Source organism: Homalodisca vitripennis, chromosome 4 (genome assembly GCF_021130785.1).
Source record: "Homalodisca vitripennis isolate AUS2020 chromosome 4, UT_GWSS_2.1, whole genome shotgun sequence".
NCBI classification, from domain to species: Eukaryota; Metazoa; Arthropoda; class Insecta; order Hemiptera; family Cicadellidae; genus Homalodisca; species Homalodisca vitripennis.
This window is the reverse complement of record NC_060210.1, coordinates 59,728,760-59,800,848: the sequence shown is the minus strand read 5'-3', so window position 1 is coordinate 59,800,848 and position 72,089 is coordinate 59,728,760. Positions and strand designations below refer to the sequence as shown.

At 33.1% G+C, this 72,089-nt stretch overlaps 1 protein-coding gene across 1 annotated transcript; it reads right to left on the bottom strand.

Annotated features, from left to right (window-relative positions):
- Window positions 1-11,801: 11,801 nt before the first annotated feature.
- Window positions 11,802-54,493, bottom strand: LOC124359352 (vesicular acetylcholine transporter). The gene is made up of 2 exons (XM_046812028.1): window positions 54,360-54,493; window positions 11,802-20,047 (listed from the first exon to the last, which is right to left on the bottom strand). The coding sequence occupies exon 2, from the start codon at window positions 19,703-19,705 to the stop codon at window positions 17,939-17,941; it is 1,767 nt and encodes a 588-aa protein (XP_046667984.1). The 5' UTR covers window positions 19,706-20,047; window positions 54,360-54,493; the 3' UTR covers window positions 11,802-17,938.
- Between the last annotated feature and the right edge of the window lie 17,596 nt (window positions 54,494-72,089).

Here is a 72,089-nt window from a genome sequence, read left to right as displayed (position 1 = left end):
ACTTTTAATTTTAATTACTATGAACAAATGCTATAATAATGTTTAACTATTCTCGCAGTTTATGGGGGGTTTTACTGTTCGTTTATCGTGAGTAATTGTGCCTTGTGACTATATGTTCATTCATATTATTCAACCGATCAGTGAGAGAAATTTTAATGATTCCAGAATATCATTACTCCTTAAGAAGAATAATTTCTCGCTTTATTTTTAATACGTAGCACGAAATAAGTTTCCATAGCAAATCTTTACAACAATGCAAGGAGAAATTTCAAAGAAATTTGAAAATAACTTTTATTGTGTTCAAAAGTTTCAAATACTCATAATGCAAACACAAAGCTGCAAGTTTGGGCTGGAAACCTTTCCTATAAAAATACTTAAAGGGCATGATTCTTCACACTATTTAATTTTCCGTGTTTAAACGGCAATAACTTCAAAAATCCAGCTAATTATTTTGCAAATTTCGTCCGTAATTCAAAGTAAAAAAGAGTAGTTATTATAGAAAGGTTTTTTCATTTTAATTACCTACAATATTTTTAAAAAATTCAGTTGCTGTACTGTGCTTAGCGATTGTGTCTATTACATTGTTTTGCACTCAAATTAATTGTGCACCTGATGAGACAATGAGAATATTTCTTCATCTAGATTACAATATACTTTTTAGTCTGGGTGTCTCTGATGTCTAAATAATATAAGTGGGTTTTTTTAGCTTTTTTCCTTTTTTGGATCTCTGCACGAACATGACACCTGATTCCAGAAGTCAAGTTTTGACAGTTTCAAATTCCTGATGCTGCACTAAGAGGAAGGTAAACCGGAGCTAAAATCAACATTCAAACTGAAATACAGTGCTTTTACTTTGTATTGAATTTTTATAGAATGTTTCTTAAAATATACATTATTGTTTATTATGAAATGTTTAATAAAAAGAACTTTTAGAAATATCAAAGTAATGCCATTTACGGCTCAAACATCTTAATTGATTGAATGTGTTTCGTATTGTAAATTTTGTTATAACCTCGTACAATATATATTATACCGCTTACAATGCATTAGGTAACTGTATTAGCCATTCAGTCTTCTGCATTGACAAGCACAAGCACTTTACTCTCTCCTAATACTACTCTTCCCCCACCATCCTACTGTCTACAAAGTTTTCCACGTATATAAAGTTCTCTATTCTGGCCTCACTCTCTGAAAACTTCAAGGTTCAGTACACTTAAATTTCTTACCGACCTGTCTTGAACACTATAATTTTGTATTAAAACTCGTTCCTTGTCATGGAAAACTTCAGACCAAGTTTTAAACGTTTACACAACTTTTACACTCAATTTTCTTAAGATGAGTTTGAAGCTAAAATAGTCTTCTGTTGATTTACGTACTCGTTTAAGGAGGTCTGGTTGAAATGTAACAATTAGAATTTCCAAATAATGGAGCAGAATATTTTTAATATAAGGTGAGAAATTGTAAGGAATACACCTGGAATATTCTCCGGTTATATAAAGTCACATAAACATATATTTACTTTTTTGATAATTTTGTAGCCTAATACCCTGTGTTTCTTGATCAAGATAAGAATATCTTCAAATTGAATAAAAACGTCCGACTATTTTAACTTTTGTTTTAATATGAAAATTGTCCTCCGCTACTCTCGACTCGAGAGTATCTCAGTAATAAGTTATTATTACGGCATACCCTAGCTATTAATCAGATTTATTTCCTGCAAATTGGCTACCGGCTCTTGCATAGTTAAAGCTATAGACCACAAAGTGTGGTAGAAACCAACTTAATCCTATGTACGTATTCCTTCCAAATATATAATTGTCACGTCCTATGTTTGTCTTGACAGTTATCACGAGTGCTTTTAGCTAATTTGAATCCAAGATCATCAATAAGTTCAGTACGCACAACATCAAAGGACTCAGGGTGTGTGATTGTTGATTACTTACCGGGAGTGGTTAGCTAGTGCGGGATGTAGTGGTAGAGGGGGAACATCCACAACCCACCCTTCCCTTGTCTCATTACAGTCACTAGTTACCCTCTAAATCGTATGGTTCGCTTTCCATTTCACCCCTTATCATACCTTTGGTACCAAAGTTTTGCATAGAGAAGAATAATTTATTTTATTGTTTTTTAGTTGTAAACCCATGTACCAAAATAATAATAATTTGTAATACTACTGTATTCAAAAAAGTTACATTATTTACGAAGAACATATATATCGGAATACTGGTAAATACAACTTGTTGGTTATAAAATCTGTAGGATATTTTTATCGTTTCACCTTTTTACATTTATTTTATATTTGGTTATTTATATAGTCATAAATAACGAACCTCGTAGAACCGCTACGGTGTTTGCTGGATTGACCGAGTAACGTTTCCGACGCAACATACACAAACCCTCTTTCATGAATTTGGTCGTCTTACAGCGATAAGTTTTAGGTCCGCCTTCAGTGTTCAAAGCTATACGAGTGGTTTTTTCCGAAGTAACCGCGTGAACTTTGGTACGCTCTATAAGATGTTGGAACATCATGGTTAATTAAGGTCACCCATAAGCGGGTTACAAGAATTGCTTTAGTTTTGGTAACGTGGTATATAATTTTAAAATATAAGTAAATCTGCTATATTTACCATTTTTCTATACTCCACTTTAAGTAATTTACCTCAAATTCACACTAAAGCTCATACTTTTGTAATTATTGTTCTAACAATTTCCTTTTAACAGTTTGTAATATTTCATCTTCTTGGGATTAAAATTGCATTTTTCTAAATGTGATATGTCCAATACAACAATATTTGTGTTGTGAACCAAAGGAGCTTAAGTGAGATCAGTCTGAAGCTCCCTCCCTGCACACACACGTGCACGCTCGTCGCTCCTGATGGTAAACATGTCCTTGTTGACATTAGGAGTGTTATAACATGTCAACAAACCCTTTCTTACCCGTAAGGCGTTTTGGCACTTTATATTTTATACTCTTGTTGCTATATATTTACTTTAAGTCAGTTTTACTTTTTTTTTTTACTTTCCAACTAATTTTCTATTTTTACGTGTGAACGTCTTAAACATTGATACTGTGTAAAACTGTAGTTTATTTATACTTACAACATAAATAACGTGAGAAGATAATGCAATATTTTAATTAAAAATTTGATTTTTCTATCTAAAATTTTGTTTTAAATTCCAAAGGGTTATGATATATTAAACGATTTATTATTATAGTCACCACGGCAGTTTAATTAAACATTATTTTATTTGTATTTACAAATTAAGAAATATTAATTAAACATAAATAATATTTAGTCAATAGAAATTTAAGTTTTACACTTTAAACCGACTTGGAATATTTAAATTATGAGTTTTGTTTTTTAAGTTAAGATAAAAATAAACCAAATTTAAGAAATAGACTGGTCTTCTAACTAATTTAAAATTTGTGAAATATTTCTTGTCTTAGTAATTAATTTAACTGTAGAGCATATTAATTGTTTGTATGACTCCTAAAATCCCATAGACTCCTACATATAAAGTTACCATAAGTCTAATTTATAAATACAGTCTTCCTTTAACGTTTAAAATATAATAACAATTTGGACAGTGACAGCATAAAGATTTCAAGTGTTGTATGAGCCTATAAAATAAAATGTTCTTTTAATTTTAGCAATATTGGATCCCTTGCCTTTAATTTAGGTTTAGTATTTCAAACACCAAAAGTGGTATGTGAAATATAATATTTAATTGTTTTAGTTAATAGTACATATTCTTGTTATACATTCACACTTTTTAAATTCTCGACTACCTCAATAAAACATAGAAACTCCAATACTTTTATTGTTTGACTCTTTCTTGTGAACATATTTAAAATACAGTCCACAGTATCTCAGTTGTGGACTGTAAAGTAATATTACACAAATTATATAGCATCAATTTCGTGACGTATATATTCAGGAAAATGTGCCAGGACAGTTTTTTATGTGAGTTGGCAGCACTGGTGAGTACTGAGGCAGTCTCCTTTGGCTGTCGGGTCACGTTTAAACGTTAAAGCCAACAAAAGAAGGAAGCAGACACATAAAGAGACAAAAGCGGAATTGTCGCTGTCGGCTCATATTTATGTTCCTTCCTACTCCCCACTTTGAGGGCTAAATCATAATAACTTTTTGATTTAGGAGTATTGTACACGAATGTAAAAGCAATATATAATGAAATGAAAGATCATTTCCAGTGCACATTCTTCCTGATTATTCATAAAATTCTGTATAAAAGTAATCAATTCGTAGGAGAAGAATGAATTTTCATTAGCTGTGCGTCAGCGAAGCCTATCAATCGAGGGGATGGAAAAATTTCATTTCTGTCTGTCCTTCTGTATGTATATTTGTCGCCCGATATCTTGAAAACAAGGTGATATATGTGGACTTGAATTTTGCATGAAGCTTCATTTCTGTATAGGCAACACTGGGTTCGTTGTTAGCGAATATATTTACAATAGCTATATGGGTAAACGTGAAAGCAACGAGAAAATCGCAGAATTTATAAACAAACTAAGTAAAATTATATGTGATTTTAACGTGTCACATTTTATTCATAGAGTAAAACCGAAATAATACAGTAAGATATCCGTTTAAAAAAAAATTGCAATATACAATACAAAATACAATATTTAATTTGAGTGCATTGTTTCGTTGAAGTACCCTCCCAAGCTCACTGTAAGTTGTATTGCTAGAACAGTGATATGAAAAGTAATTAAAAAATGTGGACTTATCTTGTGGCAAGAAATTTATAAATATATTTTACCTGCATCACCCTTCATTTCGACATAGACAATAATAAGCTTTATGATAGTGCACGCTATACCAAGAATGAAGTGAACTATAGTTTTCTATAGCTATAAAATTCGACACCTCAGTAAAACCTTGTATTTTAAAGGATATGACAACCATATTTCCTACCAGCATCATAGAACATTCTATTTTAACAAATTCCTGTGAGGAATATGCATTTCCTTGAACATTATTGCTGTTGAATATTATTTCATATTTATAACGAGTTATTGACTGAGCGTCAGTGAAGCCTATATTACTAGTGGGGATGGAAAACTTAATTTTTGTCTGTCTAGGAGCACGATATCTTGAAAATTAACTGACTTATGAAAGTTTGCAAGAAACTTAGCAATACTGAGTTTGAAGAAGGTGCGTACCATTCGATGGTATTTGGATAAGCGTTATCAAATATTTTTACCATGATGACGAAAAAATTAGAAAAATAAATTTTTAATTTACAACTATATACAATTTTAACATGCGACATATAAACACATGTACGTTATTTATACAATAAAAAGATAAATTATAGAGTGAAAGTCATTGTTAGAAGTTTTGATTCTTATTTTGTAGTATTTCCCCTCCCACCGTATATTTATTAGTTAAACACGATGTGAAACATAACTCAATGAATAAACTGTGAATGTATGATGTGACAAGATATCTCGAGAAAGAGTTATATTTACTGGCATAAAACTTAATTTATAAACAAACAAATTACGTGAGTTCTACGATGGTGCATGTCCACCCATGTAATTCTGCTTAGCGTTATTGCAGCCTATAATTTACTAGGCTAATACAAATTGTTTAAGTTTTCTGCATGGCGCATATAAAAATTATTTCCATTAGATTGACTGAAGGTATATCTCGAAAGTGAAATAAGCTATCGATTTGACACTTTGCATGCAAACTTGGGAAATCCTATTTGTTACATGACATATGGTGTGACGCACTCAAACCTTTTATTATTAAGATCTATGTTTGTAAAAAAAAAGGAACAAGAAATACAGGACCACTAAAAGAGGAGGTGAACGAACGCAAGAGTTGATGGTCTGCACTTAAATTTAGAGGTAATTATTATCTCCCCTTCCTTCCTTCCTTCCTTCATCAAATATCTGGACATGTTTATGTTTGTGATACACTTAGGGGATTGGATGTACTGGGCACTCCGCAGGTCTCCTCTCCGAGCTGAAACAGTTCGTGACATTACCCTCTGCGTTAGAGGACAAGCAAATGAGAAAGCTTCTAATAATCTAAAGATTTTCATGTTTGCTTCCGGAAGAAAGTCACGACTGGTAGGAGAGAAAAACTGAAATTTACGCTAGTGTAATAGATTTTTGGTTACGATAATATTCTAAAATCTCAAAGTCACAGCTTAAGATAACTCCCACGAAACAAATAAAAGAATATTCATGGATTAATTGCTTGAATTTGATCTCTACACAACTGGTTTTATGTATTCGCATGAAGGCACAGGTTTATAATAACAATGTTATGTTCTACATTTCTGCAAGTGTTTCAGTTATTTATGATAAGTAGTTAACATATATAATACAGTAAAATACAGTATAATGTATGAAATTATCATTCTATTAATGAAATATTATTTAAGTAATTGAATGCATTCGGTATGGATAAACATTCACGTAATTTCCTCCAGATAAATTTTCAAAGACCTTTTTTCAGTGGGCCTAAGTGTAAGAGGACCTTAAATTAGATTTTAAATACGTGGAGTTCCTCCTAGAATAGTCGAAAAAATGACCAATTATTGTGCTTTCAGAAAATGTGTATAACATTTTAAGTTTATAGTCGAAAATGTTCTTTATATTGAAAATATTTACTATCCGTAGCATTATTGCAATTTACTATACGTTGTCAAGTCTGTAACAAAGTTAACCCATAAAATAATGCCAGAACGCTCTTATGTATTGTTCGCATATTCCTCGAGATATAATTGGGTAAAACATTATAATTCTTAATGAAAATATATAATTTCCAGGCAAAGACTTGTAAAACTTTCCAGCGTTTTCTTATCTCAAAAAGCTATTTCATGTAGATTCAGTAAAACATTGTTAGTTAAATATTTTTTTATAAAAAGGCCGACGATCACCTTTTCAGTCTTATTTGGTCCATCCTTATAGTGTGCAAATATATTATCAAATTGAACGAGGGGAGAGCCGGTACAGTACAAGGTCCACTGGTAAAAATAGTGCAACGGTCACAGACAGGATATGGACCTGCCCCCTATTTGGACTGACGCCCCAGACTGCTGGACAACGGTCATTTAAATATGCCGCTTCGACAATTTTTGGACCAAACTTGCGAAATTGCACCTACTTATATTTACTTTAGAGTTCATTAAAGTTAAATAATTATGTATATTGTATTCAAGATTATATTTGTAACAGCTCGTATAACACTTTCTGTGATAAAAAACTTGATTTGAGTCACAAGATTGTATTGATCGCTTGCTCAATGTTTATGAAGTATTCTAAACAGTAATAGTGTGTACATTTATACGTCAATATTGAAATATGTTTCATTGTATTAGTGAGGCCAAAAAATATTGATATGAGACCAATCGGATCTAAGCGATATAATAATTACTCAATTATTGAAAAATTTGAAGACCAAAAATACAAGCTCAAATGAAGCTTTACGTTATTGGTAAATCGTGCATGAGAAAAGAGTTATCATAAAATCAATTGTCGTTTAGACTACTTATATTTAATGACCCTATCTTAAACTACAAAGACTACCTTAGAGGGTTTTCTGGAGGTCAAATACAATGATCATATACTATTTTTCTCTAGATAAATTCAAAATTCAACAAAGCAATTCACATTGATCAACATGTATATCCCGCTAATTTTGTGCTTGTTACTTAAATAAAAACATATCGGTAATCCTTAGCTGAATAAGCTTCAAAATTTATCAAATGGGGAAGAATATTAACTAATTTCTGTAGTTTCCTCTGTTTCTGAATAGTTTTTGTGATTAATAATTAATTACTGTTTATTAGGACACAACCTTGCAACGTCTGTTCTGTGATTTAAACCCAGATGCTCTGAAGCGATGTTACTTTGTCACCTTAGCGTAACGACACTCGCCTAACGAGACCGCATTGTCAGTTCATAATGGTATAAACTCAGAGTCCAGAGGGTTAAAGTTAAGATAATGATCTTTTTGCAAGTTTAAAATATTATCACATGGTACTAAGTTATGTAAGCATGTAATTAACATTCGACAAACCCACCGAGACTCAAATGTATCTTGTACAATAACAGACCATAGATAATTAATTTCAGCCAACTGTTTCGGACATGCTTTATTTTTATGTTTCAAGCTGGACGTGTAGCATCTTATACCAAAAACATAAATGTAACAGAATTCGATATAACATATCATGTGCCATCGATGTAAATTTTACAATAATAAATCATTACCTCTAGAGGATTGTAACCTGTCGTCTACTTCAGGTGTCAACAATACAAAAGATTAATCTAAGGTTAAGGTTAAGGTTGTAATATGGTGATGAACACAACTCTTTGCGATGATGTCAAATATTTGCATATACATAAAAATAGCCCGCGATACTTTAGATTCATAGCAATGGGGAAAAGCACGAATTATTACACTGCTCAAAACAGTCGTACTGCATTTTTTTCTTGACACCTGAAGGAGAGGATAGATTCCACTACTCTAAACGGTGTTATATTATTGTAACATATTATAATTATGGCAAATGTTCGAAATCCTGTTATTTTATAATACATTTTACAAAATAAAATGAATACAATCACAATGCATAGGAATTGTTTATGTAAGTATTAATACTAATTTAAATCTCAAACTATAATTGGGCAAAACTATCTATTTTGGATACATATAGATGTCACATAAGACTATTGTGAAGGTACCATTCCTGAACTACAGCAGGTTTTATTTTCAAGTTTCACCATTTTTTTTTTTTTTAAGAATAAAGAACAACAAAACTGTATGGAAATGTTATGAAAAAGGGCCTGTGTAAAAGAAATTAGTATGGACTTTTGATTCCTTCTCATTTACTCTAGTAAATCCTTCAGTGTGTGATTTATGTGCAAAATACACAAATTGTAAAAAAAATAAAAAATAAAACAGATATTTAATTATTTGCCATTGAAAAGTTCTCTAATATGTTATTGAAACGTTCAAAAAGAGGTAATCCAATGGGGTAGACACTGGGGTTGTCAGGATGAAGCTGTAGGGACCCCTCAATCAGCCGTGGGCAGGAGGGGTGTCGGCTTTTCTTTACCAGGATTGCTCATTTAAAATGGAAATTGTCAACCAAACCCTGCCAGAAGGCATGAGTCATCCTGCGTGGGCGTCACTCGCATCAGAACACATGTAAAACGCTGTTGTAATTCTTCTGTGGCTTCTTTATCCTACTTTTTTACTTATATCATATATATAATAATTATTATTCTCTTCTTTAAATACATTTTTATGAATTTTAAAACGTTTATTTGATAAATTACATCTCACATTACTTAAAGGAACAAAATAAAAGTATTTTTCCCAGGAAATAAAAAAACTTTTAATGCGTTTTAACATAATTATGTTTCGTAGGAATTATTGTTATTTACTATGTATATTACAAAAATACTACGTATCCTTTTAATTAAAATAAATAACAACATTTATGAACGATGATATATCCTATTGCAACATAAACAATATAAACAAATACCCAAAACTAGCAGCAAAGCGTACCAAATACTGAAAACAATTATCATTTATTTCCTTCTGAGATCAGTAGCTACATCATTAGAGAAAAATTTCCATATGCATGATGAATCCAAATATTACAAAGAGTTTAAATAGCTGTTAAAGCATGTATATTTATTTCAGCCAGGTTTATAAATGATCTTGTAATAGGACTTAATAAAAATAAAAATTGTTATATTTTAATCAAGAGACAATTTAGCGACTAAAAGTAAAAAGTGTTCCGCAGAAAATCTATAGGTAGTAATACTATGTTGTCACTCAATAAAGGTTTTAGCCTACAAACCTGAACAACTTCAAACCATACTGATGTATCCCTGCTGAAGTTTTATAAACTAAATTACATTAATTACCTAAATTAAACAGCCGTTAATTTTTAAACTTGACTATTGAAACCTATTAATTAAAATTCCATGGAATAAATGGAAGAATTTCGATCTTTTGGACTTCCATCTTAGACACTTGGAATTGGTGTAAATTTTTAAATTTTATAATGAACGTAACATCTCAGGAATAGTTTTAATGTCATTGTTTCTTCAAAGTCCATCTTATGACAACTGAGTTATACTAAGGTGAAATACAAGCGAAGCAGCGAGTAGACTATGTTTGAGTCTCGTATTTTTAGCGTTTTTTTTCTACGTGTTTTATAAAGTTTAACACACTGAAATTGACTTCGTTCTATTGTACAACCGAACTAGAATAAACTTTCATAGAAGATTAAAAACAAAGCAACGTTTACATATTAAGGATTATTACCTCTATACAAATTACATAGACAAAATTTTAAGAAAAAAATCAAATTAATGAAATGTGCAATTTTTTATTTTGACAAGCTAGGATCATGTATGAAGATTTTCATACAGTCAATTAAGCATTATATGTATATATATATATATATTCTGAAGTTTCATTCAGAATGTTAAGTCTACAGCTGATTTTACTCTTTAAATATCCTGCAAACAGGCTGATAGACAATCGTACAGAAAAGAAATGTTATATTCCCGGTAGAAAAAGAGAAATTGCGTCACCCTACTGACTAAGAGACTTCAATGACACCGTACCAAATTTCATAGATGTACCTACACTATCATATAACTCTTGTCTAGACTACATGTGTTACTATGTAACATGTTTAAATATAATATAATTTCAATCAAGTTTGTTTACAGATGTGTTTGCTCTGTGATTTTCTTGAAGCCATCATGGCCGCTCATAAGACTAATGTAAAAACTTTTGCATGCACTATCATCAAACCGAATTGTGTTAAAAATTAAAGGATGTCTAATTATACCAAACTAGGTTAGGTCAAAGAACCCTTCTTTAAAACTTAACCTGGAGACCAACGGCATAAAGGTGGACCAACCGACGAACCACCACTAACAGCCGGACAAGCGAGCTGCTTGCAAAAACAGGATCGCTCAGCGGTCACCCATCCTAGTAGCAGCCATGCTCGATGTTGCTTGATAGTTTTATCTTGCGATAACCGCTGTCCCCGCTACACTGCGCCATGCTAAGTAAAATGAAACTTTATAAAAAAATTTAAGTCTATAAGTCAGTTCGTTCTCGAACAGACATATATAATTTGCAGTACAATTTGTTTTAGCGCCTCAAATAAATGTCCAAATCAGAGACCTTTATAAATGTCACTACACTGTGAACTAGATATTTTCAGTTATATATAAATATGTACTTTTTGAAAATATATAATGCAGAATAATGGTTTACTATTCCTATTGAATAATAATTTATGTGTTCCGCTTCTTGGTCAAAATTTTCCTCGTATATAACATTTAATAATGCGGGATGTAAGTCCATATTTCAGGACCATTTCTCATCTAAAGGTAAGCTGTATAGGAGTGTGATATACCAAAGAAAACATTTAAATCAACAACTAATAATTTATATTTATTTACAATAAATAAATAACACTTAGGATTCTACAATAATAAAGCAAATGATTATAGTAGCATGATACACGTATAGCAAAACATGGTCTCGACGTCGAGTCTGTACAGGGTTAACAGAACAATGTACATCTTTTACAGTTATTTTAGACGTACTCACTCATCTATTATACTATTTTTCAACCTAATTTTATACATTACAGTTAAAAATTTCTATTGAAAACTAATAGATGTTAAAACTATTTTTTATCTTAATTTACATTAAAACAACAAGCCAATTCATCCAAATTTTACAACAAATTGTTACAAATTCTTAAGTTTTTAGATGAATAAATAAAGAAAGGTTACAATGATTATATTTCAATTAATTACCACTGAACATCACAAGAAATATAATATTAATTCATAAAAATTTACAACGTAGTTTGTAAAATTACAATAACAGTTACAATCATCATTCTATAGAGGTACGTCTATTTAGACTCAGAAAATCACTCCAGATATTGTAAAAAAGATTGTAAAAAATCGCAAAGTCTAAAATTTAATATGTTTTGATAGTTTTTAGTAAAAATTCAGAAAATTCTAAAACCAGTTTTATTATGGTTTAACTAATATTTTAAAACAGAGTATATATTTTGACATACATGCAACAGAAATAATAAGGTACCATTACAACTTAACTAACTAAAATAATTGTACCTGCTTGAATCACAAGATATTCAAAATAGTAAAATCAACAAATATATTAAAAACGTAACAATATAAAATTTAATTTAACAAACATAAATTAAAGCCTATAACATATCAGGAGATCTGAGTGTGGTGGTATATTGCAATAACATGGCGTTATCTAAGAATCTACTATCACAATATACAGATAGCAGCAGCTAGTAACAGATCTATAGTACAATACACACATAACAGGTATATACACAGCTAATATACAGGACAGTCTATACAGTGTTCATTGCGTCTAAATATTAAGTAGTAGAATACACAACAAGAGAAATACAGCAGACAGGCTTACTTGCCATTGTTTTCATCAAAACTAATAAAATAGCAGACATTTATTTTAATGTAAAAGTTTCCTCAAAAACGTGTTTTGAACACTTTGTTTAAAAATACTAATAAAGTTCTAATTTGTAACAGAACTTATTTAAACAAACCAAAGTAGCTTAATAAATAATCTAAGTATTTTACCTTTTAGGCTCCAGTAGTAGCTAAGATGACCTCAAGCTGCTCTGAATAAGAATTTTTTTTATTTTTTTAACTAAAAACATTTTTTGTTTAAAATATATTCATCAAAATTTAAATCTTTGGTAAAAACCAAATAAAAACAAACATAATTAATTTGATCGTTCACACAGTCGTACTCACAAGCACACAGTCATATGGGAGGTATATGTACAAGTACAGTTATTGCTTTAAAACGAATGGTACAGTAGAAGAGTGTATAACTGACTACAAGCACGCTAATATGAATACAGTCAGCCTATATCACAGAACACGGTGTGATATGCAGAATGTGGGTTGAAGAAATGTGATGATGCAAGTATTTGGTGATATTCACTAGTTACGAGTATTTATGAGTAATAATTAAACCTGGTTCTGTAATAGAGTGCGAGGAAGGAAAGAAAGTGGGCTTTGATGTGCAAATTTTAGTGTCACTCTAAGTTGTATGCAGTTATTTGAGTTAGTGATGAGGTACAGTGGGAGTGCCGATGTTAGTTGGGAGTGCCGATGTTAGTTGGGAGAGCCGATGTCGAGCGGACTATGGATGGAGTTAGATATAGCGGAGGTTCAAATACTGTCTTTGACCTAAGCACATTTATCAGTATCATAGACTTTGTATTGTATCGATTCCCCCCCCTTATTTTCTTCGATAAGATCCCCGCACAACCTTTAATAGCCCAAAAGGACGGGCAGGACACGGCTTAAAAGATGATCTGCTTCTCCCAAAAAATAATAACAAACGATACGGTCAGCTCTCAGACACTGGATATAATGAGTTCAGATGTTAATGCGGCCAATTTTGGTTTCAGACATTTAGTACAACTTACGACTTAGTGATGAATAGTAACAGAGCAACAGTATAATGGAGCATGGGACTAATCAAGACAGTACACTAAACTGAAATAGGTTTAACCTTAAAGATATGATGATGTTTAGTGATAAGAACCATTATTTAATGACGAAAACAGAGTTTACGATGTATTATATAGAGAACTTCAAAAATAGACCTCGCTTCCTTCCATTTAACGTGATATGAATTAGGCAAACTGGATATAGGTAGTGATATAAAGCATTTAGTGATGAGTAACAATAATTTTATAGATAGATACAGATCGAACCTGTAAATTGGAACAATTAGCTTTCAATCACTGCAGGTTGTGATTCTATAGAAATTTAGTGACATTTACGAATAACGAAAGTGATAAAGAGTACAATGATCGTGATGATTGATGTTCACATGAACTCACATAAAATATATTAAAAAAACTTTTTAATTCGTAATTTAGTGATGCAGAAGAGTTCGTAATTCAAATACTCTGGTGCAAAGAATTTTCCGTCAGCATTACACTTGTTGGCTTTTGTAAAAATTCAAATGATATGTTTTATGATAGTATTTTATTTAAGACACACTAATTTTATGTCCTGAAAGTTTTTAAGCTAATTATCTTAGAGCTACTGACAGTTATGTCATTATTCTTCCAAATTCAGTATTATAACTTTTATACCGTATCTTCTATCCACCCAAATTATATTCACAGCTCCAAATACGTAATTATTATTTCAAAATTCTTCAAACGCTAATTTGATACAACGTTGTATTGATACGAGAAACATTTTTCGTAAATGTGTTCGCAATAATAATAATTACGAAATATATTTGAATACAGTTCTAGTGATATTTGTTGTGGATATTTCTATTAGTTCTTTAGTTTTATTTAAATCACTTCATATTTCACCATAAAAATGTGTTGTGTTTTAAAGTATCTCTGATAGCGACCATAGTGAAAAGAATATTGCTCATAACCTGCCACAATAATCGTAACCTGCCAGAGAAGAAGAATACAAACCTTAAACATGAGCAAAATTATTGACATACACTATAGTGTCAGGCTTCATTGATATGTATACGATTCAAGTTGACGCCCTGTCACAGGTGCGTACTTAGTCTAAGTTACTAAGACTACAAAAAGCGGCAAAGGAGCGTAATTTAAGGTATTTTTTTAAAATTGAAATTACTTAATTAATATTAATTTAATTACGGTTTATTGTGTTTTAATTAAATGTATTATTATTAAATCTATGAAAGAAAATGTTATATGAAATCAAATCTGTGAATAATGTTACTGTTGTATAAAATAAATAAGTATAAAAGCAAGGTAATAGCACATCAGTCTACATGTTACGTAACAAGCTTCACTAAGACTTGATCTAGATACATCACATGGAAGGACATGGACCACCATGGAACGCGATCCTGTCTTTGAAAAAAAGAAGTTGCATACTAAAATTCAAATCTTTAGCCCAAATCGTTCTTAGAATCCTCGTCATTGATTCGCTAACGCTCATCCAAATCCTAATATATACACGCACCATCCTCGAAGTTGTATATTTAAATGTAAGTTTCGAGAAAAATCTCAAGTTTGTATCTTAATTTTTTCTGAAGATATGCTTTAAAACAATAATAGGCGGGTACAATAATAAACGTCCGCAGGTGAGTACAGGGGGCGGAACTTTTTCTTGATTAGTTTAATCAATAACCGATCAATCTGATCAATATGTTTCAGTGATTAATCAAAACATATTATTCTTTATCACAGGATCCAAATGTAATAATCTGGAGTAAGCTATTTCCCTATCAGTTTTGCGCTCCGAGTAGTTTATGGTCCTGCCAGTTTTGGTTTAACTCTTTTCTAACCAGTGAGGATAAAATATTTCAAGATTTTAAAAGTGAAAGCAATAAATTATTCTTCTGTAAAAAGCAGTAACCCGAGGCAGGGATTATCTCGTTCATTCGATCTTCGATTATCTGTATAACCATTTATCCAGCCTTTAAATATGAAAATTTCAGCATAATTTTTACTCCAGACTGTACTGGCGCTACGTTTATTCGTATAAGTGACTTTGATCTGTAGAGATTAGTAATCGATAATTTATAAAGTAAAAGTTTTAATAATATTATCGTTATTTTTAAAATAAAATGTACTTCATAAAATGTAAATTCATTTTAACCTTCAAATTAGTTTCATATTATATTTTGACTCGCGTATTCTTGAGTGTTATAACTTTCCAAACTATTAAACTTAAATATACAGTAAACAGTATACAGACTACAGTAAAAAAATATTTGTTTTTAAAGAGATATAATAAAATTAGTGTAATAAATACTACATTTACAATTACGCGTAATATTATACGTAGTTAATTTAAATTACGGATCGAGTTGAAAGCGGATAAAAGATACTCCACTATCTAAGGAGGTCGGAAATATAAATAAGTAATATGGCATTAATTTATCGCTGATTACGCACTCTTACTGTTCTCTCCAAAATGATTCCAATAATAAAACAAAGATTATGTGTATCGTTTTTAATTATTTTTTACCGTTAAAAATTATAAATAATCCACAATAAATCGCTAAATTAGTAAATTATTACGCTCCTCTGCAAAATTATTGATTTTAATAATAAAACCGTTTGTGCAACATACATTATTAAGTAGTAGTAGTAAATAAAACACTAGTAATTGTGCAAGTAATTAAAAATATTATCAAAATATATTGTGCACCATAAGAACACTATCGGTAATATATCCAGTGCACTTCTTGACTTAAGTAATGTATAAAACCGCTGTGCAACAGGTAATGCTTAGATAAGAATACAAAATACATGCAATATGTCTATCCTAATAGAGAAGGTAATCCCTTCAAGTCACTTGGTAGACTTCCGACCAAAGGATCGGAGATGTCTTGATATGTATTTGTCGTCCTTGGCTGCTCCTTACTTGCTAACTTAAAAGCTACTCATACATACATACCTATACTTACTTACATACACTGACTAGTGATAAAAATTTACATAATGACACTGCCTTATTTAAAAATATATTTAAGTAATTATAAGAAAACAGCTGACTCTTATTCATGTGATTTTACTCATAGATAGCCTTCTTGAGCCATAAAAGGAAACTATTGACCCTGAGAGCATTTTGTTGTTATAAAAGCTTCTTACTCTGTTTTGTTATAGAACAAGTATGATGAAACTGCTATATAACAAGTGTCTATCGATAAACGATGTGAACCATTCCTCCCTGTTTTGCATTTCAAAATTCAATCTAAACCCGTCAATGGTCGGATACAAAACTGTATGATACAGCGCGTATAGAAGACTGGAGTCAGTGATTGGTCAATATTACACGTTTTAAATTGTTCAGTGTGTTTATTGGATTGACTGTTGCAATGACTGGGTTAAGATTGAACTTTCGTTCAACTGACTCTAAATTTCAACTGACAATACTTCCGTTTTGCATGAAAAACTGTATTCAATTTAATCAAAATGTTACTTCTAATAATAAGTGTATGCCACCTAAAAGAAAATATAAGAGTTCTAATTTAATGTTCTTGTAATTTAATTTAATGTAATATTGAAATCTAGATAGTTGTATACTACAACATTATTTGCCATAAAAGTGACTTGCATCCTAAGAAGAGGATGTTTGAAGATATACAATACAATTAGTTATGAATAAGAATTGAAAAATATAGTATAAATATGACAACCAACCAATTCACCATTATTTTTTAAAGACACATTTTTTTATTTTCATACTCAGGTGTTTACACTTTTTGGCTCGAAAGTTGTTTCTATCTATACCTATTTAATGATCAGTTGGATTTGTAATTTTATATCAAGTTATATTGTGCAAAATTATTACAGGAGGTTTGCACACAAAATTTTACTTGCAAATAAAATAGTTCTTATGATTACTTACAAGGACGCAGTTACATAGGTTAACTTAGTAAGAAACGAACAAATTTATTCCTTTAAAGTGATTCAAACCAGATATCCATTCCTGTAAAAATTTTAATTTTCTGTTCAATTTACAAGACTTTATAACAACTCTAAAACACTAAAATTATATGTTTTTTTTACAAAATTCGATGTCAACAGATGTAAGGCAGTGCCAAGGCAGATTATACAAACACTAAATCTCTTAGATTATAACAGTGATATGTTAATACAGTAAGTGCGTTATAAACAGTGCCACAAAACATAAAAATAAAATATACCCAGCATCATAACAGACACGCATAAACGCTTCAACATATTTATAAATCTTCAGCAACAAGCTGATTACACTTAACATGTAAACCGCATTCAATTTACAAAAGATCGATACAACTCAATTATATAGAAAATCAACGTAGAAGGTTTTGGTACAAAACTTTTTCGTCTACTGGTACCCCATGCCCTGTCTGAAGGGGTTACTATCACCTCCAGACTCAGTGGCACTTCTAAACGGGTTCGTGTCACTCCTAGGAGGCTCTGGCTGTTGTCGCTGATACGGTTGGTTCTGCTGGTAGCCTTGTTGCTGGTACTGGTATGTAGGTTCGTTTCGTTGGTACTGGTTGTAGTTGTTGGACTGATAACCCGTATCGGACGTGACTTTGGCCTGATCTAAGTTCGTCTCCTGCATCTGACCGTCCTGGTAACTCGTATCGTTCTCCTGGTACTTGGAGTATTCCAGATGGTTCTTGTAGTCTCCCTGGACGGGCTGTTGGTCGTGCATCGTGTAAGTCTGGTACTGCTTATCGGGGGGATCGGACATCAGAATGTTCGCTTCATTTTCGAAAGGCTTGAAGTCATATATGTGCCTAAGATATACTAAAACTGGGGCGTAAAGGAGATTCGAAAACGCTATACCTACGTTGAGGGCTGTGAATCCGATGGCTTCAACTACTCCTCCAGCGATGATTGGTCCGATAGCGTAAGCTAGGGAGTAAGAAATGTCGGCGATGGCGTAGATCGAACCGTACACGGAGACATACCTGACGTCGACAAGATACCCTAGGGTGGGAAGGAGAGCCGTGTCTATTAAAGCGATTCCAAAGCAGATACCACATATTGGAATCATCAGCATCTTGTAGCTACTGGAGAAGGGGATCATGAAACAACACAGACCTTCTAATGCTAAACCGCCAGCCGCCATGAGCCACTGGTATTGAGGATACTGCTTGGCCATCTTCACTGTGACGACCACTCCTAACACATGGGGAAAGAAAGCGGGTAACCATATCATTCCGATCTTCCAGTTGTCAGTTGTCAAGTTATCTTCCATCCAGAGGGATATTGTAGGTTCCAAGAAGGCCAAAGCGACGTTGGACATCATCAAGGCTCCCGCGCATACAGCGATGTAGGGGTCCATGAACAACCTCCATATCGGTACAGTCGGTGCTGCACCTACTTCTCTTTTGTCCCTCATCGATTCCTTAAACGGTTTCATGACAAGTAGCAACATAAATCCATCCATCAAAGAAACAAAAGCCAGGATGAGGAAAGGCACTTCCTTTCCTGCAAACTGATACAATGCACCACCGAATGGAGGAGCGACCAAACACCCGAAACTTATGAAAGCTAGAGCAATACCAAGAGCTTTAGATCTTTCTGATTCTTCGGTAAATCTGTCTGCTATCATTGCTAAGCCTGACGTGTCAGCGAAAGCTGAACCAACTCCTTGCAGACTCCTAGCGAAGAATAGTACTCCATAACTTCTACCGCAAGCAAAAACTGCTGTGGATAAGAACATGATACAAAGCCCTATCATCATAGGAAGATCATATCCTATCCTATCAATAAGTGCTCCGGAGAATGGGTTGACCATTAACTGCACTATTGCTTTGGAAGCGAACAGAACTCCAGTGGCTTGGTCTTGTCCGTGGTGAGATCTTGGACCTTTGATGGATGCATTGTAAGGTTCGTCTCCCCAGGCGCCTATGTACCTCAGATAGTCCGGAATAATGGGAACTATAACCATGTACAACATATTGTCTAGCAACAGTGCTATAGACACTATTACTAAAATCAGTTTTCTCTGGGATTTTGGTTCTTGAAGTTTGTCCCATACTATGTCTTTCACCTCCTTAACCTCTAAGTTAACTACAGGGACATTGAGTGTCCCAAACTTGTCCCAACAAGCTCTCAAAGGATTTAATGAATCCATCTTAGGCTATGTTTGTGCGCTTATACCAAAGGAAGATACGTTATCTTTTAAATCTTACATGTGAGTGGATTGTATCCTTATACTCAAACATCTTGCAAAATTCATGATACATAAATTGTTTCACTGTAAGTCTATTAAATTAATATAGGGGTCCAAATACTATCACTGCCTCTTCTTTCGTCGTGCTTATGTAAATGTTCTGCATTTTGGCGTTCTCCGAGAATAGCGTCTTTGATGTCTTCTATGTCGTTGAAGCGTCCGCGGAGACTTTGGGCGGATTCTCGGGGATGGACTCCTCTTCAAGGATGTGGACAGACAGGCACTTCCAGGAAGATCACAAACCTTTAAAAGATACAAAACAACATATTAGTGTTCTGTGCGTTTGAAATTAATAATAGTTGAGAAACTTGCTAGAAGTTTCTCAAAAAAAAATGTTTAATTTAGTTGCTTAGAAATGTTTGTATCCCATCAAAGGTGTGAGATCTTTTGGAAAGAGGAAAGGGATGCAAGAGGATTCTGAAAGAGAATCATTTTAGAAATTTTATATGACACACTCAGACACAGAGAAAAACATCTTGATATGATATTACTAAACATCAAGAGAGACGGTGAGAGAAGTATCTAAGTGAACTGTGAAGGGTTTTTGCTTTTAATCAAGACATTCCTTATGATTGTAGCTGCTCCAAGGACTTAAACTAACCATAAAGCATAAGCACAATGTTATAGTCCGACTCAACAAACTGTTTGTTGCTATATTCTTTACAGAATGCATTTAAGATTTGAGTTTCCTGAATTTATTTGTTTGCGTACTTTATTTTTATTACAGCAACGTATTAACAAGTAACCTAAAGAAATGTGTTGAATAATATTTGTTTTTGGATTGGACACTCTGTTTAGATTTACTATGGAGAACACAATATAACAATTAGCAGAACGAAATGTACTGAACAAGCCTCTCTCTGTAACAACCGACTTAATCTCAGCAGTAACACTCACTGTAACAACCTACTTAATCTCAGCAGTGACACTCCAGCTAATTTATATTTTCAAGCTTCATGTCTACTCTCAATTCTTAAGCGTATGCGGTTGGTACCCTAATCAGTATTTAAGTTTTTCGTTTCACACCAGAGTTATTGGCAGTTTCCTCTTAACATCTGGAAACTCTTCACAATGAGGCCGAAACATTACAATAATTTAGTCGTTTTACTAATACTTCGGCACGTTATGAACACAAAAACTCGACGAAAACATAGAAATGTTTAATGCATTCTATTAATTTTTGTAAGTATTGTAAAATAATTTGAAAGTATTTGTCAAACCCAAAGTCAAAAAGGAGGCAATACGTTTTATAAAATCAATAGATACCTCTGTTTCCACTTTCCAAGGACCTTATGAATTCTTTTGTGCATTTCATTACAATATAACCTAGCTTTAAAATCTTTTAAAGATATTACTTTTCCATAATATATGATAATATCTCCATCGTATATATTGTTTGTTAGAAAACAACACGACGGAAAACTACAACAACTGCACATAATGCTTAACAGGGTATAATTTTGGAAGAGTGTTTTTGTCATTGTTCAGAGATAAATATACTATGGACAAGATATTTTAAGAGATTATATAACTACATAAAACCATGAGAAAGCTTTTCCACTGAAAAGGCTTTTCAAATTACTCATAACATTTTATATTCCTCCACTTTTCCTACAATAAACAACTAACCACGCGCCTAATTACCACATGTTATTCTGACTTAGTCTTCTGTGTCTGTTATGTACGAGTATGTGACATTGATACTTTTGTAAAAATTATTTATTAGTTTATGACAGTAATATGTTTATGTCTGACAAATAATAATTATGGAGAATGTGTGTTTCTCCATACAATAATCACTGATAAGATTTGAAGGAGTCTTAACCATCTTCACGTTCTTCCATTAGTTAAGAAACCACGAATGGCCTAACAGTGCAAATGCTAAAATAAGTCCAGTAAGTAATATTTCGGAAAAGAAGACTCCCCCTTCACATCTAGCTCACCCTCTGCAGATTACAAGATGACTTCATTACTTCTACAGCTTCCTTTTGACGGTCCACAACGGTCTTAGAAGTGCACTAATCAAGAAATTACAAGTAAAAGTAATCCACCAATGGTAAAAGTAATCCACCAATGTTAACAGTAACTCACAAAACTACCTAATGTATTATTTTATCTACAATTAGTATACAATTATATGACATATTTGAGTTTTCCCTTGTATGAAAATATATTTAGCGATAAACATTTAGCTGAATCTAAATTATATGGTTTACTAAAACTTTTAGGTATACGTAAGCCAATAACCATTACAGCTTATAAAGTTTCTTGGTACAACTTGAATACCTTAGATCATGCTAAAATGTTTAAATAATGAAATACATGCATTTTGTATATTTTGGACAAGTTTTAAATATGTTTGAAGTTGAACATAGATCTGAAATAAAACCTTTCTGTATCTGATGCCTTCACGTTTTCCGCAATGTAACATTAATAAGGGAAAAGCACAGACTTGAAAAAAATATCTTACTATCTAATCGAATAGTTAAAGTATTGATTGTTATATAATACGAAAATGTGTTGTGAATTTAATGAATTAGTAATTACGTTGCTTTCAATCACATAAATGATATTGCTTCTAATTGCACCATATTCCATCTATCGTACATCTCTGTTCTGTCTAGAGGCCGCAAAAATGTATTTTCTGTCCGATGTTCGGTCTGTCTGGTGTTTGGCTGCAAGACATTTAAGAGATTAGACAAGCTAGACAATTGAAATATTGCATGCAACTCTGTGGACGCGTGATCCGACGTACTTAATGTAGGATACCAAACATTTGCTTCGTTCTATGTAAACATCTTGTTTATAGTTTACGGATCGCACCATATGTATAAGTATTTCAGTCATAAAGCAAATAATTAATCTTACAGAGAATTGTGATAAAATAATGTGTCTATAAAATAACTTTTCAAGTAAGCCTAGTTCTTCTTGAGGACCCCGTATATAATATATTACACTACACTTGTCTGTACTACACTAATTCGTCAACAATTGTTGAAGTTGTACTAATGTACAACTGTTTTTAAATAAATGATTTAAATCTTTTCAACCAATGCAATATTTTATGTTTATAAACAACATCTATCACATTCAGTGATATCATCAATAACCTTAGGAAGTTATAAAACAAGATTTTATAGTAAGTCCTAACAGAATTGTTTTAGCATAGAAGGTCAATAGAATTTATTATTATTTAGTTGAGTCTCTTGAAGACTGTATTTGTTGACTCTACGAAGAAGCCCTTAGAGAAATTCTATTACCGAGGATTTAGTTTGACGAGGTGGCCAACAAATGAAGCAAACTTGACGAGAAAAGCGCTCGCCCTGATGATGAAAAGAGGGAAACGGTTGTTTAGTCAATTGAACACGTCTGTGAGGGTGGGCTTTGTGTGGGGTAACTCACAAAGATGCTCGCGGGTAACGGTTGAAGTTGTCAGGACCAGGTATCTGTCCTAGGGCGGACTTATCAAAAACTCTGTCGGTAGTTACCAACGCTTTCATTTGTTTACCATTGTGACATTTTACGTTCATTCGTAAAATCTCACTTTTTTCGTTACAAAAAATACAACGTTATGTCTAAAATCCGTTTAGGTCATTCCACATCATAGATGAAGAAAGTGTTGAATAAGTTGTATAATGTATGTGTTCATACATATATTTATTGCGAATTTATAGACCAATTTATTGCGGTAAACAGCAACTTTGATTTAATTATTCTTTACAATTGATAGGTTGTTATCAATAAAATTAAAAAGAATTTATTCTTTGTGTACAATAATTTAAAGTTACTTAATTTGTAATAAATTCATAAATAACACAAAATTTTCACTACCTTACCAAAACAATTCTTACTGAAGTAATGAATTATGGTTCATAAACCTAGTGTTAAACCAGATATATCACTAAAAATGCAATTCTTAAAAGGAAGATGTGTACTGTAAATTGATATTGTAAACATCTACAAATGAAATATACTAATATCATCTGAAACATATTTTCAGGTCAGAGGTTTTGATTCTGAGAGGTATTTTCTTGAAAAATAAGCTTGAAAAGAAAACAAGACAGGAATACGCCATATTACATGTCCCATATCAGGCTTCGGTAAAGATAAAATTAGGGACATCCTATAGAAGAACATGCACCATCATCAAATTCGATCACGGGCATAATTTCAGGAAAATTTCTAGTCCATAGGACAATTTTATCTCGAGGTATACTCCTGACTGGTTTTGGTTCACCAAAACTTTGAGAGTGCATCATAGAACTGGACCGCACCTTTTTAGAAATTATGTATCATACCACAGTAAAGTTCTATAGTTCAGTTTGTTCTCGAGGATGTTACACTGTTATACTCTTCGCTGACGATCAGCAAAATTCCATTGAGAGCACAATCAACTTTATTTTAAATTTAAAGTTTGTAGCTTAAGTCATTCTCGAGATACCTTGTGGAATATAGCCTGTCACACAGGAAAAAAGACAGGATAGGAATTTTGCTATATCTCTGAGTGATAACAAAATAAACACAATTTTAAGTCTCCAGCTCAAACTGTGTGGCTAGATAGAATTTTGTCAGCCCATTACTGATGTAGATTAGTAAATGTTCAACTAATTAAAAGGAAAAGTCTTTATCAACGAAATGGAGCTAAAAATCTCTAGTCCACTCTGAGGTATCTCTAATAGGCTTGTCTAATAGAATGCAATAGTAGCGTGGCTCAAAAGGTATTACTAAACGTTTTAAGACATGGTTTGCTCTGAGATCTTCATAAGTGCAGTGAGGCACACATTGCACAGCTCTCAAAAACTTCCATTTAGAGCAGTAAATTATTAACAACGTTAGGGTAGAGTTGCTCCCTGTCGTGGGGTGAAACATAAACAGCTCCCGGCCCTGGACCACTCGGCCTCGCAGACTTTGGGAACCTGACTCCCCTGTTTATTGCTTCATCCCCCCACCCTCACCACCTAAGGATAAGGTTAAAGGTTAACTTCCTTCGTTAAAACCATGCAATCTCCTTCAAATAACTTATGTATTAAATTTAGATTTGTATCTTTAAAAATGTCAGAAATAGTTTTTTTTTTATAACCGAACTATTTTACAACTGTTCATTGTCATACATTTCGAGAGCCAATTCGCTTTTTGTAAGCACACAACCTGGTATTTCTTGAAATGGAGAAACCTTCCCAGAAGAAATAAATAAATCATCAGGCGCAACAGTTTTGGTGGTAGACAGAATGATAGGGTAACTAAAGTGTATTTCCGCAACCCTGTTACTCGTTACTGGTTGTTGTCATTTTTCTCCACTATTCTTGGAACTAATTTTTTGTCCCCCTAAGATACATTTTAGTCAATTCCTATTATATTTTGCAGCAGCGTGGCAAATCACAATTTTATTTTAACATCTTAACGTGGTGCTTTTAGGTTTTATTTGCCGTAATTAAACTTATACTACACTTAATATACCGGGTATGAGAGGTCTCCAACAGCATGTGTTTCGTCCATTCGGAACAACAAACCGTCAGACTATATAAATAAGTGGTAAATCAGCGTGAGCTAACCATATACAGGTTCATAAAACCATATAAAGAGACGACATTAGTATCTTTATCTACTTTTCTGGCGGTGATATAACTATTTATTTTTGCGGTTGATGATTCATGTTTTTCTTAGGAAATCCCCAAGACAAACCAGGCTGTTTGCCCATGTAGTGCAAATTGACCCTCGGCCCATACACTACGAGTCTTATACACAAGAAAGTTCCACTGTTTACTAACAGCGGCTCATAGCAAAGATTTACATTTCTTACAAAGCTAACCAATATTAAGTTTAAATATAATCAGATCTAATCATCTTCACAGTTCATGCAATAAATTGAAAGTATTATGCGAGATGTAAGTCTAGTTATCGAATGAGATTTTGACTGACAAAGAACATCGTTGCCACGTACCATCTTGGGCGGCTTGTTTGTTCTAGAGGAAAACCAAAATCAACAAAGGGGGCCGCAGGCGTACATGGCACACCCTAGGTTACACAATGTCACAATTATATTCTCTTCGACGTACAATGTTCAAGTAAAAGAGCTCACTTTATTGAATGCTATTTTCTATCATTTTCTTTGTTTTAATGAAGTAATTTTATCAAACACAAGTTTTGCAACAAAATTGAATTCAATTATTTATTTCCTTAGATCAATTTTACTAAAATGAAAGAAATTGTAAAGCAGATAATTTATTTCATAGTTGAATTATTTTGTTGACAAAACAAAGATATAATTCGAAATAAACTAACAGTAATTACTCAAATAAATTGTTTAATGTATTTAAGGTTGAAGTTTGACAATTTTTGTTTTTCTGTTTTTTTATAACTATTATTACTTCTATTAAACAGATATATCAGTACAATACGTCTGAAAAGAAACGAAAGAAAGTTATTTAGAGAAATATGTTTTAGAAATTATTTATAGTAACGCATGCATCATTCATTTACTAAAAATCTTTAAATTTATAGAAAATTATAAAATAATATTTGTTTAAATTAAAATAATGGAATAATTTGATAATGGCTAAAATAACTTAGGTTGGAATGTTTTTTAAACTTGAATTTAAGCAAGCTAATTCAAATGTTATTACAAAAACATTTACAAAATGAATAATGTTATGTTATTTTCTCGTACAAATATTTACCATAGTAAAACACGTTTTTGGTAACAAAATATAATGTCGTACAAGCAGTAATATCAAAAATTAGATTATTTTCATAACTCAATAATCGTAAATTTATGTATATTCTTAGCTCTAGCTTGAAAGTGCATTTTCTAACATATTTTTTTATAAAAAAGAAAAATGTTAAATTATAATAATGTAGATATTATAATATCCGATAAAGAATAACACGTTCAGAGAAAGGGTTTATTACAAATTATATTACAATTTTAAAATATTAATTTGAAACCTACTTACGCTTCGCGATTTGAAACGAAAGTATTATTTAGATAAAGTAAAAACACTTATCTTTCATCCTTAAATATTATGATATTATGAATTGAATCGTATAGACTTAATTTAATATTAATATTAACCTTAACCAAACCCCACCTAAATAACATGAAATATCTCTTTATTCTGAAAGCCCATAGCCGTTGTCGGACGAAAAAAGTAAATAAGGATATCGATGTCCGTTGCCTTGGGTAAGAGGCCCCTGGAGATAGGTGTGACGAGCACTGCCACCAAGAGAGCAACAAATCAATTAAACAAGCAAACACTGAGCCGTTTGTGAGCGAGCCCCCCCCCCCTCACCAAGTAACAAGGAGCATTGGTCTGATGGCAATAGTACTTGCTACCCTCATACTACGCCGCGTTTGCCATATGCTTCTTTCCTACAAGCATAACAGACAGATCCTTTGCAGTACAATATGATCACTTTGCGTCCCCATTTTATCAATCCTATTAATTTACAGAATTCTCGCAACTTAAGCTAACGATTTAAAATGAGTTCTTTGAACAATTTAGATGGAATTCATATAAATTTAAAGAATATTTAGAAACAAAATAATTAAGGTTAAATTTAATTTCAACAACTCCACCGGAAATGAGAGATGTCAGTTTAATGATACAGTCCACTTCAGTTATGTTTCTTTTTTTAATACAATTCCGGCAAATTTATATATAGATTACACATAAGAATATTTAAGTTCATCTAACTGAAAAAAACGCATTAATTGAAGTGTTGGGCAATCTGGGTAAATGTTTAAAGTTGTACACAATTTTAAATGTTCCATCCCTTGTTTAAATATCTAAGTAACTGTATAATAATAAGCATTAGAAATACAACCCACTGCGGTGTCATTTCAATTAAATTAAATTTACTTTGCGAAACATAGGTGGATTAATAATATTAAATTTGGTTTTTATTCCAGATTTCTCTGTTGGTGGTCTTAAACAGGGCGATAATAAACCCTGTTAATATTTCACAATTCTAATTGAAAAATAAAACTTTTATTTTAATTTATTTTTAGATCCATATTGCATACTTTTGACACATAATGGGGGTTGAGTACAATAGTGGGTCCGGTTTTTATTGAGATATTAAAAACGACAATGCTTCATTACACACATCGAAATAATTATCTGATACTGATTAATAATTTTGAACAATGGACATGCCATCTGAACCAACGTATACAATATTCACATTGTAAATATTATATTCATTGACTTCTACTAATTAAAACTCTAATGCAATTTATAAAACTAAGCTTGTAGCATTTAAAGTTTATAAACTGAGTTTTTCTTCGATCCGAAGTGATCGTTTTGTTGTTATGATTTATGTATTTGACCTATCCCAATGTTTATTATTATTGTTCCTTAATTTGATTATTATGAGCTTGTATAATATAGTATATAATAAATTAATCTTTTTTGTTAAAATATGATTTTTATTTTGTTTTTCAGATTTTAAACATTGATAGTTCTATTAGGTACTCGATATATGAACCATCGAATTTTAACCACCTCTGTGACAAATTTAGAAAGGAGTGTAAACATAAGACATTTTTTTTAAACAGTATGTCTTTATCTTTTTTTGTAGTAGTTTATTAAATATTTAAAGTGGCCTTAATTACAAACATTCAAACTGATTATATAAACAAATAAATATACAAAATATTGTTCTAAATCTTCATTTATTCAGCCATTTTCAATACTAAATTAATCAAGAGGTACTTTTTTCGATAATAAATTCACACTTTTATACATTTTGAATTTCTGGTCTAGTCGAATCAATTTTAAGATCATATGAAAGGATTATTCCTAGTATCTTTTGACACATTTCAGACCGTACCTTTAGTTAATGAGTGTGTAGTCAGGAAAACTATCTAAAGAGTATATTAATGGATTATTCTGTACTCATTAAATATTTAGGTACTGTAATGTACATTTCTGTACAGTACACTGTTTGGTCTGTATTCATTATATGTGTGATTTTTAAATGTCTCCTTATAGGCAGAAAAACATTCTTCTTTGTTAAGGTAATATCTTTGATGGCATAATAATTTTTATGCTATGCCAACGATTAGAGTTTAATTTGTATATTGTGAGTCATATTCAATCAATTAACCCATCCTTGGACTATTATAACAATCATAAAACTGCATTTGCTGCAAGCAAATTTATGTATCTAAATTTTCACTACAAAGTAACTAAAAATAGTTTAAATTTTCTTTACATTCGTAAGTTTGATCGCTCAGTTTTTTATTACTCCTGCAACACAATTATCATTACTAACACATAGTATTAAGTATTAAATTTCAAAAAATATATAAAATTTTATAGCATGTAGTGTACGAATTCCAGCAGCTACAGAACGCTGTTATAATCCATTATCTCTTTTGAGGTAAAACTGTCTCAAAGGGATGTGATACTCTCCCAAAGACGAGGAAGGCACAGAAGAGAGACAGGAAGCACAACACTCATCACCGAGAAACTTGACACCGGCTGGAAATTCTGTTACAGAGATTGTCTTAATTTAACCTTTTATAAATCCCTGAAGATGTTTTCTTTAAGGTAAATTATTTTGTCTTCGTGAAAGAACTTTTAATTACTTCCTTTGCTGCTCTAACACGGCGAGGACTGCACTCATTGCTTTGTAAGTAGCAGCTGAGGAAAATGAACTGTTATAGATGATTATACTCTTAAACGATATTCCCGGATATTAATTACTATTGAATTGTTTTGAAAGAATTAAATTTACAACATTTTTTAGAAAACGTTAACTAGTGTTATATTATATTTGTACCTAAACTCAGATTGATTATTATAAACACTAAATACTTCGTGGGAAAATAAGTTTGCCGGTTTCCACGCATTTTTCTTCGCAAAAATTGCAAAAATCATTACATACTCGTAAACTGCTTTAAACGTTTGACGTACTTTTTCCTCTTCAAGCTAGTATGTGGAAATCTCGTGGAACTTCTACAGCTTGTTGACCTCTGTGTTCCTGGTTCGAGATCTACCGAACCTTTTATAAAAAGAGCTTTACAGTACCAATTATTTGACTGCTTCCTCGTATGATGCGCCTTCAAAACGCTATTTCTGGATTGATTGACTTTCATTATACCAGCTTCTATGTATTTAAAAATAAAATAAAATCAAATCTCTCAACATACCATCCCGATAGTCTTCATTTACAATCTATCTCAATTCAGACTTCTGTGTCGTGACACACACACACGCGCGCGCGCGCGCGCGCGCTCCTGCTTATACACTAGTGTTTCTGATTCAGTTGTTCATTACTGTGAATTGTAGATATTGTACATGCTTGTTTATTAATTTAATCGTGGTCTATTTTAAAACTTTAATAGCTTATTCATTTGTTGTTGGTAAATGTTAAATTTTAAATAGTATTATCGTTGTTTGCATAAAAAGTCACCGGTTTTAATCCTGAATGTAAAAAATAGTAGAAAAGTAGACATTTTTGTCTTTTGGTTAACTTTACCTGCATTTACCAGCTAGATCGAGAGTGCTTATTTATTGTGATCAGTCTATAAGGTCTTTAACATAGCAATTAAATTTATTATGAACCCAGACTTTTGAACTTCCAGTCGGTTATCAAATGGTTTATAAACTATACAAGTAATTTGACACCTGAAGTGGAGGGTAAATACCAATCCTGGAAACGTAATGTTTTATATTTGTTACATATAACGATGGAAATGTCTGAAATCATATTATTCTTCCAAATTATTCATCATCAATATCACACTTTAAACAAAAGCCTGTACAAGTGTTGTAAATATTTGGATTGCATATTAATCCCCATATACGGGATTCACTTCTGGGTGGTTTATACCTTTTAGTTGAGCTTACACTGGATACAGCAAAACCGATGTTTCACTTACATTTGGTCAATCCTATGGATGCCCAGGAGCATCCTAACCTTTAGCATTACTAAACGCAAATTTCGAGATATTGGTGATCAATGGTAGATCAATAGGTCTAGTCTACAGTGGGGGATGGCTGTTGGAGTTGGTGGGTCCCTAAATGTGAAAGACAGTTCTAGGCCTAGATATAAGAGCATGCCACCTCTGCCTACTTTGACTCTAGAGGCTGGATTAGAGATGACCTCCACTTGTTCCAAAGAGACGACTGATATTAATCACAAATATCCTTCCTCGTGGATCTCGACAGGAGACGGCCTCCGTAGTAGAAGTCAATATGACTGTTGGAGTAGGTTTTCTCAGTGTTAAAGGTTTCCAAGCCTACACTTGAGCGGGTAATATCTCCTCCACTTCGTCCGGAAAATGCTGAGCGAGACTCACCTTCTTTCAAGGTGACCATTACTGAGTTATTACGCTGACTATCCCTCCTCGTGGTGGGATCTTCTACAAAGGATGGTCCTTTATACCTCCAACCTTACCCATCCAGAATATCCAAGTTCCTTTTATGACGAAGTGCAATTGCTCAGCTTCTTGTCCTAAGAGAACAAGCAAACCATAACCCATATTACTATAACTCGTTCTACTGAACGAGAACGTGTTATGTATGCCTAACAGTTTCACTTGCCATTGTTGGCACTGAATCCCACTTGTATAAATCGTACGCAAAATGAGAGATCAGAAGTGAACGTCTCCCCTACCCCTTCAAACCCCCGACCAAAACTCGTTAAGTCCGAGCTCAACTCGTGGCCTAAATCGTTATAGATCGGCTCCGATGCCAGTGACACATCTAGATGTAAACATCACACTTTCTTCAACAGTGCGACAATATTTGTTCTGATTTCACTTGTTCTTCTAAGTAGTAGAAATGCTCGTCTGATAGAACGTCCCGTTTTAATGCGTCTATTTTAAACCTTCTGGGATGTCAGTTATTTCTATATTATTATTATATGTTAGTATGTAATTATAAGTAAATTTTACATCATCAAAGTACAAATTGAAAAACAATAAAATCTCTTATTATTTTTACACCCTCTGAATTATTTGTTTATTATTATTTACGGGTTGTTTTTACTTCTCTGGCACTTTAATTAGTTGTACCAAACTTATTAATTCAAAAGGGACTAAAACACAGTTCCAAATTTTGTTTGAACTATTCGGGAATCGAATCCGTGACCTTTCAGTTAGAAAACCATACTCTTACCCCTACGTAACACTTGAGATCAAAAAAGCCTTCTTAAACAATCAAACTATGAACTGTGTATATTTAAATAAACGTTACTTTACTACGAGAACAATCTTAGTGATTGATCTTAGTATTTTAATTTCTTACAAGTATGAAAATTACCTTTTTTTCTAGTTAATATTGGAAAATAAAGGAACGTGATGGGGTATTATCTAGTGTGTCTCACTGGTCCAATGCAAGATTTTTTCAAGTAAGTCGTAAAACGTATTATACGCTAAATACATTTACAATAAAGGTAATTGTAATTGTGAAATTTGATGATGGTCTTATACTCAGGGAAGTGACAAAAGCAACAAATTATATAAATAAAGTAGGTTTCACAGTTTTTCCTGTGCAAGTAATAGAAAATTACGCATTGCATCGTAAATGATTGAAGAGTCCAGCTATTAAATAGTAACAATTTTACGTCATTACACAATGTGTATGTTTATGTTTTACGACTAGCAAGATAAAATATACGGATTACAAATATTTTATTAGACAATAAGTGTTTCAACAATCACTTATTTTGTTTTTAACAATTTGTTAGTGTTAAAACCTGTCATGGGATAAACTTAATGTAGACGAACCACGCACGAATTTTTCAATCTTAAAAATGAAAAGATAGTTATGTAGTAACATATTTACAATTATGTTTAATAATATTTCTAACGTTAGTAGGGCTTCAACAATGTTACGAGTTTTACAACTTAATTCAGTTCCAGACTCATCGGCGTGTACTCTTGTCCAATATATACAATAAAAACGAGTTATAACAAGTTGGATTGGTTCGGGAGAGGAATCCACTGAATGGCCGAGTAGGGAAGCCAAACCGACCGGCATCGGCAGGAAAATTAAAGACACCGGATTCTTTGCTTGGTTCAGTGAATGCGACTCGGTCAATCTTGCCTTGCTCGTGCATTGTGTAGTACGAAAATCTCAGCAGCGACCTTCGGGTATTACTGAGATTTACACACGAGGATTTTAAATTATTAATGGAAGCGTAACGATAACATTGCAATGGCCAGACCGTTGTCTGTATTTTTGCATTCTGAATGGTTTCTTTCATTAATGCTGAATTGTAAACAACTTTACTATTGAATCATCCGCTATTAAATTTGTTTCAGTTAAGTGAATAACCTTGTGGGGCCATAAAATAGTACAACATAAAAATCTCGTTTCGCATATTTTACACGTTTAGTTTTAATCAAGTGGTTTATTTAATCGTGTAGGCAAACCATGAAGAACCGTTGTGTACTCAGATTGTTCATTTCAATATAGAAGGCGCAACTGAGACTAGCAAATACTCAGCCAGGGAAGTGCATTTTAATATTAAGGCGCTTTACGCACTTATAAGAATTAATAGTCTGTAACGATAGGCATACCACTGCTATTCCAATATATCAAATAGTTAATATTACACATTCGTTACTTTGGTATTTCAAAGAATATGAAAGATACGATTCTTCAAACCAGTCTAGTCATTCTTAGTTAGAAATTTGATTATCTTTTGTTAAACGTCTGAGTTCGTAATGTGGCATTAAGTTTTAGTGTTAAGTGATGTTTGTAATTGATTAGGCATTATGTGTCATTTAAATATGACATGCTAAATTAATTAATTGATAAAACTTGTGTTATGCAACATTTTGAAAAGGCTATTAACTTAGCTTTGAGGTATTTACTTTATTTGGAATTTTAAAAAACAATGTTTGGATACAAAATTGAGCTTATATAATTGAATTCCTGATTATATTTCTGACAAATAACTTACAAAATAATTTCATACCAAGGAACGGTTTTCAAGCCAATTTCAGTAAACGAACCATTTTGATTAGCTGCAGAGTCGAAAGTTTAAATGACAAGCCGGGATGAAAACTTTAAGTCGACAGTAGATTGACGTCAATTAGGACAGAAAGTTTAACTTGTTAGTCGAGTGTAAGCGATTAAATAATTTACTAAAGAAATGAATTGGTTTTTAAACTCTCTTACCTCTAATATGTTTGGGGAACACGTCGGAAGAGAGATGGGCCCCGATTTTGACAGATAACCTAACTAAGTAAGACGCGACCGCTATCTGGGGGTTGATCACACAAACTGTCGGTCGCTGCGCTCGCACATCAGCCGTCACTATGACAACCACTGACGCCCCCTCCCCCCTCGACCGTCTTTCTTCCTACAATTAAGTTACCGGCAGTAGTGCAGTATCTCATGTTTCTATATGGGCATCCGGCTTTAATCTTCAGCAGAACGGAATTTCTTGGCTGGCAAGAGAGGTGGCGTTATAGGGGTAAAACCCTTCAAAATGTTAATTCGGATACATTTTTCATATCTCAGTTGAGCTTAGATATAATCAGCCAGATAGAGCATGGAAGGCACATGTGTATATATTTAGTAATTTTGCATTTTGAACAAAAAAATCTTCCTTGGAAATAAAACCAACAAACCAATCTTTGTTACGCAATACACGAAGAGACAAGAAAAGAAAGAGTAAGATGGTTATTATGGATAACTAATCACAGTAGTACCAATAAATCTCCACCCCAAATTTTGGAATGCTGTAAAAGTTTGTTGTTAGTTAATTAATACATATTTTTCTGTCCACTCTATTTTATTCATATAATACTCTTGGTATATTAATCGTCTTCAAAATTGCGGTCAAAATTTTAAGTAAATAGTCTTAGAGTTTTGGTGTGACCCATTTCTAGGAATAAATGGACAAAGATAAGTGTATTAATATTTGCAAAATAATTTAAAAATTTATAAAATACGCAATTTCCAGTAATTGTAAACTAACAATTAATTAATTACAATGTAGTAGTCATCTGCGCTTGTAGTCAGAATTTCTTTCGAAATTAGGTGCTAGCTGCGACATCGATTACCTCTGTATCAGTGGTAACTTCACAGGCCACTCTTGTTACGTGCGTCTCATATGTCCTCTCAGTTTATAACTGAATACAAAAAATAGTATAGGCCTACCTACAATAGTGGGAATCATACTAGAAATCAGTGTCAGTGTTTAGCATTTCACGGGAAGAACGAGATTATTTACTCTATTTTTACCCACATTGTAAATATTTTTTGCACGTCTTCCTGATTATATATGTGTACAACTTTAACAGAATTCTACGAAAACCGATCAATGTTACGGTTTGAGCCGTTAACATACATGCCATGTTATATGTTCAAACTATTGAGTAGACACGGATGCGACCGTATGTGATGCTGTTTGTACACATTATTGTGTAGACACCTATGTGATCCTATGTCATGTTATATGTTCAAACTATTGAGTAGACACGGATGCGACCGTATGTGATGCTGTTTGTACACATTATTGAGTAGACACCGATGTGACCCTATGTCATGTTATATGTTCAAACTATTGAGTAGACACGGATGTGACCGTATGTGATGCTGTTTGTACACATTATTGAGTAGACACCGATGTGACCCTATGTCATGTTATATGTTCAAACGTTTGAGTAAACAACGATGTGACCGTGTTCAAGTTAATATCCAAAGTTTAATAAGTTCAGAGAAAATGTGAAGCCATGGAGTTCTCCGGGTGATAAGGCAGGTCCTCACAGTGTCGTGTCAAGTGGATGAGGGGGGTGAGAGGGTGAAGTGACACGGTGCAAGTTCGAGTAGGGTCACACGACACGCAGCTCAGTCACGGCAATCACTATATTCATTCCAAATTATTACGAATACAGGAACTGATAAAGACTTCCAGAAATCATAACCTGCAACTTTGATATACAAACGTTTTATTGGTAAAGTCCTACTTGTACATATTAAAGTTGTGATTTTTTTGTAAACATGTGTAAATATGTTGATATTTATGGCTGACAGTTTAAAATTCCATTTACTGAATGAAAACAAATTACCTGTTGTATGCATGAATTATCATATTCAAGATAATATGTTCTTCGATTACAAAAATGTTATAAAGAATATGTAAAGTTAACATGTTTCCTATATAAATTAAAACTTCTTTGACGCATCCTAAGAGCTTGTTATTTAAGTGAAACAACATGCGGGCTGCTAGCAAGGACGTATTATTCTAGGAAGTTTTATTTTCTGTGAGGAAAAATTCTAGCGACATTCTTTAAGTAAAGCCAACCTTCATACTGAAACATTCTTCTAATTAAATAGTTAGAAAATCAAATATGAATACCGACAACACACTTTAACAGTCTTCATTGCCTTTGGTATACTGTGTACATTTTTAAAATGTTTGTAGAAAATACTTTCGACGATTTTTAATTTCAAGTAAAAATATATGAATTTATGTCCTAAAACACTTAGTTTTATATATGTTTTTATGTAGATTTTATTAAAATGAATTAATTTACGACATTATAGAAAATAAAAAAACTTCACATATGTAGGGTATCGTTCGGTATTTTACTTATTTCCAATACCTGATCTCACTTCAAAATGGATGCTTTTAATTCTATAAATGTAGCAAACACCCTCACGTTTTACACTACATAAAACACAAAACAATAATCATTTTTGTAATTCTATAAAAAGTACATAATAATTGGTTAACATGTAAATAATATAGTAGCACCATCTATAGTTACCAGTATCCGACACCACTTGCGGAGCTAGGTTAAAGCAGCAAATCTGCATTTTATTTAATTATTTTTATGCTACTTAGTCTATTTCTTTTTCATTACAAGTGTAACAGTTCACTCTAATTTATACGTATATAATAAAGTAGTAGGAATGGCCTTGCTAATCCATTAGTTAGTTAGTAATATCCAAAGTTTTTAAAACTATCTTGTGTTGTAAATTTTCGGCTGAAACATATAAGAACTTTGTAAAACTGTGATGAACTTATCGACATTATTATGGATTCTAGTTACAAAACAAAAAATTACAAAATATTTAATCTTCTTTTGAAGAATAATAGTATCCGTATATCTATACTTACTCAAACTAATTTGAGTTTAAGAGAAGCCGCAATGACTTATTGGAAAGTATCTCTATTTGTTCGCTCAATATGATGAGTGTCAATTCAGCAACAATAACAAGTTAAGTATGTGCTGTATTTATACCTTTAAAATAGAATGGCTAACTTTTTTGGCTGTAAATACATATAAATATTTTAGTATCCGACCTCTGTCGAAGGTCAAAGGGATGGTCCATGAAAATAGTTCTAGAAAACTTAGAATCAGAGAATAATAAATTGTTAATGTTTTGAATAAGACGGAATGAATACATATATAAAATATTTCGTACTAAGAATAACCTATAAAAGAATAAACCGATACAATAGAGTATTAAAAGTCCCGACAAAGCGCAACAAAAGTCAAAGTGACACTTTATTACCCTTTTTCTGACCTTAAAATCTATGAAGTTTTTCCTTGATTCTAGACAAACCTGCGTACCAAGTTTCGAGGCACTAGGTCCTTTCTATCACTAGTTATCGCTCAGATGAATAGAAACTGACAGTATATAAAAAAGGACCTGTCAGGCCCTAAATAAGTCAAATTATACCCTGTCTGGAGGTTCCTGTATGAAGATCAGTCAATAATTCTGTTCGACTCCTGACTAGCTGACATTCTGCTCTATTAATCTAATCCAAGATCACATTCGATTCGAATTGTGTATGCAGTAAAGTTCTCAAAGGATCAGTAACAAGTGATCAGTCTGTAGCACCTGTTTGGACGATTCCTTTGCGACTGTAAGGAACCCCGAGAATAATAATTTCTGCATTAATGTTATCTTCTTGTCTTCCTATAATAAAAACTGCAAATCGGAAATGTCTTTTAATTGTAAGTGGAACGGAGGATAGTTTAGCACTTGGAACTAACAAACGAAACAAAGTCACAATACATTTTGTTGACGAGTGATACAGAAACAAAAGCCTATACAATCGTGTATTTGAGCCGTAGTTCAACAAGACCTAACGCCGCAGTTCCGTAAGCAATTAAACTCACGCAATTCCCTCCCCCCTTCCAGCTTTTCCCCACCCTTGACAGGAAGCGACACCCCTCCACCCGTGCACTTACTCCCCCAATTTTATTCATGGTTGTCTATAATGAGGTCGACCCACTTGACGGTACCAGTCACACACGCACACGCATATGCACGTAAAACAGACCCAGGGCACTCGACCGAATAACAAAGTCAAGATTTGTTCGTAACAAATATATATATTGCATTACGATAATCCGGAAATATACTGATGGTTAAATATTGTCTTCATAATTTCAATATAAACAATTTAATATAATAATCATACCGATCCTGTAACGAGCACAACTTTATAAGCTGTACCTTAAAAATCATGTCTTCTTCTGTCTATCAGTTGTCTCTTATATAATTCTTTATAGAAAATTTGTAGAGGCTTGAAACTTAGAACACAAGTTCCTCTTGATCAAAGAAAACCCCCGATTTTTGGTAAAAAGATCAAAATTAAGGGTAAAAATTGCATGAATAATTAACATTTATTGATATTATAGGTAACCATGATGGCAGCGGAAAACTCACAAAATTAAAAAAAAGAGTAGAAATATAATCTCAAACTTTTATTATGCCATAGTAAAACACGAAGAAAGTAGTTTTGGTCATAAAACTTTCGTTAATTTTTGTTGGGTACTTCGAAATTTTGTTTTAGTTTTGTTTCAGAAAATACGAGATGCTGCATATCACGAGCAGTCCTCCTGTAGTAAAATGCGTGAATACTCGTTTTGAAAATTCAGTACTTTAAAATAGTGCGGCTGAGGAAACAGACAACCCTTTTCTACCCTCTGAATTGGTGTTGGAGAACAATCTATTTTACTGGCGTGCTATATCAAGTTTCCTATGGAACATTCGATTGTAACGGTGATCCTCTTGTTGAGTAAAATGACATCTCGAACAACCATAATACGTCATGATATGCGTTTTTATGTTGTCTCTCACGACAGTAGAAACTTGGTCAACGGACTCAGCAAGAGCGATTCTTCTTCAAAATAATACGACATCCCACATTGCCAGTTTATGTATTTGTATACAAAAATCGAAAAAGTGCTTACATAGCTACAACATACTACAATCGAGAGAAATCCATTACAATGAAATAAGCTTATATGAAGCTGGTTACTGGGTATAACACTGAGCAACAAATGTGTTATAGTAATTAGTCGTTTTAAAATAACCTTGTTTTGTTAAAACAGATATTCTCATAAGATTAACATTAAAACCGTTGCATCCCGTGAGGTATATAGAGGCCACAATACACAAAAGGTACATATCGATTTTGAGGGCTTCCAGTTTAAACCAAATTTGTATTTAAAAAGATACCTAAAATCACTGTACAAAAACGAAGATTTTAAAAAGTATATAAATTTCTACTAAATTAAGGAACCTTTACATACTTTTTATATAATTTGCATACTAGCTAAGTAAAAGCATGTTTTCAAAATAATCCCTTATTTTTTAGTTAATAATTCAATTAATATATTGATACCTTTCGTTTTTGTGCGAGACTTCCTTTCACTTAAAATTTGATTGGAAACCGCACACATACCCACTTCATTTTTAATATATTATAAATCTTTAACATTATAGTACCAAATAACATGAAATTAACATAACCCTTTAGTTTATGAATTGTTTCTTCTATTACTATTTAGTAATAACTATTTAGTTCTTTTATTTGTTTTGCTATTGATAAAAGAAGATATTTAAATTTATTAATTAAGTTTAGACTAATTTATTTGCTGTTGTGCCGAGTTCTTTTGTGTAAGATCCAATAAAAAAGGTACAACATTATTACATACAGTGTTATCAGTGTGGATTGTGATGTTCTTATTTTATTTTCTTATCCTCGTTTTCCTTCCACGATATAAGACCGTAGGCCACCACACCATTTCAAATGTTCAATTAATGCAAAATAAGTTGGAGATGTAACAAACCATTAGTTTGATTAAATCAGTGTAGGTTACACAGATGATGAGAAGTAAAATGTATGGTTTATTACGGAGAGTGATGTTCAAAGGAACACAAACACAGGAACGAACACACGCACACACACGCACAGAGCGGAACTAATTTGATTACTCCCGAGCCAAAGCAATTCCAGCCCCGCTGGACATCTGATAATTACAACCCTCTGCTTCGTTATTAAATATCATTGAAACGTGTCACTGAGCAGGTCCAATGGAAGATTAAAACACCTTTCACAGGAGGGTTAAATCCCATCCAATGCTAGTAAATAGTCTGAAACATCATTTAAACCACAATATTTCACTTAGTTTTATTACAAATTTAAAACACGAATGTTAACAATAGTTAATAATTAAAGTATTGTACAAATTCTAACCAAAAGAGTGTCAACTGTGTAAACAGCATGTATCACTTTAGATACATTACCCGAAATGTGTTTAATCACAGTCGTGTCAAGCACTCACTATATACTGCTATGTATTAAAGAAATGAAGTGTCACTACTTGTACTTTAATGTGTTAGGTAGTGACAGAGATTCTAATTTATAGATCATAAAGTAATATAACAGAAGGTGACAGGAGTTTTCCGGACATTTGCCATCGTTCAGTGAAACAAGAAATCAGCAACACTACGTTTCTAGATCTGCAATCTGATCTCTTCTTCAGGTAATAACTAACCTAACACATAATTATTACAAACTAGGTTAAAATAAACAAATCATACCAAAGCCTTGTGGCACGCCTGTCAGGAATCAAAACCACCATGTTGTTTGTCAACTTCAATAACTCTAAAAACATGCACTTAATAAAAAAAACTATACACAACACTAATCACTAACTGAACTACAGAATACAGGTCACAATACGTCTGCATTCGTCTACTAACCACCTACGACTGACCCTCTGACTGACTGACTGACTGACGCTCTTGTGCAGGCCAACAACGGTGTAAATCTATAGGACGCAGTATTTGCGAGTAGCCGGAGCCCAGCAACGGCGTAGATCTGTAGGACGCAGTATTTGCGAGTAGCCGGTATAGACAGCCCAACAACGGTGTAGATCTGTAGGACGCAGTATTTGCGAGTAGCCGGAGCCCAGCAACGGTGTAGATCTGTAGGACGCAGTATTTGCGAGTAGCCGGTATAGACAGCCCAACAACGGTGTAGATCTGTAGGACGCAGTATTTGCGAGTAGCCGGTATAGACAGCCCAACAACGGTGTAGATCTGTAGGACGCAGTATTTGCGAGTAGCCGGAGCCCAGCAACGGTGTAGATCTGTAGGACGCAGTATTTGCGAGTAGCCGGTATAGACAGCCCAACAACGGCGTAGATCTGTAGGACGCAGTATTTGCGAGTAGCCGGTATAGACAGCCCAACAACGGTGTAGATCTGTAGGACGCAGTATTTGCGAGTAGCCGGAGCCCAGCAACGGCGTAGATCTGTAGGACGCAGTATTTGCGAGTAGCCGGTATAGACAGCCCAACAACGGTGTAGATCTGTAGGACGCAGTATTTGCGAGTAGCCGGAGCCCAGCAACGGTGTAGATCTGTAGAACGCAGTATTTGCGAGTAGCCGGAATAGAGAGCCCAGATAACGACATACAAACAAGGACAAGGCAGCTATCAATAACAATGACAATAAACAATAGCAGTGGAAGGGCGTGGGAAGGGCGAGTGGTAGTGAGGGGGAGCGGTGAGAAGAACCAGCTGACTCTGAGTCATCCCAGGTACGTCGTCTGCACCTCCGCGATCAATATTATGCATCTCAATGTGTTAATCGGTATCATTTGTGAAAAAATAAATTGTCCATTAACAGAACAAAAATCTGTATAGTTAATTGGAAGATGATATAACATTTATCTTTATAAGAATGTATACTCCCAGAAATTTAGTTATAACCCTTTAATGCCATTTTGATGGCCACCCATGAAAATCTGCTTTAGTTTTTTTATCGACTTTTTAAGCAGGTCAGCCTGTCAAGAAAACATGATTTACAGATGAAAAAAATAAGCCGAAGACAGGTTGCCTTTTATCTCTCCCTTTCCAAACTTCACCATTTTGTCCTGATTTTTTACTCAAGATGTGCCACGCTACCACAGGAAATCCCCATATTGATTTTCTTCAGTCTTTTACCGTCACTGGTGGGTAACAGACTTGATATTATACGCATGCTGTGTTCAGTACGCTTTTTTGTGCAAAGATATTGTTGGTATTTACCCGAAACAGTTCTTGGGTTCTCAGATGTTTAATGTTTTTGAGCACATATTTACTAGATCTTTTATTTTTGTATGTGTTTTATTTTTTAACCTGAATCTTTATCAGATGTCTAAAAACAAATAACTTTATATGGTTTTAGACACCTGATAAAGATAATGGATTGCAATCCTAGAAACGTAGTCTCCTTTCTGTTGTTGTGATATATAACGATGCAAAAAATCCTATTATGCTAATGTGGTGCTTCATTTGTATAACGAACATAGCGTAACTTTTATGCACGGTTCAATGGAACCCTAAACTTTATATTGCAACCATCTGAAGTTTTAGTACTCTTATCTGCAAGCAGAGTGTACGGCTGAGGGAGCTTTTTGCATTCTAAACAGCCATAATGTCAACAGCATCAAAGTGATAAGATCACTATCACTGTGCGATGATAGCATCAAAGTGGCAGTCACTGTTACTACCACTGACAGTCTTGATAACACTAGCTTAGGTAGAATAATATAGGACTTTTATTGTCGTAAAGACAGAATGCCACAATGCTGACAAAAGGGTTTTGTGAAAGGTTTTTACGATTTGTAATACTTACAAAGCAAGTATTGTGAGTTTAGTTGCATCTAATTGTTCATTATGTTGTTTTTATATCTCTCACTTACCAGAGAATGCTCTAACGTGATGGGGTAGCTTACTTTCGTTTTCTACAGCATAAAAACTAAAGCGTGTTCTATATTACGGTATTACAGTGTGTGTGTGTGTGTGTGTGTGTGTGTGTGTGTGTGTGTGTGTGTGTGTGTGTGTGTGTGTGTGTGTGTGTGTGTGTGTGTGTGTGTGTGTAAATATGTTATAAATTAATGATTCGTTGATTTTTTTTTAATTGTTATATAGTGTGTATAAAATGTAAAAATAAGAGATGTGGATTTTAAATAAAAACACATTTTTCCAACAAAAACTCAATTGGATCCCTGGTTTACCCTGCTGTACCACACGTGTCCCATTATTTTCCGTTATTGCCCTAAATATCCTTTGGTTTCCTTTTATTTTTTGTTTTTGTTTTTTTGTATTTCTGCCCACACCATAGTTATGAAAAATGACACCTTTAAAGGTTTTAGTTATAACCTTGCATTTTATACATCGTCTGTACTGGGCTTTTCACGGTATTTCGTGGTTATTGCTTCTTGAGGCAAACTACTAATATGTTTTTGTATCCCGTCTTTTTGAGTTCTTTGCTACCTTGATATAGAATTGAATAAATGTAAAAGAAAAGGTTTTTTGTTATTTCATTAAATTGAAAGTATCCACAAAATATATTTACATAGAGAGTCGTATAGAAAGCTCACATACAAACTCGGTTAAATCTGATTAATGACTGAATGAATTTATCAATTCTCTAATGTTGAAATTCCTATAAAAAATAAAATAAGCTGTTTTGGTTGGAAAATAGTGTATACTGGAAACCTCACAAGTCTAAAATTATATGAATAAAATATCTATAATAATAAATAAATGTCATTCAGTTGTAAATTTTATTTTTATTTTGACTTATGCCTAACAAGTGAGGGTATGGTGTTATTTTAGATCGGCGAATAAAATCTATGTCTTATTATTTTGTAACATATTTAATTTGTTATTTCTGTATTGATACTTTACTGTTTTCCTAATATTTAAAAAGGTGTTCAATCTTATAAATCATTTCGTATGGGTCTTCAGTAAAACGCTGAGGCGACAGATCGGGATCAGCGGAACAAGCTGTTGTAGTTACAGCATTGGCTCTTGGATTAGCTGCAGCGGCAACTCGATTACTTCCGTCCCCATGGGGCTACAGAGCCATCCATTTCCACCCCCGTCCCCAGGGAACTCCCCCATCCCCACTACCTGAGTCACAGCGCGCCGCGTGTTGTCGCGAGTTGCTACAAACAATAGCGTTGCGTGCGTCGTGTCCTTTACATAATAAGACAAAGGAATTGTGTATTTGGTTTGTCTTTGTTTCTTTGATGTAGACGATTAAGAGATTTATTTTATTGCGGATGGGAGTATTTATTATCAATATCGCAGTAATATGGACAACATCCACCAATATCCAAAGAGTATTTATAAAGTAGTCATCTGCCAGTCGTTGGTAAACTATTGATTAAAATTACTGTTGTTGGACTGTATAACTTTCACATGTTGAAAGAATTTTGGATTTGTATCCCCAATTTTCCATAATTTCTTTAAATTAGTAATACTGCTGAAGTACTATAGTATCTGTATATGTGTGTGTGTATATACCATGAGTATTTTCTTAAAGGGCCATCATTGTGCTCTTGGAAACTATAAATATGACAGCAAACTTAAAACCAGGAGCTTTTCCTTGTTTTAGAGATCTGGTAATTAAAACTTCCACCATTTTCCTATATGAGGATCAACTTTTTTCTTAGAGAACACTTGTATTGTATTATTATTTTCGATAATAAACGTAGTTGTAAGAATTATTTTATTCATATTATCGTTAATAACGGATGTATGAGAGCTAAATGTGTTGAGATTCCATATGAAGCTTAAGCACATCTGTAAACAGACGTTAAATATACATAAAGCAGAGTATTATTACGCTCATAGTATTGTATAATATACTCTAGCATTACGTTATCCTTAATAACATTATATGCCTAAAGTTTAACAGACTTCACAAGAACATGGAACGTTGATTCAAACGCGTTTTATATGCAGAGTTTATTAGGTGATGCATAAGCTATTGTGCAATTAAGTACGTACTTACAACGTTGTTTATAAATAGATATAACCAGTTAAAACACCGAGTATTATTTTTATCATGGTTTATTCCTGTGATGTAAATTTGTATTGATTTACTTATTTTATAAGAATTGGAAACTAATCAATATATATATATATATATATATATATATATATATATATATATATATATATATATATATGTATATTTCAATTAGTGTTTGCACTAAATAACTATTCACATCAAGACAACATTAAATTACTCAATTCTGTGTGGTTAGGGTTACTAATCAATTCTTTATTTCATTATACACAGTTATTTTTATTTACTGAACAAATCAGTTATTACTTTTCGCTGTTTATTTATTTTCTAAGTTTAAAAATATTTGCCTGATTGGGCATTTTTAAAACCTTATTATTTTGTGGGAATTTACATACATATTTTCATTTATTTTATTTACTAAAGTGGAGACAGTCTCTGTTATATTAGATCTATTATGAGGTACTTTATGTAATAATAAATCTACTTGAATCTCAATTTAATTTATCCTAATAATCCATCTCCGAATGTGTATCCATAAAAAGTAGTAATTAATTGTGTTTATTTGAAAACGGCTAGCATTTGAAACAAACACAGATGGACACCAAACCAGGAACAAAGGATGGTAAAGCTTGTATCCTGTAGGCGGAGAAAAGCGAATGCTGTTCACAAAACCAATCTTATCCCCTCCTCACGGCTCGGGCTATGAGGGGTGCGTTTGTGTTGAATATTTAAATCCCTATTTCAAGTAATGCAATACCGAGCCGTACCATACTATACATTCAAGATCATGTTTTAACTGGCAGTTCTAAATATTAAAATGAGTTAATAATCATAAAATAAAAAAATCCAATTTTTATTGTATAAAAATGTGTTATGTTACATTGTTATAATTTAGGTTAACAGTCAACAGTCTTCGCTGAGGTTCAATCAAAATTTCAAGTCTATAGCTATATTTTTATTATTTACAGTTGGAACGTCATACCCTGGCAAAAATGGGAAATTGGGTCAGGCCATTGACATACTTAAACAAAGCTTAGCCAAATTCCATGGTTGTATAAGCGCCATTATAGAATTATTTTTTTGTTTGTAAACGAAGTGTCATACAAAATTTAAAGTTCATCACATTTCATCACGTTCGGGTTCATATCAGTAATCAAATAATAACACTCTACCCTCCTTAGGCTACCTATCGCAACCTCAGTTTTTTAACAAATTTATTTTTTCTACTATCTTCTCGTTTAAGTCATGGTTACCTATGAGACCAATGTAAAATATCCGCTATCGCTCAGCAAAATCCCGTAGAGGGACATGCATCATCACCGAACTCAGTATTTCCCGTAAAAAAATGAAGCTTCATGGAGAACTTCAAATTTGAAAGTTCATTTTTATGATATTGTATTGACATACAGAAAAAATTAAATATTTCCAGTCTCTCGAGTGATAAGCTTCGCTAACGCTCCGCCAATAGTATTGCAATAAAGACCCGTATTTAAAGCATTTTCAAATGCCCACATTTATTTCAAAATGCATACTTTTGTTTCTCATTCATAATGCGTATCATTCAAGTAGAGATCAAACCGATTATCTTCTGGTCTCTTTGTAGATGGAATGGGTAAAGGAATTAAAAGCTAGTAAAAACTTTCTCTTTTGATGAAATTAACGGGTGACTTAAACCATGTATTGGGATCACAACTAAACCTCTTTGTCTCAAACCCGCCAACACCTATGATCATTATGAAGCTGCGGGTGGGTCAGTTAATCCTGTGTGGTGAGGTCACAGGAATGACGCTGTGTCCCTCCCCTAGACAACGTAATGCGCGACACGTCCCATAGTCCCTTGGGATGGATTTGCTCGGCCAAATGAGTCACTGGCTTCACAGCTTCCGTTGTACTCCCTGCTGATAATGGCTAATGGCAATCGTGATTGTGACGTGGACGTGACTTGCTCATTAAGTCAGCTGAATACAAGCGCCTGAGTCAATTATTGAAGAAACCTAAACTAGGGACACGCGAGATTTTCTGAAATTTAAGTCTTTGACTGCTACAAATACATAAACACTGCATTCGGAGTACTAAAAATACCAAATTTAACTGCTAACAAAACAAATAAAATATGCAAGTAAAATTTAAATTGTGATATAAAACACATAATTATTATGTTATGATATATCACGTTAAACTCACCCAGTCAATCATTCATTCATTCAATGTAAACCCAATTTCAGTTTCATGATTGGTGAAGAGTACTCCTCTAACAGGAAGAGTTAAAACTGCTGGTGACTACCTGTCTTTCTAGTGATTCGATATAATCTAGTAAGTAATACAATGATCGATGTAACATTGAATAACTCACAGAAGAATGGAGCCCTATAACAAGGCATTCAGAATCCAACACCTCCTTCGTCACCAATAAATTTAAATTCAACTGCAAACTATTTTTATGAATAATCTACTCAAACTGGACTCATTCCTAAAACAGGTGACTGCAAGGTTGCCAAATATGGTATGATGAGAATGTAGGTTTGGTTGTATCCCTTCTTTCCCAACCCTAATAAGCGGATTAAATAATATTTGTTGTAGAGTTTATTGCTTAGAATCAACATCATTATCACACTACGTGTCGTGTAACAGGCTTCTCTGAGGTTGATTGAAAAAGTCATATCTATAGTTTATTTTATTTCCAAAATGTTTTACCATCATAGGTAGTCAGACAAAAAAATACAGGAAATGAATTTTCACATCCTCCTTTGGAGGAAAGAGAAACTGCGTCAGCCAAATGAGTGCTAGACTTCAATGACGCTCAGCCAAATTCCATAGTTGGACATGTACCCTTATTGAGCTCATTCTCGTCTCTCCAGAAATGTCTATAGATGAAATCTTTCTCAAGATATCTTGCCACACGATACATTTACATTTTTGTTCATTAAATTGGGTTTCATAGTAGTGTCAAAATTTAAAAGTTCGAATAAGCTAGATAGGGTAACTATAACGAAAGAGTGAGTTTAAATCACTCAACTTGATGTCAACGACTTTTAACATTGTTTTTTCAGTATATTATTCTTTCCTTTCACTCTATGAATTTCACGTGTTAATGCTTACATAAATGTTCTTAGTTTGTTTTTAAAACTAATTATTCTGCTATTTTCTTGTTGCCATCATGGTTTCCCATAAAACAAATGTAAAATATTCGCTAACACTCAGCCAAATCCAATGTGCTCGTTATTTTTTATATGATAAACCCGTTATAACTACTACAGTCAGAACCTGAAATCGCTCTCCTAAATTTTTAACACAGTCATAAATCATCTTTGGTTTTATGGTGCATTACAGAAATATTACCACAAATCATTGATCATTGATGGAATTAGCGTCCGGCGTTGGGGTGAGCTCGAGCAAGCACTTGTTACGGAACGATCTTTGTGGGCGTTCTTGTTTATTTATTACACTTACTTTTTTATTATTCATTGTTAATCCCCTATCTTCAAAATGTTGAATAAACATGTTTTGAAGATTATTTTGTCATTTATTTAGCTAAAGATAGTATACTTGTGTCTACTTCTAGTACTGTTGTATTATAATTTAAGAGGTTTGACCCAGGATAAGATTATGACAATATCGTTTTGCTAATATATTTATTTTATTTTTGCTTAAATGAGCTAAAAATTACTTTACTATCCAAATTTACAGATCAAAAGCTCTGCTTTTAATTTATTAAACAGCAACTAAATTGGTTACTAAGTTAGTAGGCTCAAAGTTTAATCTGTTAGTGTTGTACCGACTACCGTGTCACTGTATAAGCGCTTGCTGTAAAACTGTTTCGCTCTGTCTAAAAACACAGATCCTCTGACCTTTTAACAATTATTTTGAAAGTTTTTATTCTGTTAAACGTTCCTTTATTATACTCAAGCTTATTCAAGACATTTTAAAGTGGCCTAGAAATGGGTACAGTGCAGTAACATCTCATAATTCTTATACTAGCTGTCGTATTGATATTACTAATAACACATTGTTATTAGTCCAGGAACCGTTACATACATGTATAATCTAATATGTCTTGGAATCGATAAAATCGATTTTCACTAGCAAAAAATGTATTGTAACCCGCAATAGTTTTACGGGAGGCGGGTCGAAATGGGGGGATGTCAAATGTATTAGAAAATCTAAACATTTTTACATAACGAACTTGTTATCTTGCCACACCTAAAACCCTACCAAAAACGTGAATACTACCAGGCTGTGTGCTAAGTAAAGAAAATTGTCTCTCAGACTATATAATGCTGGAAAATACTACTCAAAAGAACTACCGGTTAGATTTTGAATCACCTATAATCACGGTCAGCTCTGCTACAGACTCTTCTTCTACTACTTATGTATTTTGCAAGTTAAAAAAGAACAAAAATTATGTTGTGTTAAGACTATGCTTAGCTAACTTTTTAACAAACTTGGCGACGGATATTAAGATTATACAAATATAGTAATATCTTATCAATTTTTAATGAATATGTTTTCATTCAACCGTTTGAGTTATTGGTTGTTTAGTGTAATTTTCCGTTTTTGTGGTGTGGGGTTAAAGTGGGATTTGTGGCGTATTCCAAGTGGCCCTGATTACTCAGAAGCTGATGGATCTTACTGAAGCTTACTGGATCTCGAGGATGGTTTTGAAACTATTATAATACAAACGGTACGTATAAAGTATAACAAAAATACCTTAGAGATCTTAGGTAAGAGTTACAATTAAAGTAACGATGTGTAGTGGTTGGATTGGAACTGGTGGCGTTATGGGACACCATACTACGCAAAGTCTGGATTCCAAGGATAGATTTGAGTCTAGTGTGACCTGGAGTCAATGCACACATGTCAGAGATCTCGAGGGGGTTTTTATGAAACTATAATAATAATCCTTTTATTGCATTTGATTCACAATATGAATTGTATAGCAATCATCAACAATATTCTTAATTCAATAGGTAGTCCTTCGTTGAGACATTCACACACATTCAGACTTACAAGTGTACACACATGCATTCAAACACAGTTGCATTGACTTCAGATCTAGCACTTTAAATATCCCAGCGACTCATCAAGACTTGTTGCAGTAGGTGTCATGATAATGTTAGTTTATGTTGGTGAGTTCTCCCTGCCACTTGTTTCATATTGATAAACTTCACCGCCACCAATCAAAGCGCACCTAAATCTGCAGACACGATCACCTCAAAAATATAGAGGCAAGGCAAAGTCAACAAGTCCAACTACCCGAAAGCTTCCCTGCTATAATTCGTTTTTTCCAATTATTTTAACAGCATTTTTTGAAGTTCGAAGACTCGCTTCAATTTGTTTTAAGCTGAACACCAAAATTCCACTCCATACATAAAATTTGAATGAATGGATGGATATGAATGGAAATTTGGACGCCATAATAGCCCATTTTAAAAACTCCTGGGGAGCAGAACATTGACTGGGGTGACTCATAAAACAAACAGTATCGACATGCTCGCTCCAGGTAAACTCGCTATCAAAGACCATCCCCAGAAAATTTGCGGAGTTAGTATCTTTTAAAAGGAAATCATCTCGCATACGTTCCGGCCGCATTTCACGATAATGCCGATGAGGGCAAAACTTAATGACAGTAAATTTAGACTGATTTGTTAAATTAATTTCAGAGAAGTAACGAATGCTTGCATTTAACCTCACGTACGAAATGATTTTTAGTATTGACTAGCTTTTAAAACAGAGTCGTGTCATCATGCTAAACTAGTTTTCCATGCTGGATTACAGAATGCAATCTACCGACATAGATCAGAAAATGAAGCGGCTTAAGAACCGACTCCTTATGGACACTGTGGATCCTTTTAATTGCATATGAAAAAACGCCAAAACGTCGCGCACTGATGACGAACTTTAAGGCAACAAGTGGGCCATATATGTGGGAGATCCCGAACACACATTTCTTTAACTGAAACAACACTTTTTCACATGCTCACAGTCAAATGATTCAGACAGGTTGAGGAATACGCTACGGACATGTTCTCGCCCCTACAATCCATCGATAAAATTCTCAAAAATGTTAATTGACGCAAATTATGGATCTATGTTCTAAATCAAAATTGTTCTGAATTTCATATTTCATTTCACAGAAAGTTTTTTCAAACATTATACTAAACACGGAAAAGATTGAGGTAGAACAATAGTTGCTTGTGAGGCAAGCAAGGATTTTCCTTTCTAAAGATGGGATTACTTGGCATTTTTAATAATAAATAGAAAATTACGTTTCAAATAAAAATTAATCAATTTTGCAACTGGTCTCAGTATGTGCATGAAACAACGTTTGAGTAGCCACACTATTATCCCATTCATATTACAAGTTCCTTAAATTCGGTCTACCTTCTTACACACAGGAGTCAAAGCCATGGATGCAACCGGTTCTACATTACTTCTTCCAAGAGATGATCAATCTGTTGTAGTCACGAAGAAGAATATGTATTACATTTATTTGTCATTTGAAATTGATTTTTAACCATTTGCATTGATATTAATTTGGAACATCTATTAGATCATGTACCTTGAGATTGTCCATTAATAATTAATGACCACTTTACAATATTAAATTACTTTTATTATTTTCTATGAAGCTTCTGATACATTTTTTAAACTGTATTCAATTGGAAAATGTTTTGAAGGTAACTGCACTATCAATTTTAAATTTCTAAATTCCGTTTGTAACCACGAACTTTATGAGCTTAATGATCAGAGATTGCCGAATTCAAAACAGAGACAGTCGTGTCATTTAAGTTAGAGACCACATTGTCCGTAGCAGTACTCATCGTGAATTGGTGAACTCATTGGTGAATTCACGGACCAATTTAGATTAAAAGAATTTAAAACATCGCGAAGCCACCGGGGGGTCGGTGGGATTCAAAACATTAATATTGAAATCCCCGATAATTTTAAAATTTAATTAAATTTAGAAAAAGAACAAGTCGCCACAACCAATAGGATATCTCTAAAGCCTCAAGAAGGTTTTTTCTAACGAATTTGATGTAATTTTGATTACCTTTGACCTCAAAATGCATTTCTAATTTAAAAGAATAAAATATTTAAATAAATCCTTAATAAAATATCAACATAACACTCTTTTAAGCGGTTTTTACATCTTTTGCGAATTCGAGATCTTTAATTGTTTTAAACTTGAACCCGAACTCCGAGGCTATATGCACGTAGGTTTTAAGCTCTTCACACATCATCACCAGCTCATTAACCTTTATAGTTGTCATTTAGGTGTTCTAGTGAGCTAATTTTATTAATTCAGTTCATAATTATAATTTTAAATTTTGATCACTTCTGTGATTGCCATAATGTTTTTTTTACTTTTATTTTATCTTGCAGCTGTATATATTTTATAATCGGCATTACACAGCCTTCTTTGCACAGGCTTTATGATAAAGGTGACTGTCCTTTTCTAGTATCACTGACTGGTTTATAAGATTGTCTGGGCCGCCTCCAAGTATGTTCCACACTGGTGTCCAGAGGACCACCGGGGGGTAAAATTCAATTTTGGGGCAATCACTAGGGTGATGAAGGTGCCTCAAGTCTTGCAGGGAAAATTCCAATAGTAAAAGTCAGCCATGATCATCCTAGTCGCTTACCCCGCAATGAAAGATGCTGACCGTACCCGTGAAATACCTCTGTCTGATTCCATTGAAGTTTGGGTATTGAGATCTTCAATATAGGCATTCACAAGCACGGTCTCATATATTTTTACAGGTTATCTTTGACTGGTAAATGGATGCCACTGTTAATTTTTTACTTTATTATGTAGCTAAGACCGTATACAAAATTATCGTAAGACCGTAAGACCGTAAGACCTTTGTAGATTTACCTGTGGTTAAAATATTTGTAATTGTATGAATATCGTTATTTCAGTTAGCAATTATGTAATTTATATAAATATTATTTATTAATTACTTACACTAGCTAAAACAGTCCATTTTAGCAATTAAGGTAGTCAAGGTTACAACTCACTATATCAATCACCCGTTCATATTAGCTTCGGAATTCGTATTTGGTAATGTCAGCATATCAAGTCGGTAATCGATATAATTGGTTGCAAACCAGGAAATTAACCCTTCATAATTTATATTTCGTAATCGTAAATATGGAATGTGTATTCCACAAATATAGATTTCTAAAACCTCAATATTTTGAGACTAAATGTATTACGTCTTCGTTTCTAACCATGGTGGACTCTTTCACTACTACCTTATTAGGAGAGAAAGGATGAGTAACGAAGGTAGATTCCGAAGCTTTCGGAACGTTCTGAATTATTATTGCTGTTTTAATATAATATATTAATATTATTAAATAGAACACACTTCTCAATATTTAAGGTCAGATATTTGAACTGAGAATTAAAATAACGGCAGGGCTTTGGTAAATCATAATTTTTAGATACACTAAATAGGTGTAAACTTTTATTTACGGTTAACTAACAGCACATTATTGTTTAAACCCATCGAATAAGTAACCTCTCACTGTTTTATCACCAAAGAAGAAGTTGCCTACAATTCAGATCTTTAGGCGAAAGTGATTTGATATTTCATGTAATCAATGTGATTTATTTAAGAAATGAATTGCCTATATATCATAAACATTAGTATCAATAAAAAGATTTACCATAACAACTATTGAATCCTTCTTTAAAATTTTGGAAATCACATTCCAGTAAAAGATGAAATTTTTATTCAGAATACATATAAGTAACACGACAGCATTCTTACTTTATTAAAAAAACAACTTTTTTATTAATTTGAACATTTAAAATATAATCTGAAGTACTACATTCAAAACCATGTTTTTGTGATGTAGGTCAAACGAAGGGCAAAGGAACCTTTCCCCTCCTCCGACACCCCCCCCATAACCCCCCTTTAACACCCGCCATGACCAACCCTTCACTTTCGTAGTATACTAGATTTTAGCGTCTTTCGTTAGTGCGTTTGTAAAAAATAAAATACAATATTCCAGATGTTTTAAGTATTCGTAACTAGCAAAATCATTTGTCACTTTTTATGATTAAGCTATTAAGCATAGTATAACAATGCACTTGAGAAAACAAAATGGCGGCCATGAATATTTTAAAGTAAGAATGGGCAGTAACAAGCAAAATAAAAATTAGTTTGGATCCTTTTACAGAATTTATAAATACAAAATTTTTAGTTTGTATCCTAACGTTGTTACTTCATGCATTACTAACAAAAACCTCGTTAGAATTAACATAACAGTGTAGATGAGAAGTTTCTATTGATATTTTTAGTACGAAAATGCCTATAATAAGACTACAGGAAATGTTGAAAAAGTTTTAAATAATTTAAAAAATATTATATATGTAATTTGGTAGGAGTGGAAAAAGGGATATTCCTTCCGAACCTCTGAAAGTAGATGAAACGTATATCAACACAATAGCAATAGCTATCTCACCTGTGTCGCTAAAGGACGATCCGAGTTTGCCGGAGAGGAACCCACGGATGTTAGATGCGACTCTCTGCGGGGATGACGTAGCAGAGGACACAACACTCCCAGTGGAAGAGACTAGACCTCCGAGTGCCTCCTGGAGACGTCCCCTGATCCCCGTAGACTCGGAAACCAGTTCGTCCTGCTCTAGAGGCTCCGTGGTGGCCGAGTTTCACTTCACTCAAACTTCAACCGACAGGGTTCCCCCGGCCTGGACGTCCTGCCCGACACCCCCGGATCGCCTGGTGGAGACTGTAGGGGCGGTTCCTCACGCCGCGACGACGCCGCCCGCCCCCCGGTCCCGGCCGCGCTTGCGTCTCCGTTACCACCCCTGGATTGGCCGGGACTGACGTGCGTCACAGCCACCCCTTCCTCTCGCGGTGCACAATTTATCAGGGAGCAACGATTCCTCTTTTGTGGAAGGAATCTACTCGCCTACCCGGCCACGTTAAATCATAAATTTCTACCACTTTTATTGGCCCACTTGACGAGCTAAAGGGCTACGCGACCGTTCGTTCTCAGTTCCATTTGTGTATGCTCAATACTCAGGCTTTTCTGTATGTTTTTGAGTGCTGAAGTGTCTCTTAGTGTGACAGGCTTTTGCCTCATTCACACATTTATGTAATAGAACAAACCCACATTATTAAATATTAACTAACAGAGAAACCAATTCAAACCTATGTACTTAAATTGTATAAGTATTTACCTATATTATAAGCTCTGAAATGTAGGAATTTATTAGTGCATATACTCATGTTCTAAGTTACACATTGCATAAATTATACTAAACAGGGTTTCAGAATTAGCTCTGAGGTACTAGAATGTTCACATTATTTTTTTACTCAGAATCAAAAAAGTTGATGTTGGATATAAGGTGGATATAAGGTATAGATTCAATTCACAAATCAATGTGAGCTATCTAGGACTCACTCGTTCGTATATAATTTTCACGCTTTTGAAAGTCGCCTTTGGAATCAATTGACTAATTCTGTATAACTGATTCTCGTTAATATACCGCTTAGATTTAAAGTGTTTGTCACTTTTTTGTGGATAAATGTGTTAAAGTTTTGCTAAGAATTCCAGCACAGTTACTGTCTTTGTATACCGTCCTGTTACATTTTATATACGTTATGATAATCAGACTCTTACATCATGTGTTGAGTATGCGTTTCGTTTGTCACATGCGTTGATCGAACACTACGTTTTATATCAGAAATGTTTCTCGGAAATAAAGGAATCTCGTTTTATTTATATGCTATGATGGTTACATGCTGGTCATACATATTCATGTTGCTGTATTGTTATAAAAAGCAATACATGTTGATGTTTTAGTTATGTCCACGTCGATAGCTTTCGTAAAGATTTTGGCTAAAAACCCGAAAAATCTTCGTCGATCTTCCAGTAACACCATAGTAGCCGAAGCTTTTGGCAGAATATAATTATTGTGTTTAAAGGTGATTTTTAAAACACAAATTTGTAATAAATTGAGTATAAATATAATAGTTCTCCTTGATTACGCATAAACCTGACAGGTGTGTATTGTTATACCACTTATCCGTCATCGTGATTATATACAAGAGCTTTATACATACATACATTATAATACATACAAATGATACAAAAATTCACTAAAGCTAAGGATTAGGCTACTGAATATACTTCAAGCTTGGTATTAGTATCATAACTAGTCAAATTTAGACTAAATTAAGTTAAATGTACGGTAATACGAGTTTAGTGCGAAAAGTTATTCGTGAGATAGTAAGAAATGCAAGAAATTTTCTTTTTCGTTAAAGAACTCTTGTAATGATGGCCTCTTGCCAAATTCCGAGATTGGGTTGTTCTTCGAAGAGAGGTCCCCAGACGCAGCTCACTCTTTATTTTCTCGGCTGAAATTAAACCACACTTTATCGTCCCGTGTAATGGAACCTCAAACTGTATCCTAAGTTTCAGTTGCTTTCTGAACGGTTTTAAATGCTGTCTTCCTAACTACATGAATTTATTGATAACTTACTAACTTATTAATATAGAAAATATTCATCCATTCCATTCAGGATCATTGAACGCGTGAATATTTTATTTCTTTAATAGAATTGTGTCAAAAATAACGAAACAAAAGTATTTTGTTTTAAAAATGTGAAATTTGTTGATTCTATACTTACTTACGTTCCACTGGTACCATTTGTACAGCCACTTAATATACATATAATTTGGAATCTGAACGAAAATGGACCATACATCTTTATGGTGAAGATTACTGCAGTGTCTATTTCAAATTATTTGAAAATCATGGAGTCATAAACAGTTAACGTATTTTCATACAGAGATAAACAAAATAAGCACTTGTACAATATTAGTTGTAACCTGGTTTGTGTTTTATTTTGGGTAAGTTCTTAAAAGAATACTGCATGAAAAATTTGTTAAAATACTTGAGAGTGCGGTAACTCTTAGTAGAAAGGTCATACAGACGTTAAACTTGGCTCATTTGTTTTTTTAGGTCTTATAGAACTGTATTACGTCTGGGGTCGAAAGGTCAAAGGGCAATACCGTCTGTCTGTCTGTCACCGTCCGTCTGTCTGCGCAATAACTTATTCATTGCGTTTAATCAGGTACTTTGTTACTCATTTTTATCGTTTTATACAACTTATACAACAAAAAACTACAGTTTTCCTTTTATAAAATATATTGATCTACTAATGCTTCACAAACTGCCTTATTGGATCCCTTCTTAAACGTCAATGCCAAAATGTTATTAAAAGGTACCCAGAAATATATCCAAATTATATTTTACGACTGACCCAACACGCAAACTAAAGTTAGCGCCGGAAGGAAATATTGCATTCTTGACTCCGCGACCTTTTCAATTCAGCAGCTGACCTTAGGCAACCACCCGTGACTGTTGACGAGATATGTAAACTGTCAACTACATAATGTTATTGTATAACGCCCTACCGTGTGTCGTGTATCTTTATCAGTTAGTTGTATTACACCACGAAAACATTTAGTGTAAAATATATTACAAATAAACACTGCTTTTATTTATGACAAATCTTAATACAAAATGTAATTACAGTCAACTGAATACAACCCACTATTTCAATATAATACAACAGAGATGGGTTCCAAATATTGACGCTATCCCTTAAATGGAACACAAAACATACTTTCCTTATGTAGTGCAATTAAACATATTAATGTTATTTACAATAATATCGGTATTACTTAAACCATAACTAGGGGAGTAGGCGGTACTCAAGCCTACGCACAGGCTACTTACCTACGATGGCTGGTTTCCATATTATTTATGTCTGTACCTACAAGTATAAAAACTAAAAGTACAACTTTTCTTGGTTGGTGCACATTCTGTCAATTTTTTTTATTTTTTATTTTTTTTAGTTCAACCTAGAAATTTTATAAATACATGTTTCTTCGGAAATAATACAATATTTCATTTGTTATATTTTTTATTCGACTTTCTAACCCTTCTCACTAAAATTATGAATTAATAATGCGCTACTTCGTAACCAATCTTTATGAAACTGTTTGTGTGTATTACTTTTGTCAGATATTCTCGAACAGTAGGCTACACGAATAAAGTAATTGATGATGCTTTAAAGTTTTCATTCAGCACGATAAGGAAAGATCGACCTAAAATCCCCAATAGACACCCTAATTATGTGGTATTCAGTTTAAAATTTGTGTAACTCGTTTTATGTTATTATCTGACAAGACATTCCTGCTCTCTCATCCCTCTGCTCTCCTCCCACACATCCTGACTGTTGATTGGCAGGTCAATCACTGTAGTTAGTAACGCTTGTGACAGAACTGGTAGATAGATTGGTGATCACCAACTGTGAACTGATAATCCAGGGGCCGAGAGCCAAATTACAGTATCAGCACACAACCTGGTTATTTCTTAATCAATAGAGAAAATTCCCTTAGGAAATAATCGATCCTAGACTATAATAATCTGGGGAATATGTGGCTGTGATAGACTGTATCTGGAGAAATTTGTGACTATATTAGTTATCTGGGGAAATGTGTGACTATAATAGTCTATTGTCTGGGAAAGTGAGTGACTATAATAGTCTATTGTCTGGAGAAATATGTGACTATAATAAATTGTTATCTGGGTAAATGTGTGACTATAATATACTATTATCTGGAGAATTGCACCAAAGGCTGATAAATCCTACTGGCAGAACTGTACGAACATTAATATTCTCTTGGTTATTCTTTGTCAATCTTGAAATTTTCATAACACAATTATACATTCAAGTAAGCACCTTCCCTGAAAAAGAATTCTACATATATGAGCATTGCTGAAATAATATAAAAAACGAATATCCAAAACATTACACGATCCATGTACTACTCAACTATCTAGTACTATCATGTTAACGGAATCAAAATAGGTAAAATACAGATTTCTATAGATTTTGAAAGACGGTACTCATTTAGCAGCTACATAGCCTGTTTAAAAATAAAATTGATATTTTACAATAAAACAACAATTGACAAATATTTTCAAACCCTGAGAGTAGATGAATTTTTCATTTTTTAACTACTTTAGCGTGCTAATAACATACAAATATTTCCTGAAAACATCGGCATGTATACAAAAAGATTTTATAAAAATATAAAACCACCGATAATGGTAATAAATTATTATTTAATAACTATAGTTTAATATTTACAAATATATTATTATTTAAAATACTTTCATTGTAAAGGCGGTTTCTAACTTTTGATTTTAGCTTATATCTTTGTAATAGTAATCGTGTAGGCCTATAAACGTTCAGTATAAAACGATTCATGTACAAAGGATATTTTATTGCAGGACACAAAATATTTATTGTTTGTTCAAGTTAGTTAAACAAATTTTCAACAATGTGAAATAAACTAAAACGTTCCGTGGCACTTACAAATAACGTTTGCATAGTGTTGCAAAATTTAAGAAACCTTTAACAAATTTTGGAATCAATATTTGGATACATGCTTTACCATTTGTCTCTTTAAATTTGTACTTACATTAATGTCTTATAAATTAAATTCACTTTTACTACATTTTCCAGTCGTTCTTACAGGCGCTCCAAGGCAGTATCACCGGTTATGTTTTATAGACTGTTTAGAAAAATTATCACAAGTCATAAAACATAATTGTAAATTCTAATAAAAACTAAAATGTATGTATAATAATTTCGGTTTGAAATAAAAATTTCAAACAAAATATGTCCGTTACACAAACATAAACACTGTCTAGATTGTTCTTCCTCAGTAATACAAATTTGAGAACAAAACTTTACATTATAAAATAAATAGCTTCGCTGAATAAATAATGCGTAAGTGATATGATGTCTTTTTGACGTTAATGTAGAAAAATGCTTATTATTCACCAACAATGAGTAGGACTAAACAACTCAATGCCTCTTCACTTTTTATCACTTCTCTCCCCATGACAATTTGACTGACATTCAGTCTTCGTGACATGATACAGCTTTTAACGCTGTGACTTGTCCATGAATGAAGTAATAAAGAGATAAATGTGACAGATTCTTATTCCAATAATGCTGCTAAATTGCATTAGTTTTTCTTTCTAACCAAATATATACCAGTTAAAAAACAAGATTTGTGTCCTTTAACAGGGGGTTGCAGCAATTTAGAGTGCAGATAAAATCAACTTGGAGATTCTGTAACTGTCACTAACCATGATATAGTGGCTAGGTAAATCACGCAGAATGCGTAAATCTATATCAGTAATTAAACTACTCAACTAACTAGTACTATCATGTTAACGTAATCAAAATAGGTAAAATACTGATTTCTATAGATTTTGAAAGCCGGTACTCATTTAGCAGCTACATAGCCTGTTTGCAAATAAAATTGATATTTTACAATAAAACAACAATATGAAAAACAACAAATATTAAATTATTAATAGTAATAGCTATTGAGTTTTTTTACAGTTTGTATTTTTGGTTGAATATAAAAAATATTCGTGTTATTTTAATCTATACTTCATCACCTGGTAACTAAGGTTGTTTTACCGATTGGAGGTAAGATAAGTTACACAAAGTAAATGAGCGGGTGGAGTTATCTGTAAGGGGCTTAGAAGAGTTAGGCCGCGTCGATCAGTCGAACAAGACTTTGACAAGGTGGGTTTTAGGGGATTTTCAAGCTTAAAGCGATAAACCACGGGATAAATCAGTATGGAGGAAAAATAACACTCCCCCACCATTTCCTTCTACACCTACAACAAACACTCTGCACTGTTATATTGACATATAACCTAAAACTTTGTAAATCGTCACCAGAAATAAAACTAGGAATGTAATATTTACTGCATATAGTTAAACTGCGCCCTGTTTTGGTTGTCAGTTTGAATAGTTTGTTTTATTTTTAAAGAAAATTTTGTCACATCCCATTAAGCATTGGCAGACATTTAAAGCCCAACTCTATTATATAATCAGGCCCTATTGTAAACTACTTACTGAAACTCACGTATACGCTGTAAAAAGTTCACATGTTTATCTTCAGCCGTATTGATTTGGGCCTTATTATACAACTATTTATGCAACTATAAACAACCGATTATATTAGGGTTTCCTACTATAAGCACCCATAATTCCTCGGGGATTAATTGAAAACCAATTTCAGATTTTTATGTATTTGGGATGTTATCTTAGTTTTATTAGTTTATGCAATCAACTTTATCCTCTGCCCAATATTTGAACAGGTTTTGTATTCATATTCATAGTATATCTTAATCATTTCAAATATTTTTCTTAAAATGGAAAATATATCCCATCCTAGATAATTGTGAGAAGATTGTGATTACCCATCCTTTTAACCAGATATTCAAAACATATGCGGAGTTGTATGCAGTAAATACGGCGATCATTTCGTTTTTACACCACTACAAAGTTTATCAAGCTACACTTACTATAAACAGACCTTGAGTACAGGTACTATAAAATCAAGCTGAACTTTTGTAGAACATTTAAAAGTATAATAAATACCCCACTAACTACCTCGGATAATGTTGATAATGGTAGAAATTGACGACTGTTACATATTAAAGACGTCACCAGGGAACTGTACACCCTGTTGACGGTCATTATTGATGGCTTCACCTCGAATATGGTCCAATAATTCATGAGAGCAAATGGAAACGGATAATGCCACTGTGGTTCTCTTGCTCATATAAATCGATCAACTACTTTGTAGTGTGTATTTAGAGAAATTGTCTGTTACTCATTTTTAAACCACAGAAAAACAAATGCAGTTACTTTACTCCAAGTAAATAGATCTGCATCAAAGGCCCAAAAAGATACTTTGTACAGATTTTGTATAGTCTTTAGGACTTTTCTATGAAGAGTTATCATACAGGTGTACTGATTAGATGACATACATATGGACGAACTGATCTTTGACATTTCGTCCATAAAAGTTCTTTCGTGGACAAAGAAAGAAAGAAAGAAACGCACCAAGTTTTAAATCTCTAGGACCTTTATATCATTTTTATAGGACATTATATCAAGAGTTATTGTAAGGAAGGAAGGACATTCACAAAATTTCATAATTTGTATTAAAGCATTCCTTATAGGTCAGGAATAATCAAGCATAAAAGTATTTTTGAATGCAAATAAAAATACTTATATAACTGATTATTTTTATGTTATGACAATTTATGACAAATTTATCAATAACACAATCAGGGTTAAGAACAAGTTTATATTTAACTTCTGCAAGACATTTTCATGGAAAATATGTAATTACTGCCAAGAATTTAAATATACATATATAATGCATACTTTTAGTACGGACGAAAAAATGTAGAGAGATTATTGAGAAATGTTTTAGAAAAACTTTTAGAAAACTTGTATTTAGCTATTCTTTTAATTTAGTATTTTATGTGTTTAAATAAAATATATATCACCAAAAACGTTTAATTCCGTACATCATAAAGTATTAGTGGATTAGTTTTAACAGATATCACTACCCAGTGGTTTGAATTTAAAGATATAAATCAGAAATGTAAACCGAATCAAATACTGATAAGCTATTGTATTAAACTGATTCCACAAATATTTGCACTAATTTCACAAATATTACTATAAATATAGTAATATGGTGCTGGATATAGATATCTTCAACGTTTAGTAATGCTACTAATTAAATCTTTAGTGCATTATTAGCACGTGGTTGCTATTAAACTGTATGTCTAATATACGTAGATATATTTGTCTATTATACACAGTGAACCAAACCACCTGGGCTACTTATTGCAGCAATATAACAGGTGAAGATAGAAAAGATATTTCAACTGAACCTCCCCCCTATTTTGTATTAACATTATTTGGCATCCCCAAAAACATCTGTAAGGGGTATTTTGAGGAGATGGGGGGTTGTATTTGGGAAATGTTTAAATGTAAAGGTGGGACGTGTGATATATCTCATTTTAAAGTTCTCTTAGCACAGATCAATTTTTAAAAATGTTTTAAATTTATCTTGCTGTATAAATGTACAGAGTTTTAAAAATCTAAAAAAAAACAGATTTAACAATTTTTTATTGTTACTTCATTGAACAACTTGTTGATATTTGTTTGAGAACAACCCGTCCAAAAAATGATTTAAACCGTTCAATTCCCAAAACAACGTTACTTGTATAAACTATTTAAATTTTTAAAACGTTTCAATTAAAAAAATGAAGTTTTAAATGAAGGGAATGAAGTTTCATCTTTTGTTTTCGACTTTCTATAAGACCATGTTCCATAAACGACAAAATAAATCTATGTCTTCTCCGACGGTTGTACAGGGAAAAATGGGAATCATACAGTGTTGAAAGCCTTGATGGCAATATCTCATGACGGAAAAATACCTCTAAAACAGTATTTTCCTGTACGAGGACACAGCTTTCTGCCGTGTTACAGAGGCTTTGGGATCATTAAGACAGCCAAAAAATCAAATATATGGTATATTCACCAGAAGGGTATGAAACTCTTATTCAAGATAGTTTAAAAGGAAAAAGTGAAACCATAGTACTGAAAGACAGAAACATGATCCTGACTCAATGTCCATGAAAGATAAAAAAGATAGACATATCCCCAATATATATGAGTTGTACTATTTAGAAATGAACAATGGTATTGTAAAGGAAAATTCATCCATCAGTGGATTATATAGCAATACATTTTGCCACAAGAAACCTAACATTTATTAATATAACTTTCCCTTCAGAACGGGCTTTCAACGGCAAAATCCCATCAATGCTAGATATTAAAAAAGTTCGAAAGTACATGTCTGATACATCAAGATAACGCAGATAGAATTTCTGTTGAAAATAATAGGTATTAATTGATTTGTGAAACATTTCCCTCGTGTTTTTGGTTTTTTTAAAACACTAATATATTTATAATCTGTGTTAAATGCTAACTTGTCATATGTTGGGTGCAATGGCACATATCCAAAAACAAGAAATCATACTTACTAACATTATTGAATTAAAAATTTGGAATTGGAAAGAAATGTGTATTTTAACATAAGCTTTAAGCTTTGCAATGTGGTTTGTTTAACATATTTCCTCAATTTATTTATAGTAGGCTTCATTTCCTCAAGCGTTGACTTCTTGAACCTAAGGAGAGTTTAGTATATTTGATTTTCAAAATTTGGTTGCTACTCGATGGCACCTCAGAGGGTGCACTTTAGGTAGCGGTGGTTTACATGGGTTCATGTTTAATGCATTATATTGGCAACTAATTCCGTGATTCAAATTCATAAGCTGTTTTATACAGATTTTGTGCAGAAATCCTGCAGATGTATCCATTAAAAATGCTAGTAATGAGCCACTGAAAATGATTTAAACATGGAAATAATCAATTGTGCCGAAGTAAGTGCTTTGTTTTTAAGATGTAAATAATGAAAACAATTCGGAAGGAGAGCAAAGAGGCCACCCTGGACGGTTTACTTCGTTAAAAAGGAGGATCGGTCGATAGTCATGAATATTACAGAGCATGCCGTGTGGCCAGGTTAGCGACTTGCCTCTCCGGAATACATCAATGTAAGCCATCCTTCTGTTCTGGCGTCTTACAAAAATATTCCTTGTTATACTGGTGACTCTGCTTTTAATATTAAAAGATGCCCTATATCCTTTATTAAGGACCAAAGAGAGCCTTTTTAAAATCGTGACTTAGTCAGTCTGTATATGTGTTCGTCCGTAGTGTGATAGCTCTTTGTAGAAAGGTCCTAGAGACGTTAAGATTGTGGCTTATGTTCCTTTTGGTTCCCGGAAGACTTCTCTCTTGATTTTGGATTTAAAGGATTAAAATTTATGGTAACAACTAGCACATACCCGCGGCTTCGTCCGCAATTTCTATGCAACATTCCGTGTCTTTGTTTCAATATCTCCCACGACTTAAGAAACACTTTTGTAGATCCAGCTACAGGCACTCCAAAGTCGAAGTTCATAGTTTTCTTAGTGAAAGCACTTGTAATATAATAGGGTTCTATGATAAAATTTTAAAGCGGAATTAGTCCTGTACCGTGCATCAGGTACCGATTTTATCTTTTTATTTTTTAATTCATGAGTAAGATGACAAGAAGTTCAAAAAAGTGTGGGTTATTCTTATTTCAGGTTTTTCACTTCTAGTTCAATTATATTTCCGTAAAATTAGAGGTTGCTATTTTGCTCCGAGAGAAAATATAAATAGACGTCTATATGAGGTAGAATTCAAAACAGAATAGTTTTCTAAATTTTATAGATCTATATATTGATATTGAAAATTAAAAACTAAACTAAACTCGACATCAATCATACTAACACATTTCAATATTCACATTAAGACAATTGCCATCCGTATGTAAAGACAATACATTATACAGTAAAGTTCTTGCTTCCCAATCCATGTTCGCTACTTCGTACTATTTCCTTCGTCCAGTCTACAAATTATATCAGCACTTATATACCTAATTGGTATAGTACTCCTCATAAGTGAGAAATGGATGCGATTTTCCCTCAACGATTTCTGTCATAAAAATTGGATTTAGTGTCTCGTGTAATGCTTTGTGATCCAGAACAAATAAATCGCTTTGCCTAAGATGTTGAAATAAGAAGTGATATTACTTCTGTTATGCTTTTACTCTATAAATGTAAACAAATTTAAAATATTTGTTAAACTAATTAAACGTATGGTTGTGTTGTCACAATATAATGTTTACAAATAACACATTACACAACTTTAGAGAGAAAGAAGGGACTTTTTGCTGCTTTAAAGACCAATGAGGCGTAGCCTGGAAGGATTTACGGAATAAGAATAGGCCTATGTTCTACCTAGGGATCCTATAAATGTCCCTGTACAATGTCAATACGGTCGGTTATTTATTATTATATTATTCAATGAATTTATACGTAAAAGCAAAACAAACAAAGAAAGGCACTTTCGCATTTATAATATTATTACGATAAAATTATATTTTTATATTGGCCTTATGAGTAACCACAATTGCAACGAGATTTCCAGAGTTAAGAAATGTGTTAACAAACTGCGTCCACTCGTATGACATTTTATCATGTAATATTAGCTTGTGATGAAGTTACTTAGTAGGATTGGCTGGTACGACTTTCGTTACGTTCTTTCAAGTCCTTCGGTACTTTACTGTATCGATTTATGAAACACAAACTAAATAAAACTATCTTTATCAAACCGTAATCTACTAGTGTGTAATTTGTTATAATGCTAGTTTTATTGACTATTAACCAACATTCCATAGAGATTGTGACAGATTACGCAACTGCGTTACAACACATAACTAATAAGCTTTACAAATACTTGATTGCGCAGTGCTGATATTGGTACCTGTCACCTGCGCATTGCAATAAGGAAGAGCTACGCAGACGCAATGAAGGGAACACGTGGGCACGTGAGGTGAGAGGAATAGTTCAGCACGCGTGTGTGACTCCACCGGCACGTGTGGGTTACTGCCCACTATTGCTTGTAACTGCTATTGCATCCAGTATGATATTGTGTTTGCTGTACAGTGTAAATCACTAATATATGACCAAATAATTATTACCGAAGGGTTTAAATTAAGTGTTCTTACCAGACCAATTGTTATTATTAGACGTTCAAATTATATCTAAGAGTTGTATAAATCGAACGAGCCAAAAATTTTATTTAAAAATGAATGGATAATTAATTAATGTCATCACATGCACATGGATCGTTCTGGTACACAATGTCTGCTTTGCTTCGATCCACCACAATGTGCCATTGTACTTGATCCGTACAATGTCCATGGATTACATTGGTAATGACAATCCGACAATAATCAAGCTGCTTGATGCCTGCAACCAAAAGCGTCTAACTGTTTCTAGAGAATGTTTTAAATCATCCAGGAGTCAGTAATGGAATTACCTGGAGATGTAACTTTGGGGTAGTGGGAAAGTAATGTATTTTCCACTATTTATATTCTTTGAAAAATAGGTTCAAGGAAGAGTTTAGTTTCAATACATTTCTTGTGCACAAGAGAATGAAACTACACTATAGTAGCTCATTCAAAAGAATGAGCAGATGAAAAATATCCACAATACAAAATCAACCGATACAATAGAGTATTTATATATCCGAAAGAACATAACGAAGCATTTCTAGTCTTCACAGCGTTTCTTTACGAAATTACTTGCAACTTTACTGCTTTTTGATCTTCAATCAATAGAGTTATTCTTTGGGCCAAGAGGATCTTATGTTCCAAGTCTCAAATCTATAGGACCTTCTATCAAGAGTTATGGCATAGATGGATAGATAGATGGGCGGACATCGGAATACGGCAGGATTTTTTTTAATTATTGCAATCTCAGAATGGTTATACAACACTCCGATACATGTGTTACAAGATCACTTGGGTTATTATATTATTCACATTAAAAACTAATCTCGTGAAACATATCATTCTTTATAAAATTTCTTTAGTTATAAGAATAAATTAGTAAATACAATAAATGTAATAAAACGTGCAGTATATCACAATATCAGGCACATACCCTTCTAAAGAACACGCTGCACATACGAGTTGCCTTTGTGTAAACTTGAATTTGAAACTTTTAGTGGTTATTTATAAAAGTTGTACGATTTTATCTTACTTAGAGAAAGGTGCTCATCTTGAAACATAAGAAACCAGTATTTAAACAGCGGGCTCTAGTGAAATGACCTTTTGAGATTGTCATAATTTTCGGGTACAGATGTTTCGATGATGTCTCATTTCAAAGGTATGGTTTATTTGCATTGTCAAATTTTATTGATGTATGTATTCTTATCAAATTCTATTAATTTATGAATAGAGCTTTCATAATTGAATTTTTGAATACGGAATAAACTTTTAATTTTTCTATGGTAATAATGTAATAAAACCTAAGAGGACTGGATATGTGTATTTCAATTGGCTTTAAAATTATAAAGGAATTCTTCAAGGGACGTGTTTAAGACCAATTATATTCATTTATACACAGCTGATCTTGAACATTTGATTGTTGAATACTTCATACAAGATACTGTCAAAAATAATACAGAAAAGATTAGAAGTGTACACAGAAGAAATAATTGAAGATCACCAGGCAGGATTTCAAAAAGGAAGGTCAACCATCGATCAAATATTTGTCCTAAAAGAATCAATAGCCAAGCACTGGGAATTTGATAGAGCATTGTATGGATTATTCATAGACTTTCAGAAAGCTTATGACAGTATCAATCGAAATAAACTATGGGAAAAAATGGAGCAGTATGGAATACTTACAAAACTAACGAAAATGGCAAAACTTAGCTTAGAAAATTCCAAATGCAAAGTTAAAGTGGAAAATGAATATTCACCCGAGTTTGAGGTAAAAACAGGGGTGAGACAGGGAGACAGCCTCTCTCCATTACTGTTCAATTTAGCCCTGGAAGAAGCGTTGAAAGAAATAAGAAATAGGAAACTAGGTATAAGCATTGGAACTAAGATAGGAGCACTGGCATTTGCGGATGACGTGGTGTTAGTTTCCAATGACAGAAATGAACTGATGGAGATGACAGGAATATTAATAGACAAAACCCGGTCAATAGGACTAGAAATTAACGACGCTAAGACAAAGTTGATTTATTTTAGGCGAGGAAATAATGGTAGAGAAGATTTGGAAATACTGAACCATAAATTCGAACAGGTTGAAAGATTCAAATACCTCGGAGCAATAGTTAATTCAAAGAGTAATGAACTAATAGAAATCCAAAAATAGAATAAATTTGGCAAATAGAAGCTTGTACGCATTAAATAATATTTTAAAATCAAAATTACTGTCTTACAAAACAAAATTAAGAATATATAAGACTGTTATAAGACCAGTTCTTCTCTATGGAGCAGAGTCATGGATTATAGATAAACAGGCAGAAAAGAGATTAATTACATTCGAGAATAAAATTTTGAGGAAAGTTTTCGGACCTATTAGAGATGGAGATGGATGGAGAATCAGGCACAACCAAGAAATCAGAGAGATGTTTCAATCTCCAGACGTTGTAGGAGAAGCAAAGAGCAAGAGACTTCGGTGGGCAGGCCATGTGATGAGGAGGGAGGATGATAAATTGATTAAAGAGGTTTGGAAACACAATTCAGTTGGAAGAAGACCTCGAGATAGACCCAAAAATCGCTGGAAGGACCAGGTGGAGAAGGACTTGCGGAAATTGAGAGCGGGTCAGGGGGATTGTGAAGACAGGGAGAGATGGAGGCAGCTGGTTGGCGAGGCCAAATACCACTTAGGGTATCCATGGCCATGGGATTAAGAGTAAGAGTAAGTGATCTTGAACATGAATACTCTTTGGCTTCCTCAGTATAGGATTAGCATGTGAACATTTATTAGTTATTTGACATTTTTTAGTAAGGAAATCATTTGGCGTTTTTTAGCGATCCATGTTGTTTTAAAAGTTAATTCGATGGTTTTCATAAAATTATTTACTTAAATAACGTATGCCTGAAATGTGTTACGAATGTCCATTACTGAAGTAAGTTTCATTAGCCGCTAGTATACTCAGTTAGGTTGTTAGGTTAGGCAAGGGGGAGGGTAGTTTACCGACCGGTGATGTGTTTGTGCATTATTTATGTTATGATCGACATCCACTTCCCCCACCACCCTCCTTCCCCTCCACACGTCACCTATCTTCTTTCTGTTAGCCACCTCCGCCCTTCTAGAGATTCTGTTAATAGCTTTAAGCACCGCTGCTGTGCTGTAAGCGGTGTGTAAATATTTCCTGAATTATTTAAAATCAGATTAGACCTAATCCCACGTCCAATCACGTATTACCAGCGCATCCATCCATCTGTTACTTACTAAGAGATTTAAATTAATACTTAATCTATCACTAGCAACCAAATATGTACTGCAAAGTAAGATAAGCTGATTACAAATTAGAGTTTCCTTAGTCATTACTCATTTGCAAAGCAACCATGATTAATTGTGCTTTCCACCGCATACCCACTGGTATTTACCTACCTAATGAGAGATTGGTAATATAAATCAAGTGGAATAACAAACCTTATTGATGGCAGTTCATTTTATTTCATGAACTTTATTTTAAAAATTAAAGGAAATCGGCTATGAAAGAAATGTAGGGTCATCCACGAAATCGATTTTTAGATTAGCCAGCAATTTACAACTTACCTCGAAAAATATTGTCGTTCTTGTAGGTTAGTGTGCACAAAACACCCATTATTTTTCCTTTCTCAATTAATTGAAGAATTATAAAATTTTAATGTTGAAATTATTATTTCTCAAATACCTTAAATTTTGTAATAATACTAGGTTTTGTAATACTAGGTTCATATTATTATGATTTTACAACTGATCAAATATTAACAATTTAGTTTTTTACCGTTGTGTATTTCTAGAAGCAACCAAAACATATTATAATGAGGCTCTACGATAGTCGATGTAAATTTAAAAATCATAACTGTACCAAATATAAATGTATTATTATAATCATATATACTAAATAATATTATTAATTAATTGTATTATTTCCTTCGGGGTTCTCATGTTTTTTAATTTTAAATAGTAATAATTCAACTTTATTTTTGTTCACATGTTGTATTAAATCAGTCAGCACGATAAATGAAACACTTTATAATGTAATACTAATGTGACTCAACGAAAAGAGTACTTAAGTAAGCATTAAACTAAGCACCTAATACCACATACAGCGATGAAGGTTGGCACATTGCGAGAGGTTCCATATTATTATTAACACAAAATATGAATAGTTTTTGCAATAGTTTTACAAGCAGAGTCTGCTCTGTTCTTCTAGTATGCTTTTAATTTAAAGTAAACGTATCCTACAACTTGCCGTTGTTGTTATGCCTTTACGGTGTAAAGTGTTACATTGATGGTGCTAATGTTTCAAGCTGTTTAGCTCGGACTAGTTAGTTAGTCCAACCCTCTTCTTACACTAAACACACTGTTCAGCTGGTTCTTTACATCACATACATATGAACATATGAAAACTCAAAAATATTATAAATTTTTATCTGGAAACGTTCTATCAGAAATAGTAGCCAACCTGTATATTATTAAAAGTAAACGTTTACTAACATTTCAATCCCGCCTTAGAAATTTTAGTTCCGATGGTGATCTGACATACTTACATAAAGCATTCGCAGTCATGGAATAAACACAATACAATGAAAGACGAAAAGTCTGAAAAGGGCTTTGGGTAATAAGTTTATTTTGGTAGAAAACACTTCAAAATGACAAAGTATTTCTTTCATATACTATATAATCCTCCCCTTTATCTATTTGAGCTGTGGGCATAAATGTCAAATATACATTGCCACTCACTGACTAAAGACATAATAATAATGTTCGTGATTGCATATACAATCGTACAGTTGCATTTCATTCATTAACGATATATATTAAAATATAATGGTTATGCTTATTACTGTAGGCCATAGTTTATATTTAATATTAACAAAAATATAATATGATTATAATTTATGGTTTTCTTTAACATAATCGGGTTTTTATATTTTTTCTAAATGATTTTTAAGTATTATTATTCCAGCGCCCCAATATAAATAAACTCTTCACCGGAGTAAAAACACCAAGATACGTTTTAGTTGAGATTTGAGTGGGAGTTGCCTATGCCTCTATTCTCATATTGGAGGATGACCCTGCCTTGGACCAACTCACTGTTATCGGCAATATAGGACGATATTGATAATGACAGTCACAATAACTGGAGATCCCTCAAAGTATGAGGTGCGAGTCATGGTTTCTTTCTGGAAATAATTTCCTGGTTAATTTTGTACAGTAAATATTCTTTCGAATTTGTATTTATAACAGCTTTTCCTCGATCTCAAGACATAATGCAAGCATGAATGTATCAGACTAAAGTAGGTTTCTCTACACATCTACGTCAGAAGCGTTTGTAAAGTTGCACTAAATATAAATACCTAAAGCAGGCTATGAGCAGATTTCAGAACTCGATCAAAGCTTATTCCAAGAAACTCAGAGGACCCGGTTTCTTTCAAAATAACATTGTCTAACATCGCCACTAGACGATAATCTTGTCGTTCCTAACATTTGGTTTTAAAAGATTAAATTGAAAGTATCTTTGGTCTTAAGCCATATAGAACTACATAGCTATGATATTCATGCCGATTCTTAATTTCTAAGACGTAGTC

Excerpts from the sequence above, each read along its gene's own strand:
- LOC124359352 (XM_046812028.1), bottom strand. The coding sequence starts at position 19,705 with ATGGATTCATTAAATCCTTTGAGAGCTTGTTGGGACAAGTTTGGGACA.